The sequence below is a fragment of the Aphis gossypii genome, chromosome 3 (assembly GCF_020184175.1).
Source record: "Aphis gossypii isolate Hap1 chromosome 3, ASM2018417v2, whole genome shotgun sequence".
NCBI lineage: Eukaryota > Metazoa > Arthropoda > Insecta > Hemiptera > Aphididae > Aphis > Aphis gossypii.
This window is the reverse complement of record NC_065532.1, coordinates 37125477-37197565: the sequence shown is the minus strand read 5'-3', so window position 1 is coordinate 37197565 and position 72089 is coordinate 37125477. Positions and strand designations below refer to the sequence as shown.

Here is a 72089-nt window from a genome sequence, read left to right as displayed (position 1 = left end):
GTCTTAAATTAATGAATATAAATTATAAAATATTTTAATTAGTCAGTAAAATTTGAATAATAACGAAATGGTCACATCCAATATTTTTTTCTTTGGATAGCTAAATGTTTGATTAACATTTAACAACCTATTTAAAAAATTAAATATAAAATATATGGTATTTTAAAGATTGAAAATCTAATAATAATTATTAATTATAATACATACTATACAGTATTATTATAAAATGCAATGTTTAGGTATGTGTAGATGTAATTTGAATAAAACTTTATACTTCATTTAATTTTAATAATACCTATCAAAATGTAATACAAATACAAAAAAAATGTATATTTGTATAATGATATCGGAGTACAGATGGACAAGAGATAAACCATAAATATATTGTCTTAATCTATACGATAAATATAAATTAGGATTTAATGTTGATTTTCATTAAATCATTATTATAATTCAATAAAGTCAATTATAACCAGTTAAAAAAAAATGAAAAGTTTCAAAATAAGATAATATTCAAAAAGTTATCTCATATTTAAAAGATTATAATATGGCATAATTAATGATTATATATTAACATCATAATATTTATAATACAATAATATTATAAACTATTATTACTTTTTACAATTTGCTATTTAATTAATACAATTAATTAAAATTTCTCTCTTTTACTCTTCTATACAAATTATAAGTTAATAGTGCTAATACATTTCAAAATATTATTCAATTTGTACCTGTATTTAACATAAGAAAATCATTGTTCTTTCAATCCTTCATTGGGATTAAATGAAATACAATACCACAAAAACCACATTATATCTAATTCAATAATATCGCAAATTAAATACATTTCATATTTGGTATAATGTTAATATGCTACTCATATAATATATACTAGTATGTATAAAACATATATCTATAATGTATATCATATAGATCATACATGACAAACATACCCTTGAGTCTTCAGAATATAACTAACCAGTAACCACTGGGTATCCATAACTTATCTAAATATATCATCATTTTTTCTTATTCGACCATTATTTACAGCCTGATGTTTCCCCCTAAGCTCATCTCACATTTTAATATCTATTCATCGATTTTTATACACTGTAAATCAAACAACTTGTATAGACAAGACGATAGTAGACGACGTAGCATTCTAACATTGCGTTTAATTATTTGTTTTCGAATTGCTAAATACATGCGACATGCATTGTGTGTTTATACGTATGATGCAACCAATACAACCTGAACAAACACGTGACGACACCTGTCCGACATCTGTGAAATATATTTTCATCTGTTATTGATAATACGAGTAATATTATACGTATAATAATATGCATACCGATTGAATTCCACAGGCTATTATAATTATTTTTCGTTTATTATTGTTATTATATTGTTCAAACGCAAATTATTCGTCAATCGAACCAAATTATATAACCGTATCAATCGATTTCATTAGCTACAAGCTACATGCCTACACAGGAGAGCGACAACGGTGTCGAACAAAATACATCACATAAAATAATATTTAATTTGATCGTTTTCAATACTTATTCTACGAGTAAACTCCCTCTCTTCCTCCGAGTGATGATTGAAAGCAATTTCCGGCCGTTTTATGAGTACAACACAATAAAATGTTAATAAATTGTTACGAATTACAACACTGATATAAAATAAGCCACTCTTGTTATTATTTGAACATTTTCCCACACGTGTTTCTACTAGAGGGGAGAATGCTGAGGTACTCTAATTTAATTTTCATTGGGGGACACGATTTGTATTTACAACTAATGAGCTCTTCGTTACAAAAACCCTACAAAATGATTATTCAACACGATGTTATTGAATTTATAATTAATAATAACAAACTAAGAAAAAAAATTACTATAAAACTTTATATACCTTGGAAATAAAAATTCAATCCAAATAAGTGAATAGTTTAATTTAATACTACTTACTTTTAAATATACATAGTGGTAAATTCAAATAAGATATTAAATTAACACTCTGCTTAAAATTTAAAAATATAGATGGTATAAAATATAGTATCTAAGCAAGTGTATACAATATAAATACAATAATGAGTATTTAAATATTTTATATAATGTATCCACTATCAGGATCTAATCTTAAAACCAATAATGACAATACCACAATTAATATAGATATTTTTTCACAGTTTGAATCTTCTTGCTTCATAGTATCCAGATTAATTGTATATACAATTCTGTTTACACAAAAATTACATAATTATCTATTTTTTGTATCAAAACCTACTTTTACGTCGTGTTCAATACAAGTCATGTTTATTGCGACTACTATAGACAAATCATGACCAAATGCAACATATTTAGTTTATATATTTTTTAACAAAAATATTTTAAATATCTTTAAATCTTAATACTCATGAATAAATTCAATTCTCGCTTCACTTAAAATAAAATAATAAATATTATAATTTATAATATATAAACAATAAACATATTGTATTTTATTTTGTAAAACTGTTATTTGCATTTTACTATAGCAGATAAGTTATATTATTTAGGTATGTTATTTTAGATTGGTTGTTTCAAGCTTTTTTAAACAATCTTTTTATTCTCGCATATTTTATATCCAAAAATATTTATCATTATTAATTATAAACATAATGTACATGTAAATAATGAGTTTTTCAATAAAACATGACATTTTTATAAGATTAATATTATGTGTATACAATTACACAATATTTTATATAGGCATATAATATGTAGCCATTTACATTTACATTACCAATGCAAAAATCAAATTTTATCGCAAACAACCAGTCTAAAAAAAATATTTCATCAACTAATCTAACTTGCATACTTTTATTATTCTTCAACTCTAGTATTATATATAGTATTTAATTATCTACTCATTAATTTAATTTTAATTATTTATCTGACATGTTAATAATCAAATTGTATATTAATGACAGTTTTCAATAATTTACAGAAATTATAATATTTAATGAATATAAATAAGTGTTTGTTTAATATAAAAACTTAAACTATTAAGCTTAAAGCAGATGATTAAAATGATTTGTTTAAAACCTTTATGAGTATCAATCATGGTACAGTATATTACTGGATGTTTTAAACAAAATATATACTATCTATATAGTAACTCTGATTAAATGAGATCGTTTGATCTCATCATTTATTTCTTTGCAAGAAATTCCAGACGTTCGTTCTCTATACTACTCCACTTAACTGTTCATAAACCATTATATTTTTTTCTAATACCAAAATTTTCAAAACCTATTCATTGAGTTTTCTTTTTCAACTTTTGCCTCCATCAATCAATAAAATACAATTTAAAACCATATGCATTCCCGTTGATCTCTTTCCAAAACATTTAATAAACTTATATATATATTTAAATTTATTAAATATTAATACATATATATCATTATATAAGGGATTTACTATATATTATAGATAGGTAAATAGTCGTAGAAATATTGTTAAATTATCGGACTAAAAATAAATAAATAAGCATGTCACATTGATAATAATTTAATTCATACTACAACAATATGCGAAGGTCAATGTTAAGATGAGTTTTATCTGAACGTAACGGATGAATAATTTATATTTCTAAAACTAAAAAAAAAAAAACAATAAATTGTTAATAAAATAATAACAGTTTGTGGTTAAAAGCTCAAGAACAAAAGATCTATTGTTTCAAATCACCCATATGATAGATCACAATGCATAAAAGTAACGCTAACCAAAACATTTGTAAAAAATTTAGAATATTAGCTCTAGCAGTTGGATAAAATATTGAAATATTATTTGATATGCATTTGTATTAATGCAAATATCTATGAAGATTTTTCCAGTAAAGTAAACCGTTTAACTAAGTTTTTATTTTCAAAAATAAAATTTATTAAAACTAACAACGAACTTCTTTGATATTATAAACTTGGATTATTAAAACGAATTAGTTTAGACAGCTGTCTCAAAAGTTTACCAATGAATGATTGAAAATACGATAGCTAAATTCAATATTTTTTCTAAATTATTTTATTTTACTTTTCTTAATTTAAAAACAATATAGGTAATAATTATAATGGGTATATAATAAAAAAAAATTTTAACAGTTTTTATTTAGACTAAACACATATAATATTATAATACAACATTAAGTTCACATTAAATTTTTTTATTGTTTTATATGATTGCACTGATTATAGCTAACCAGTAACCATGCTATATTTAATTTAATTTTAAGTATAAAAGATTTCAAAATAATGCCCATTAAACCCATACACTGTGATAAGCCATCAGATTATATAATATAATAAACGATTGAGTATTACTACGACTCCAATATTTGATTCAGTTTAAATCGAAAATAAGTATGTAATTGTCATGCATACTGCGCAGTGCGCACTCGTAAATATATATTTATAAAATTGTCAATTGACTATTTTCAGCTTGTAATACTAAATATTGAATAGTTTGACACATAATGTACCCAGTTCCTAAATATATATACATAGGTATATGTATATATTATTATGTGAGAAAAAATAGTAACGCAGATTTTCCCATGTTAACAGTTGGTAAGAAGAAAAAAAATATTTTTTAATGTGCATAATAATGAAAAGTGTTATTTATTTAGTACCTCAATCTTCGTAAAAAATAATATGAGCCAACTTCATGCACAAAAAAAACTTTGCCCAGCTAAAAAGCTTTTGAATTGTTATTATTGTGTAATGTGTAAAAGAATTTGAATAACTAACTATCATCAACAAGACTATATAGTTATGATTATTTTTATTATCTATAACTAGGACTTTAAAAAACAACCGTATGACGTATAGTAGGTACAAGTAACTTTATTTATAAAGTATTTAACTTAATACTTCAAGACTTAAGTATAACTAAAATTCAACAAACGCTAGTTAGAAAAATTCACAAACTTTTAACTATACTTTATATAGCTATGTGAGATATAAATCACATTTAAAAATATTTAATGCGTTTATTTATAGTTAATTTTAGAAATTATTGATTATATTACAGTTGAAATTCAATTAATTTTATAAGGATAAGAGAATCTTAAGTTATATCTAAAATTAAAATAAATTTTATATTATTTAATACATATTGATACATACTCTTATGATACGAATGTAAAAAATATAAACAATATATTTATATTCTAAAACAAAAAAAAATGTATAAAAAAATCCTCACTAGATACCATTTTCCGTTTTGTTTATATTTGATTAAAGTCCTGTCATTCTGTATAAATTATGATCCACGCGGCCAATGGCGTTTAGCCGGGATTTCTGAAGGGGAGCAAAAAAAAACATTCAAAAACACATTGTTTTACTGTTACCTATATTTAGTTTCTTATAACATATCTAAAAATATGATACCAATTATAGAAACAAGTCTATTGTTGTAAATTTAATTAAATTTTTTTTACGGTTTTAAACTTATAACCATATTTTATTTTCATAATATTAATTTTCTATGACTACGGTCTTAATCGACTATTGATATTGATAACAAATAATATTGATAAAATGTTATTTTTTCGAAAATAAAACAAGACTAATACAGATAAAAATATTATTAATAAGTGTTATACATAATATGGTCAATGAGGGGACATACGTCCTTTAATGCCCTCTCCCGCCATGGACTGCACACGGCTGTAGCTCTTATATATATAATACAAACTAAACATGTCACCGAATAATTTAATATAATAGTAAAATAATAAATATATAAGTGCATATTAAAATGATTTCTATAATATAATTGAATAATTCTATATAACTGTACTAAAGCGCATACGCTATACGCCCACGTGGCTATAGGCTATTAAAAAAAAAATTGATCTGAGCCAAATATAAGTTATAGCTGATCATCAACGGATTGACGAATTCATCCAATACAAATTTTTGACACGCTGTAACTACATATTATTTCTTTAATAACAAACAAATAATATTGTGGTGACGAGAAATTTCAACTTTCAAATTCTAAAGAAATTGCGCAACTTCTAAAACCCATCTATCAACTTCAATTTTTACAATCCCGTTAGGTTATCCATATTTTTATAGCACTATTTATTTATATATAAATACATATTATACATATTATTTATAATACCTAATGCGGGCACTGAGTATTTGTATATCTCCGGAAATCCGGTCCACAAACTAAACGGTAATTAACGGTTTAATATGTTTAAATGTTAAAATATTCAATATCACGTTCACGATACCCGATCATAATAATACATATATAAAATATGTATACATTTATATATTCACTATTATATTGCGGTATATTAATTTTTAACAACCGTTTGATACAATTTGGTCCAGAATTTGACCTTGACATGAACAACTATTTCGGTGTGAATAATACATGAGTACAAGTTCGCTCACGAATAGAATTTAAATCTTCTAAGGAATACCGGACACATGGTTTTTGATAGACATACTTGAGACGTGCTGATATGTGGAATTGTGGACATAAGGAAATGCACGAAGTGCCTCAAATAGTTTCGAAAACTTTCAAAGACAATACTGCAATTAATTCATTTAAATATTTTTGAAATTAATTACAATATGATATTACATACAACCTTTGTACAATTCATAAAACCTTTCATATAGATATAATATATCATGAACTTTAATGTAATATAGGTACATGATTATAAAAATGCGCATAAATTATTATTTTATCTACTATAAACTCAACTGTGAGCAATGAAAACCTACATAAATAATTAGTTTTTTTTAAACATTTATAGTTCAATAGCAATAAACAGATTATTAATTTATATTAACTTGAAAATACTTAAATACACATATTATAAGTTAATAGTTTTAATAACATTTTTTTTTTTTAGAAACAAAATATTTTTTATAAAATGTCAGCAATAGCAATTATTCAAAAACTTTTTCATTAAAAATAAAAATGAGTAAACTAGATTATTTTATCCACTGTATTATATAAGCATATATAATTAAATTTGTCATGTCAATATTCAATACTTAAAAAATGTACGCACCAACTATATAAAAATGAGTGTAGTTGGAGAAAGTGATACTATTTAATTTTTAAAAAAATAGGTGTTATTGTAATGTTTCTTATCATTATCACCTGAAAAATGTTAAGCTTATTACTAAATTATGCATTATTACAATACAGAAAAATCAGAAATATAATAGAACAAAAGTCTATTTCAACAGCCTACTTTTACGGAGTCTATTATCAGTATTGTCAATATAGATTATTATTATGGACGAGACAATAATTATTGTATTATAGAATATAATCGTGAGCAGTGCACCAAACATTGGATGTATTAAATTAAATATAATATGCTGCAAAAACACTTTCCAACAATTTTTTTAGAATTGTCTGAAAATTAAAAATAATATCATTTCAAAGAGAATATAAATTCCAAACCGAAAAAAATATAATTTCTTAAAAACAATACTTTCTAATATGTTTTACTACATCATAAAAATTTAACAGAAATAATGTCCGACATTAAGAAAAACCAAACTCATAAAAAACAAATATTCTAATTTATAACCGATATTTGAAACATTAACATAGATGTATTGACTACGTAAAATAGCTTTTATATACTAACTAATATAAGAACCAATTCAAATTACACTTCCAAATTTCCCCCGTAGACTCTACCACTCAGATGAATTCTGTTTTCAGCAGCCGATAAAATACGATACGCACATGGCATCGACCCCCCCCCCCCCCCCCCCCCCGTCAATCAGTTCTGTACTGCGCCAGCTAGAATCAACATTTTTATAAGTTATAAATATTATAATAAAAAAAAAAAAAAATATATTATATTAAAATTTTCTATAAATATTGATTTACTTAACTCATATCATAGACCAATTATTTTTAGTACACAAAATTAAACAACTTAAAAACTACTTTTTCGAATTTCGATTTTAATAAATCAAAAACTTCAAAAAAATTAAACTTAACTAAATAATTTATAATGGAAAAGGGAGGCTGTCATTTGAAAAACAAAAGTTTGTATATTGTATCTCCACAGGACAATCTTTAAATTAAGAAAAACCTATAGAGTATAAGTATATTAAAAATTACAAAAATCAGATTTTAAAAAACTGCGTTAATTAAATAAGAAAAGGGGGAAACACTGAGAATTCTGTAAATGTATAATACATTTATTCATTTATATTATACATTATTTTCTTAACACACATCAATTAAATGGAAAATGTAAGAAAAAGTGTTACAAATCACAACTTATTCAATATAGGTAATATGTAAAATTATTTCTTATCATCTAGAGTAATACTACGGTTATCATCTACTCGAATAGATTATCCGTGGTTCATACGTATATAAATAATAACATATGATGACAATACTAATATTTCTAAATAATAGAATGTCTTACGCTTAAGTTATTAATGTAATATTATACTGAGGGACGCAATTATAATATTATTAATATTAATAAAATAAATTAAGGATAAAATGTCATTATCATTATCTACATCATGGAATAAAATTGCAATGAGATAACAAAAAGTAATTTATTGTACAACATAAAAAATAATTATACCTACCAATAGAATTTCTATAAAAAACAAACACTTATAACTATATCAAATACTTTGTATCAATGTTTTACGAATATTAACAATTAAATAACTTTTTAATCAATTTATTTTCAAAAAAAAAAGGAATCAAAGCGATTTTTAATAATTTGAGTTTCTGTTTCATGTATTATAATAAAATACATATAAATACAAAACATTTCCGTTAGTTTTTCCGAGATTTTTAAATTACCGAGATAAATTGGACATCAATTTATTTTTTTTTTTTTTTAAATTATGTTTAATGCGATTACGATATTGAGCCAGTCTTTTGTATACATACCCAATTTACATTTATAACACAACAAATAATTATAATTTTGAGTTAATTGCTAATTTTTATCACATACATTATACAGCATATTCATTATTTTTAGTTATCAATAAATTTTTATTAATACCTAAGTATAATTATTATTATTTCAATTACCAATAAAATAAATTAATGATACTTATTTTCTATACTATTTAATATATTTAGATCGAGTGTACAAAAAAGTCAGGTTATAAATTAAAATTATCATTAGATGATAATGTTATTGTTATTATTTTTTTTTTTTTTTTTGTTTAACACTTCTATTACAATAAATCCCTTAATAAATCAAAGTAACACATTCTTAATAATATAATGATAGCAGACCTTAAAACACAAGTTTCATATTATTCAATTATTTAAGTATGATATTAACTATACATAGTATATAGTATACGTATACATATTATATTATAAACAACCTATTCAAAAAAAATGCGTTTAAAAATAAAATGTTGTATGCGTCATATTACTAATAGCTTATAAATATTACTAGAAAAATAATAACTTTTAAAATTTCCAACATATTTTTATAACTTTTCCTCGAGTATAGAAGGCTCTTAACAAAAAATGCAATACAAAAGTTAAGATCCTTGCTTTTTGTTCTGAAAAATATGTTTTTCGTCAGTCACTTTTAAATAAAAAAAATAATAACGCAAATTGCATACATTGGAAAGGTTTTTGTTGTTTCAATAAAATAAACCTTAATTTAAAAAAAAAAACAGTTAAATGTAAAGAAATTTAATGAATGTTATAATAATTTTTATAATTTTTAATCTTTTTTTTTTTTTGATAATAAGTATTTGGACTTAAAAAATCTACGAATAAACATACCATAATTAGGTTCTCATAAAATAATCCATTAGTTAAAAATTACATTTGTGCAAAAAATACACATTGCTTAAAATAATGCATTATGAGTCTAACCATAGCTAGCATTCACGAATGTCGTACTAACAATAATTTTATAATGGAAATAATAAGAATTAACACAACTTACTTTTAAAAACATTTTAAATTTAAGTATATGCAACTACAACACATTATTATGTTTTTAAGATTTTATAGAAAAGAATAAGTTTTCATATGTTAAATTAAAAAATGGATTCTAGAATTTCCTAAACTCGAAATGTTTAATGAAATGAGATTTAATTTCGAAATAAGTTTTAAGCTTGTTATTTATTTAATCGACACTAAGGCTTTGCCGAGCGGGTTTCGTCGTGGATACAGAACTTAAATTAATGTCAAAAACACACTGACGGATTTCGTGGTAAGAGTGCGCACAAACTGTAACATATTATAATATTATATATAACATGTACCAGGTACCTATATCAAATCATACACATTAACGCGGCCGTTGTTAAAACGCAATCATGTAACTCAAGCGTTTCTCATTCCAACCATAATATACTACTATTACCTATTATTATTATTATTATTATTATTTATTACTCATAAGTCATACTGACATCATATACCCAACGACGGTAAATTCGAAATTTCCCATTCGTGATAATTATCAAAATTATATGTCTATAGTTTATAAGATACATATAGGATTTTATGATAATACCATTTTTTAAATATTATTAGTTACCTATCGAAAAAATTTCCGAAGAAGACATCGAATTTATTTTTTACCAAGAACATTTCAGTACTTAAAAATGTGTGTAAAAATTGTTCATATATACCAGATAACTAATATCATATACCTATTATACAAGATTTATAATTATATAGATATATGCCCAGGGAGGCAAATTGCGGCTCTTATTGTAGTCAGATAAGACTCGCGTCTTATTTATAAAATCAAAATTGACTTAGGTACTATTGTTATGAATTTTAATATTTTAATAGTAAGCATTTATAAACATTTTGACTCTTGGCAAAAAATTAGATTTATTAATATTATAATATAATTTAACAAAAAATAGGCGTCATATTTCCAAATGAAATAACGAATTGTGTGTGTTGTTTTTTATTTCCATTTATTGTTATATTTTTTTTCACCATCAATTCGTATAATTATAAATTTATTTAAATAATAAATTATATTCATCACTCACAACTAAAACATGTATCTAATACCTACTAAAGATGTCGGACAAACTTTGTTCTTACTTCTTACCCTATACCTTCTAAATTTTTCTCTGCCACCGACGATACCTTTCCCCTATTGTGGTAATAATAATAATATAATATAATCATGACACACAACAAACGTATTTTTTCGTTTCGCTCACCGACCGAGAAGAAACCTTGTAAAGGCGCTTCCGGTGTCTAACCGTCATCGTGGTCACCACCTGTTGGAAAAACGGATGAGGTAATCGCAACGACAACGCATAATTCAAACATATTATTTTTAACGATTATCGTGTAATGATAATAAACTATATTATTATTATTATCGCAACAGACGTACATAATCATCGTATTACAGCGTGTTGCAGTATACAATTTGCTATAACCGTATCTGTAGCTATTACGAACTCGTTAAACCGTTAAAAGCATTATTGAAGCAATAATAACATAATATATTATTCTATTGTCGTCGTTGTCGCAGTTTCCGGCCAAAAATAAAGATAAAATGTTGTCTTCTAAGGAAACCCGTAACGATACACTCTTATAGTTTGGATCCTACCATAAGCGGACGTATGTTAGCTGATTTTTTTTTTGTTTTGGGCGAGTGTGAAGGTGATGCGAAGGAATTATCCAAAATAAAGTAAAATAGCCCGCATCCCAATTACTATTTACATGGACTTCGAGTGTATACATATATAATTCCATTTAAAATTCCCCTCCCTCGATAACCACCTATGAATCCAACTTATCGGTCCATAAAAATCGGAGACGTTGCAAATCTTTAAATCATGACTCAAAAAATCCAAACCATTTCAGACTTTAGTGTATTTCCCTACTAATGAGCGGTAATGATAAGCGATAGTAAGTTTTCAGTTTCACAAATCACAATTGGTTTGAAGTCAAGTGTCCAAATAAACTTTCGGTCACCTCCTAAGCACTAAAATAAATTCTTTTTTTAATTGATCTAATTTAGATTTAATTTAATTTAAAAGAAAAAATGTTTATAACAACATCATATAAAAAACATGAAAATATATTTAACGTGTTACCAACATTTAGTTGCCTTCTTGAGTAGGTTAGTCACAAAGATAGAAGTGCGAAATACACAGCGAGACACAGTACAGCAACTCCCTAATATTAGTAAAATAAACAAATAGATGAGTTATATATTCATGGGCTATTTACATTTTTTTTTTTTTTTAATTCCGTCTGTACGCATTCAACAGAATCGACTCAAATCTTCCGTTTAGCCAACCTATATTATAACTTATAAGCTACCTATAACAGCGTTGGAGTCTCCGCATTCCGAATGCAAAAGGTTACTAATCGATCGGGCGCGCGCGCGACACGAAATGTTGATAACGATAAAAAATAATAATAACTGATTTATTATTTACCTCGGTCTGGCGTCGGCAGCATCAACAGCTACTTTGTCCCGACACGAAACGCCGTCACGTGAATTAAATGATTGAAATCGGTCTACGACTCTAGTAAGTCTCTTTTCTCTTATCGTACTTTAACAATCCAAGATAAACATTTGTTACGGCCGTTTTTCTTACACAGACGCTAACACGTTATCACGGCACAAAAACGCGACACGAACTACTGTGGTTTGCGCATCGCCGCCGTATATTTGTTTCGATTTCCGTTTCGAACCGTTTTTACCGTACGGTCTCTACAACAGTGTCGTACACCGGTTCGCCGTCCTCCGTGGACGATGTGGAGGGGTTAATATGGTGGTGGGCCGGCGGTGGTGGTGGGAGTTTAATGGTGTTACCAGTTCCACGGTAATAACCTCTCTCAGCCACGACGACCAGAACCGGATTGTTATTATTATTATTATTATTATTATTATTTACACGATCGTTGCCAAGACGCGCAACAGATAGACATTACTATAAAACAAAAAAATAATACATGACGTACAATATTATATTGGATCACAGTAGTTGTATGCCCGTCACCATTTTAGTCCGCAGTAAGGTATAATCATTTATCGACCGCTACGGCGTCACGCCGGCTGGAGGCCACGAATATTGAACAGTTCAACGATGTAACATCGTCAAGCCTAGGGCCTAGGAGTTTGAAATATTTTTCAACTCTTAGTTCTTACACAATAATAATACGTTATACGTTGGGTACGCGTCAGGTCGGGCAGTCGAGCAACCAAGAAAATCTCGGTGGTCCGGCCATGGACGAGAATACGTCTGATAGTAATTTTATTTCTATAGTAATGATATATAACTTAAATCAGTAATCGATACAATCATATAGGTACGTAGAAAATAAAATTGAACCGAATTATTAAACCGTACAATAGATAATAATATAATCTAACTGTGATCAAATGTTAGAAATCCTAAAATAACTCGGCGTAGGCCGATACCCATCCGTCGCTGTCGGACTGTCGGAGCCGGCGAGGTATTTTCGAAACGCATTAAGTACCTATACGGCATTACAGTTGTAGATACTAAACACTCTACAGCCTATAACTGTCTACACGTGGGTTTTACTGGAAGACGTCTTGTTATTATTTAAATAATCGAAACGGTGAAACGCAATAATATGATAAGTATGTATATATTATTATGTTTAACATTATTTTATTAAACCGTTGTTTAAAATACATATTCAGTTATTGTTTGGAGAACTATTATTTTCACATTTTACGTAGGTAATACCTATCTATAAAAACAAATACGGAGAAAATTGTTGTTTTACGCTTACACCGCGGGGGGAATGAATACCGGAATTATTGTTTTTATATAATTTCGGTATTTTACCATCGGTTTCGTTCAATAAACAGCCATGATTTCAACCGATATTTTCTTCATAGCGACATAACATCATAACCCGTGACGATAGTGGTGAACTAGGTACTTGCAATAAAATACGACTGTCCGACTTTAATAAGCGTTAACGTGTCGAAAAAAAAACGAAAAAACGACGATAGCGGTGAATTTAAACAATACTCCTTTATAGGTTTGTAATGTTTGTATACATTTTAAATCATAGGAACGATTTAATATTTGTTTACGAACCGTTTATTGACTCGGTGATAGTCGATACATTTAACTATCATAACATTATAACGTACATAATAATATATTACATCGGCGTATTTAGAGGGTTCGTGTCCCAGAGATTAACCTTCTCTCTCCAAACCGATATAAAAGGGTCACTATAGTGTATGGATGAATTATTTACCAATTATTATTCTTCAACGACTGCAGGAATACAGTAATACATAAAATATATAATTTAAATTATTTATTCATATAGTTTTTGGACACGTTTTAAAACTAATTAACTAAACATTTAACACACAACTACAGTGTCAATAATAAATTGTGATAATCTTTCTTAACCCATTCATAAACACATCAAAGCAGAATATTTTTCTCAAACACGAACCAATTTGTTAAAATACTCCTGATTTCACGCTGGCTTACACGCGTTTAAAAAGCCTGGACGAAAAGTTGAAATGAGATTTTTGTTTCTATTGATGCGTACACAATGAATTATAGAAATTAAATTATTTTCAAAATCTTTTTGTACATTTATTATTTTTATTATTGGATAAATAACACACAAAAATACCAAATAATGAATATGTTTAATGTCTGCAAACGATAAAAATATACATATTATAGGTTTTGTTATCATTTTTTTTTTACAATATTTAAACATTAAATTCATAATTTTTTATGAAAAATTTGTATTTAATCTTACTAGAAACCATTACCTTTAAATATTAAAACAACAGTTCAAAAGCATATAATTTAGTAACATCAGCTTCTATCACGATACTGATAGTAGGTAACGCATTAACACTTATCAATTTATATAGTCTTTGAAATATAATTTTGAAAGCGGTATAAGTTTCATTAACCTTATGGTAAACCTTAGAATTTAGAAACTTCTCGACTACGTCATCTTTGGAACAACAGTCAAATTTTAAAAGCCTAATTTTAATTGATATGTCTAATTTTTCTAAATAGTTAATTTTATCCACATCACGCGACGTGACACACTATTCAGATGTATACAGTGAAATTTCCACATTATAACGAAGTGTTATTGGAAACAAAAACAAAAATTCATATATTAAAAAGAAATTTGTTAAATAGAAACATATACATTTGGTTAAAGTTCTCATAAATATTTCGTAAAATTGACAGTTTCGTTAAATGAAAGATCGTTAATTGTATTACGAATATAACAGAAAAAATAACGGATTTGAAAGTGTTACTGTATACTCATAAGCCATAGTACGACAATAAAAGTGTAAAAAATATGATCTGAAAATACTCATCAAATCGCAATTGAAATTAATTTTTCCAGTATGTTAATATGCGTTGTAACTGATGTAAGTATATATTAATTATTAAATATTAATTCTACTATAATTGTTTCGATATTAATGAATACACTGTGTATTATACACATTCACATTAATCTACATAACATCGTTTTATTCATAATTTATAACAATTAAGATTTCACACTCTAGTACTACACTGAAAATAACCATTCCATCATACATGAAAATATTCTTTTTACTTTCATTATTAATTATTGAAAGCTAAAATGCTAAAAATATGCTTATCATAACGAATGTTATGAGACAATGTGGCATACAGTATGATATATATATATACATCATGGTATAAATATTATGAATCAAAACATTTTTTATAAATAATTTAATCTCTTTAATAAAATACTACCTACACCTATTTAGTTCGAAATTCAAAAGACCAAAACTGTGATGAATCGTTTGTTTGTAAAAAAAAAAAAAACAATGAGAAGTACCTGTGCACTTTATTCTCATAAATATAAGGGACCAAATAAAATACAAATTACATTATGGTGTTTATAATTGTATTATTATTACCACCACACCCATTTTATATAATATCTACATTCTACATATTATAATAATATACCTACTGTACGTTAAAATAAATTTTATTTGATATGATTCACAAAAAAATCATACAAATTACATTGTTTGCATTTAAAAACTACACACATTATAATAAATAGATTACAATATTGTATTATATAATGTATTATGCCTTTTCATATACTAATATTATATATATGACAATTAAAAAAATCTCTTATCGAATTCTTTATACTCCTATAAATATATTTTTTAACAGCAATTATGTTTTTTTTTAAGTAAAATAAATTAAAAGAACAAACAAAAAATAGATAATATGTAGACTATCTTTAACAATATCTTGTCTTTATAAAATCATTATATTAATTATTATTAAATAAAGTTATACAGTATACTCGACACAAAAAAAAATTTAATAAAATATCCCTCATTTCTTTGACCATTTCACATTTTATTTCAGACAAAAAATATTCGTCAAAAATTTAAAAAAAAATAATATTATATTGATTTTAGACAATTTTTAACTTCGAAAAATAAGCTTAATTAACCCTGAATATATAAATTTACCATTTTAATAAATTTTTACTTCTGTATAATATTTTTTTATACTTATTAATATTAAAACATAAAATAAGTAGATTTTTAATAATAATAATAATACATAATAAATAAATAAATATCTTGTCGATTAAGTATTAAAAAGATATCTTGTTTTTGTTTATCAGATATTTTTAACCTGGAACCAAATTTGAAAAATCGAATATTATATTAAACATTCTTTCATCCACAAACTTAAAGTACAAATATTATAAAAAAAATAAAGTGGTATAGTGAGTATATTTTAACACTTATTGTAAGAATTAAGATGAACAAATAAAGTAACAATTTATGGGTAAGTACAATTTTAATTTGAAATACAAAACATACTCAAAACCGAATGTGATACATAAACAGAATGTTACATGTCTATCGATGTTTAAAACACAGCAATCATTTAAATTTAAACAAAAACAGAGAAATAGCTTTGCTGTATAGTAATTTTTGAGTCTACCTCGAAATTAAATAGATAGGATTAAGTTGAATTTAATGATAAATTTCTGTATACTGCAGGGGCGGCCAAACAGTCGATCTCGGACAATTTCAAAGAATTTATTTTTAGGGCCACGCGCTCTATATGTTTCTTAATAATTATAGTTATTCAATAATAAAAAAAAAAATTATGGAAGTCGATCCTCAAAAGTAAAGTATATTTTTAGTAGATCGTGACCAAAAAAAAGTTTGGCCACCCTTGGTATACTGAATATGAAAAGATTCTGAGCGGAGATGACTTAGTGTGTCCAACATAATATGGTTGAGCAATTTTCGGGAATGGCCGAGAGTATTTGAATATTATATTAATCATTATGTTAATTAATGGAATCTTTAAATTAAATTTTAAATTATTTAATTTCATACAACGCATAGTTAAAAGTTATATTATAATAAGTGAAAAAGAAATTATTATTTTCTTTTAACATATAAAAAAAAAAAATGAAACATACAACTTAAAAAAAAATGTATTGTGCGCTTGTACACAGAACATTTTTATATAGAATATTTGAATGTACAAATATTTATGATAAAAAAATTTTAATTTTAAATTGAATGATATTAAATCAAACATAATATTATGTTGAATGTTAGATAGTATTTTACAAAAATAACCTTAATAATAGGATAAGTATTTTAGTATTTGGTAATTTTTTGTTGTTTCTCCCGATTATATTATTTATTTATTTATAGGTCTAAATTAAGAAATTACAAAACAATAGATATATATAATTATATAGGTGCAGTATTAAATGCAAAAGTAGTTTTTGGAAATTGATTACATTTTTTTATACATGCTTACATTATAATATTATAATTGCATGTTGGTATATCAATAATTTTTACCTTGATAAAATAAATGTTTGTATACTTATATAGATTATTTATAAAAACACATTCCACAAGAACCGTTCTCTATTACCGACTTTTATATTATATTATAAATTTAAACAAAATCTATAATCAATCATCGACTCATTTTTGTTTTAAAAAATAACGTCATGTTCTTTATTGGTTTTATGATTAATGATAATGAGAAAAATAAAATTAATTCACTCATGAAGTTAAAAGTTTTGACTAAAGATCATAATATTATTACATTGCAGTTTTAAAAACAGTATTCGTTTGATTTTCCAGTCATTATGTTATTATAAATAATGTAAACAAATGACCCTTTTTCAAAATTCAATAAAAACGTTTGCAAATTATTGCTAACGAGTTATTTAAAATTTCTTATGTATTCATATATAATACTATTGTGTTTTTCTTTAGTAAAATATTTAGGTACTTCCCTAAAAATGCAAAATAAAAATGTATGCAAATAGATATAAAAAATACTTACTAAAAATAATAATTTATCCTTCGAATAATAAACAAACAAGAAAATATCAAACGCATTTCATTATTTTCATAAATGATAAAATGATCAAGATGACAAAAATCATTAAGATAAGTATAAAAAAATATATATAAATACATACACTTACCTATGTGTGTGTTTACGGGCACGTTTAATTATGTTACCGTCATGATCTCATGAAACGAAACTGTTAATTTTGACGTAATACACACGGCAGCGACGTGTCCAACAGGATCTCTCCAGAGATAAGTCCCCTTAACGACAATCAGTTATTATTATATCGTGTTTAAGATTTCGAAACACGTTCGTCCCAACAGACATTTCCTCGTATCAGCAGCTGTTCCGAGCCTCACTATACGTTAGACCCCATCTTAATTTGTCACCCTCTTTGTCGCACGACTTAGGAAAAGGAATAAAGATAATGTGATTATTACAATTATTGCATTATCATTCGGATTTAAAATTGAATACATTATATTGAACATAGGTTGTGTTATAAGTGAGATAACTTGATAATAGCAGGGTAACATTTATTTCAATAATAATTTCGAAATGCTGTACAGTATTTGCCCGGGAATGCCCGCTGTCAATTGCATACCACGTTCTAATATAACATAATATTATATAGTATATCGTATTACGGATCAATGCAGCAGTCATTTACAATTCTGTTAAGACTTTTTAACACAAAAAAACTGTCAGTCATTTTATTCACTTCATTAATAAATACAAAAACTATATAATACCTAGTCATATAGTCTTAACTGGAATTATAATGAAAATAGTACATAATTACGTCATTTCACTCATCATCATAAATCAATAATTATATTGTTTAATTTAAGTTTTAATTTTAAGCGCCTTAATATAGAATTATGAAATTAATAAAAATTATAAATGAATAATTATAAAAGCATTTTCCAAAAGAATATTAAACACGTGGTGATAATATATTTAACTAATTAAGTCTCATACACTTTTTAGACTAATGTTCTAAATCATCTTTCGAGTTAAATAAAAAAATGTTTTTATATAACTTAATGTAGTATTATTATTACTATATCATACATATATAAAATTACATTTTTACAACATTACTTTTTACTATTTTTACCACAATGATTATTCAGGTTATTTTTTTAAATTTTTCAATGACAATCTATAATACTTATTATATGGTCGTAACATTATACACTCTTTATAGGTATGGTGTAATTTATTTAAAATTATTTTATAATTTTTTTGTCAGAATTTATTATTTTGACAATAAACCGTTTCTATATACTATACTATACGAGCTATAATTTCACAATAGTATAGAACTCACAATCGACCCTATAAAAGGTGTAGTACGGTCTCGTTTTATTGAGCATCTATTAAGCCTATATAAATGATAAAACATTACAAAATCACATATCATTGTTATGTTTTGATTTAAAATTTGAAAACTGATAATACAGACTAGATACTATATTAAAAAAAAAAGAAAAACTTAACAATGGAATATTATATTAAAGTTTTGAAATGTACGTAAATTTATATGTTGTTAAAAGTTTCTGTAAACGAAAAACTTAGATTATTTAACTTTCAAATACATTGCCAAGAATGTTTCGAATTGATCACTCTGTAATAAATGTACAAATACACATTATTAATTATTATTTTATTAATAAGCTTGGTATATAGAATACTTCTTAACAGACCTGCAGTATGACATACTAGGTGATATTATTTTCAACAAAAGAGGTATAGAAGAGGTATAAAGAGGTAAATAGCTAAGTAAACTCTTGTAATATTTAAAATTTAAAGTATATATTTGTAATTTATAATAAGTAAATAAATGTATAATTTAAAAATAAAAATAATTTTGATTTTAATTTTATAATTTTTTTTCAAATTTTTAACCGAATATTCTATTTCAATGAATTCTAAATAGTTTTTATATCCAACAACTTATAAGACTTATTTTTAAATTTATTTATTATTTTGAAGAAACTATTGTTTCTCTTTTAGAGTAAAAACGATTTTAGTAAGTGGCCTATCACATCCTTATACTACTATATTCTCTATATTCTTACTACAAAACCACATTATATAAAAAAGCTTTGTTTTAAAAATTAAAATCTTTTGACAACAATTCGAAAAAATACAAGTCACGAAGCTTAAATTAGAGTAGGACGCCACTGCTATCAGGTTTTATGGATTATGCAAAGTCCTTATAACGGACACACATCATGACATATTTATCAAGCACAAATGAAATCATTTAAAATAAAAAAATAATAATCATTAAAAATTTCGTAATTACTAATTATACGTTTCAAATCCCAAAAATCAATGATCTAAAAAATATGTTCTATTATTCTATGGTTCGTAGGTACATATTTTATTTTTAGATTATTATATAGCTTCTTGAAAAACGTATAATAATATATTGATATATCATAAAACTGATTAGAATAAGAGTTCAGATATTTTTTTATAGTAAGGACAATCTTCTTAGTTCTCACGATAAAAATTGAACAAATAAATTAATAAAATAATAAAAGTAAACTTCCAATCACAATAACATGTTATTTGCAGTGAACGAACAATGATCAATTTAAACGCGTTTGTATACATGTATAAAATAAGTAATAATATGTTGTACGTTGTTCGTTCGACCACAACTGTTAACAAATAATAACCTTTAGTTATATTCTTTGTTATACATTATAACTCATATTTGATATGTTGTCATACTTTTATACTCAGTCATGAAATTAGTCAAGCACAATATTTTAACAGCTATTAACGGAATATTTATACATAGTATCATAGTATATTATTAACACCAGTATAAGTATAATGCTTATTGATAATTGTATCGTATGCCAATTAGTTTTGCTACTTCAAACATAAACTTTACAAAACCTCGTAGATAATCGGTCATTTTATCTTTATACATTTTTGTCTTGGCGATAATCGATTTTCGAAATGTTATGGTAAAATATTTTGGTTACAATAATTGAATAATACCAGATAGAAAACAATTTTAATAATTTTATATAATAGAATATAGTATAATAATTATACCCAAATTGGCTGTATTAATTTCATATAAAATGTAATAATGCAACTTATATGTTTTGTACGAAGGTTTTAAATTAATATTTCTATATTTTTTTATATTAAATTATTAAATGATTCATAGTCCAATTAATTAATTATTAGGATTTAGAATAGACACTTGCTATGTATCAATTAATTTCATATCTACAACAATTTACAATCATTTTATTTTTATTATTATGGATTATATTATTAAAAATAATAAACAATATATTGTAGTTATTGATAATATATAATTATATAGAGCTGAACAAAAAATATTCTTTAATATTTAAAATATAATCAATTTAATATTATTTTGCTATATTTTATAAACATTAAAAAATTTTTATATTATAAAATATTTCAATTTTGTCTTAAACTATAATAAATAAAAATCATTCTAAATCTTAAACAAATTTATTTGACTCATATTTTAAGAGTTAATTACGTTTTTGTAGATAAATATAACAGGTTTCACTTCAGATAACCCTTTCTATAATCAAGGCCTGGGATCTAAAGATATTATTTGTCAAACTACAAAATATAGAGTGTGTATTATGATTTATGAAATATAATAATATGCACATTTGAATAAAAGTAGCGATAATTGTAATAGTTAATGAATCTTTTTGATTATTAAGTAGATATTAGTAAATTGTTATATTATTGACTAAAATATTTAATTACTAAACATAATATCTTAAATTCTTAACCATTTCAACGCATTTTACATTTTTATTATACATGCTTTAATTAAGTACAACTAGAAATTTAAAAATAATATAAAATATAGTATAATTAAACGATATAAAACAACTAGTTTTGAATATTATTATACAAACCTTTGAATATCATTATTATATAATTAGGTACCTATTGGTACAACAATTCTTATATAATATTTTGGTTTAATACTAATAACCGTTATTATGCAAAAACCCTTGATTCTATTAATAAAACTATTTTTTTACTAAGTAAAATGTGTTAATACGTGGTAGGTACAGCCCTAAAAAAAAATACGATTAATACCATACAAATTTAGATATATACTTACACTCGGTTTGTCATAGGTTTATTTTACAGTAATTATATACACAATTATAGGTATCTAAATGGTAGGTTTATCCTATACGTCATAATATATGGGATAAAGATTGCAATTTAAATATTATAAGTAAAAACAATATGAAATATGAAAAACAAATCATTAAAAACCAATTTAAAAAAAAAAAAGAAAGATTATTTGTATAATTTTTTTTTATATACACACGAATTACTAATAATTTTGACTTAATGTTTTGATGAAAAGTCAATAAAGTTATTTTGAAAACAAGGCTATTTTTTTAATAACGGATTTTAAATTAACCAATGTTATTTATCAGAAAATTATGTTACGTCATTGTACCAAATAAAAAATAAAACATTTACTAATCTAAATTAATATTTTTGTTGACAGTTGTTACATTTTCCCGTTCCAAACCTCATCGAACACTTAAATATTAAAAATATTTTAAATGACAACCATCTATATTTATTTTTTTTAACATTTTGTATATTTTATGCAATAGACACATTGCTAAAAGAAGAATATCTAATAAAAAAATAACAAATTCACAAACTTTCCAAGTTTGAAACTATGCATAAAAATACAACTGATATATAATCATGAATAAGACAAGATACTCCCGGGAAATCGATTTAGCTGTAGGCAGTATAGAAAATTGGAATTCAAAGGCTATAATATGTTAAAATAAATTTGACACGAGATAAATTACAAATATCAATGGATAAGAACTAAGAAGAGTTGATAAAAATTAAAATCACCTACTACATAATGATATTATATAAATTTTTAATCGTTATGATTCTCACCGTAGATTAAAAATTGATTAAAATCAAAGGACATATATCATTAACATAAACGCATAATTCTAATACTTATATTTTTGATACTGAACATAATATTATATAGACCGAACGTTATTATTGTATATAAAGAGAACAAGATGTAGTGTATACACAAAACTCTACTAACTACGAAGTCTCTCCAAGCAAAGTTTTTATCAAGTAAGTACTAAGCAAGCATAATTATTTTCACCTTTTTAAAATCGGACAGCAAGAAATGTTATGATTTCCGTTGAATATATAACGAGAGAATAATATTACCACTGGACAGTGGACACTGACTATAGAGCACTAGGCAGTGTAATATTTTACCACAGCTACTTATTTATATTTGTTTTTTCATTGTCAACTGTCTATTTTACTCTGTTTGCAATAGATATTAAATGTAAATTATGTAAATAATACCTTTTGTTTGTATACGTCGATACTTCAAATTATAGTTTGAGTGGGGGTGTGAGGCTATGCCCCAAATAACATTTTTATTACTGTTATAGCATACTTAAGTTTTTTAGGAATAGTCTAAAATTTAAATTTTCGTATATTTGCATAATTTATTGTAATCGATTAATAAAAAAAAATATATTAAAAATCAAGAACCTACCTACAGTTTATTTCAAATTGAACGTTAAAATTAATATTAATAAGATTATATTCTAAATTCTAATTCGGAGAGTATTAATAAATAATTATAAGAGTTTATAATAATACAAATCAATAGTTAATAATAATGATGTGTTATCAAAATAATATTTCACTATACCTCTACGGGTTAACTCACTTATTACAAATGTAAGTATAAACATAAAATAAATTAAATACCTATTTAGATCATACTAAATTAATAAAAACGTATCAATCGTTCGTTCTCATTAAATTTTGACATTGTTTTTGTTTCATCCTGGTATTTTTTTCTAATATTCAACCACCAATAATATTAAGAGATAGACAATGATGATTTTCAGTCAATGTATAACACGAAAATAAATTTCTCAAACACATGTCGGTCAAGTTGTAATTTATAAGGAATATGTTTTTGCACATTAATCGTATAGCAAACAGAAAATATATACCCCAGACCCCGTGATCAGTACCTACGTTCTACGTATATAGTATATATATTATATACGATACGAACTCGCAAGATTGTATAATGTGTGGGTTTTTGAAATCCAAACGACATTTTAATGTGTTTGTTTGTGTTTTTGAAAACAACACCAGAATTGTCCATATAAGATTAGGTATATAATTCACGGAATATTAAACGTCTCCTACTACAGGTTTGAACTTTTAAAATCAACTCAGTAGTTTGCACAATAATATTATGTTCTCTACATTATAGTATGATGATTGACATCAATAATATATATCCATAACTTAACGGTTTTCCTAATTATCTATATCGTAGTAAATTTTGATCATTTTCGTTTTTTTTTTTTTTTTGTTTGTTTGTTTTTGTTATACTTTGTGTAAGAAGTAAAATATAGTATAAGTACAACCAAATGAACGATCGTATCTAATAACAGAATATGGTACTTAAATGTTTTCTAGAGTGAAACACGCCATAATTTAAACACCTAAAATCAAAATAACCAACTTACGAATTAACAACAATTTAAATCTACAAGTCTTATGATTGCACCAATAATGCTCAATGAAACGTAAAAGATTAAAATATTCGAAATTGGTATGTATTTACATTTATTCGTCATATTAATTTATTATATTATACAATTATAAACTGTGCTTCTGCGTTAAAAGTAGGTAATCGTGGGATAATAGTGTCATTGAAATTTATTATATAAAATTTTATCATTATAAATTAAACATTAAAGCATTCTGTCAATATCTAAATTTTATACAGAAATTGCATGTTATAGAACTATCGATTTTTATACTTTACTGTTGTTAAATGTTCAGACTTTTTATAGTTAGCACACACGATCTATCACATTGACAGTTTGTAAGTATTTGACAAAATTAATTTTGTTTTTTTCTGTAACTCGTCATAAACAAATAATCATCAACTTGAAATATTCAACAAATGTTTATATTAGCATCTTCTCTACATGATATTATTTTCTAAATATTTTGAGCTGTATAATAGATATTTTTAATTAAACTTTTTTTTAGTATTTATTAATTTACGAGTCTAGTATAAATTCTAATAGAAAAAAAATTAGTATTTTTCAAAGAGCTAAAAAATGTAATACAAGGTTCCTCGTAATTTTCTACTGTAGCAATTCAAAAATATTATTAAGTATAGTATAAATTGTTGGTTTATACTAATAAAATTAGTTTATACAAAAATATTTTATAATTTGTTAAAATAAATTAATTTAATCGTAGCAGATGAATATATCATAAAATATACTAAGTAATATTTAGGCTAACTGACTGTCGGTAAATTAGTAGTTTTAAAAACATTTTGGGAAAATTATATCATTGTAATATTTTTGGATTTTCATGTCATACACCTATGATAATATTATATTGTCTAGCTAATAATAGTATTATAATTTTAATATAATTGAATTTAGAACTACAAAATAATTTAAATATTTTCGTAATTTTTACAAAATTAAAAAAAATTAAAACTTATAAAAAAATTGCAAAGACTTATTCTTATATTTTAAATTTAATTATTAGTGAGAAACCTTGTGTTATTTTATAACATTTTCAAGCTTTTAATTAATAAATAAAAATGATATAACACAAAAAGATAAAAAAAAGAAAAATTAACGAAAAATACCAAATTATTTTGAATGGTAAAATTATATCTAGAAAATGCTAATATAATATTTTGTAAAAATGATTTCAACAATTAACAAACAATTTAAATATTTTTATTAAAAACTGGTTTTGCGTAAAAATGCCTGTTATTTTTTTCTGATTATTTTTAAAAATACTAAGAATTTTCTAAAATACAAACTATTTTAAATTTTCAACCAGAAACTACCCTCAAAATTAATTATCGAAAAATTTTTTCTTCTATAGAAGTATTAAACAGAAAAAAAACCACTTCATTGTAAAACCAATACATTCATCTCAAACCGAGATGTTATTAGACTTTTATTTTCTCCTTAAATGGAATTTGACTTTTCTTTGTAATACATTTTTCCGACTTAATAAATGTTACACTTCTCATACCCTCCGCTTTAACTATAAGCAAGGAACGTTTAATTGCGTCGCTATTATTCATTGAAGCGCATTCACCTTCACTTAATAATTTATATTGTTTTTATTGTTTGGGATATTTTTGTTTTTTAATAATAATTGGATATTTTATGTAAATTAAAAAAGAAAATCAGTAGACACCTACCATTAAAATTTGAAGTATCGCTTCACTATGAAAATTGAGCATCTATATTTAAAAAAATTTTTAATGCAGCACTTAGCTTAGAAAAATGTTTGAAACTTGAAGCGTTTAGCAGCAGATTGAATCGATGTCATGAGCTTAAAGGATATTAAAATATACTGCAAATAAACCGATCCTGTCTCATCGGCAAAACATAAATTCTATTTAATTTAACAAAGTAAATTCGAAGTTAGCAACTTATATATACGAATAACATTGTTAGTTGTTACACTTTTGTGTAAATTTATTAACAGTAATTAACATTGTTACGAACAACTTAGAAGTAAAATTACTTTATATGGCGTATATTATATATTATATATCTTCCATTTATTCAGATAATTTCGCTGCTTTTCAAACTCTGCTTAATACAATTTATATACTCATAGATATAATTGTAATATATATAATACGTGTGTATACGTGATACATACTTTATTATAATATTAATTACGTAGGTACTTCACAACCAATACGAATTATAAGGACGATACTTCGGCACAAATTTTTTTACACACTTAGGTGTATGACAATTTGTCGTGCACCCATGTACGTATAAATATATATATATATATTCTTATATTTACTAGCAGACAGTTCAATTACCTCCGTCGCGGTCCCTCTGCACAGTGTTTTGCAGGTATAGACAACACGACCGGACTATGAATAATATATATATATATATTTTTTTAATTACACACTCCTGACTGGTATTATTTCGAATACGTGTGTTTTTTTTTCGCACAGGTATTTGTTTTGCGATGCAATCCAAACAAATCCGAATTCGGTTCCTTGTTATTGTTTCACCAAAACGAAATGTCATAACTTACCATTGAAGTCTATACGACTTTTAACAGTTTACTTTCGTTATGTTTCTTTCCTCGCGGCCAGAGTAGTACCGGACGACGACGTCTGCAGTAATGCTGTAACAATCGCCCCGCGAAAAATGTCGAAAAGCCGCTACACGGATGTGATCACGTCGTGCCGTCTGATGATCATTGTCGCGTTGATTGGTTCGTACGACAACTGCAACTACTGTCGGGCGGTGCAATCGGTGACCGCTGCGGACTACCTACCATACGTACGACAAGACGACTTCCGACCGCGCGATGGTGGCGTCGACGACTTCCGGCCGGATAGACTTCATTACGGTGGCAGCTTCGCAATCCCGGTCGCGGACGACGGAAACAGGACGCACGTGCAGCGATTATTGCGCCGCACTTCGGACATGGTGTCCAAGTTCCTGCCGTTCGTTACTTCGGCCGATGTGCACACACAATGCTACAAGCACACGGCCGTGTATCTGACGCAACTCAACGATTTCCAGCTTTGGGCGACACAAAGTGAGCAAAAACGCACTAAAATAAACTAAGACCAGTAAAACGTAAAACTATTATGAATATAACTAATAATATAATATACCTAATATTATGGTCATATATTATATTATTTAGTATTGTTTACACGATAATAACAATATATATATTATGTGTTTACGTCAATGCGGTATACCAATACAATTGTACAATATATTATAATGAGACAAGTCATTCAAAACGCTCATGTACGAAGATATGTTCTAGTGGAGGGGATTTTCAAGAGCATATTATTATAGCCTCATTAAAAAAAAAACAAAACACAACGTTCTATGAATTATGATTTTACAACAGTTACTATCATTATACCTAACGATTTGTTGTATGTGACTTTAAAACTAACTTGAATATGTCGTGGTCTATTTTGGAGTCAATAGTTACTATCTTTGGTTTGACTCGTCTCATCTCGGGTTTATAAACATTTGAAATATTATAAAAGATATACGCATTAAACACTAAAAGGACATGATTGATTTTTGCTGTAACAGAAATAGATTAATAAAATTAATGAAATAATAATATAATAATTACATTATTATGAGCTTACTGTTAATTACATAATATATAATATATGTTTTACGTATAATTGTATTTTATTGCATAAGTCTAATAAAGGAAAAAAAACTATATTAAAACATAGTTAAGGGACAGTGTTATGTAACTTATGTGAATTTTCATGAAAGTATTTTTTTTTTTTACAAAAAAGATGCAATTAAAAAATTTATCTACCTATACTCGCGTTTCAAATTCGTTAAATACCTATACTTATTTTTTAGATATTATATTAAAAAAATAAATCAGACGGGATAAAATATATTATATGTAAGAACATAAAACTATATATTATAGAGTACTGTATGAAAAGTAAACAAATACAATCTCTTGTGACTGGCATGACATAAGTTTAACATAAATATTATTATTTATTTTTAAAAAGTTAAAAACATTAACAACAACAACAAATTTATAATTGCACTCACCTAATACATGAAAGGCTTGGCTATGAGAAAAAATTTAAAAATTTTACACTTTTAAAGATGTGAAGAAAAACTTTTAAATTTTAAATAAATATGAAACAACTTAATTTATTTTTAACTCCGAAATCATATTAATCGTGTATTATATTATTAATATCATGTCTTAATAATAATTTTAAAAAAAAATTAATAATGTCCTTCATGATAATTTTGTTGGCAGATATTATTAAATTAATATGTGTTGAATTGTTTTTGTTAAAACGAGAATGTCGTACATTTTACCATTTATCTATTAGTTTTTACGAAAAAATCTAAAATACACTAAACGGATTAGCTTTCTTAATAAACTAATATAGACATTACCAACATTTTATCTTAGTCTTGCTCATATGCACTTTGCGGAATTATTAAGATATATATCATTATCACTGATACCCTGACGATGCTCTTGCCTTATCGAAAACTTTCCAATATTATAATATTATGAAACTGCATAATATCTATAAATTAAGTTCTGTATTTATATACTAGAAAAACTTTTACGTATTATAACTTATGGTTTACACAAAGCCGATATAAAATAGTAGTGATAATTATATTATAAAGACTACATTATCTCTAAATGAGCTGCAGTAGTGTTATCAAGATAACATTTTCGAAATAAACTATTTTAACCATAAAAATAATTTTCAGAGATTAAAAAGATTAAACACGCAAATGTAATTATCATAATTGTAATTTATAGATAATAACAAAAAATATGGGCGTCGAAATAAGGGTATTGCGGCGGACGGTTATATTCAGTTTCTCAGACTTCTGCATTGGCGTCGTCGCGCTGATAATAATCGATATTATACTATTATTATTTATTAATTTTTTATAATATTGTCTACTTCTATATAGATCCCCCGTTCTAGATAAACAATAAAATTAATTTCCTAACAATAATCGAAGTAAAAAAAAATAAATACTAACATAGTTGGATGGTAATGTCGTGGGCGAGGGGACATCATATTTGTACTACAACAGTGCGTACTCGTACAGATTATAGACTCTTCCTTTTCATCCTTTTTGACTTTTCAACTACGATCGCGATTCGAATGATTTCCGGCGACCGTAGTATTATCATCCTGCTACGCGTTATGCTGTTTCAGCGATTAACACGTCGCAGCAGTTCCGTTTACCAATGACTCATCACATTTACCATTTGGCCATCTTGGCGACCACTTCGTCAATCATACTTCCGGTTTTCTATCCATTAGTGATGTAATAATACTGTAATACAATATTACACTTTGACAACATGGACGATGTCCATCGTGCCAGTAAAATAATTACCAGGAAGATAAACAGAATAATATTGACCAACGATGTTATAGTCGAGTTCACGAATACCAACTATATATAGAATGGTTTTCGTACTCCAATTTATTCTCTGATGTATTGACAAAATTAATTATGCTATCCGTATTCCATAGCTCCCAAATAAATACGTATATAATTATTTCGTTTTAGAAATAACATCTTATAACTTTTTATACAACGATTAATATTATTCATAAATATACGCGAGTATTATAATGTGTTACACAAATATGTATATAATAAATTCCACTTCTTTATCATTATTACATTCTATAATATTTACTATAGACATAGCAATATAGACATAAAATAGTTTTACCAAAGGTGTAGGTAAAAGCTATAACTTGACTAGTATATATTTTTGAAAATCATAAAAATATATTATAAATTATGATGTACTTTTAAAATTTAAATCAATATAGGAATTTAAAAAAATAAACATTATTATCATTTTCGAAACTATATATATTTAATATAATAATATAGTATATTTGAAATTATAAGGACATAAGGTTATAGCTATAGCTAATAAACGTCGCATATCATAAATTATAACACTGAGTACAAGTTGCTTATTATATATATAATATTATGTTAAGAGAAAGTTGTGCTAATATATGATTGCCTCTATCTTACTTACGCATATACCATAATAAAATATACGTTCAATAGTTCCAATTTTGATCTATTATCGAACTTAAAGATAAGAACATTATCTGTGTTCTCTAGTTGACTTATGAGGATACTTTAAATTTTTTAGTGAATTATGAACTTTTTAAATATTATTATTTTAGATGCTCTGAACTCGGCTAACAGTTCAAATACAGTAAAAACCCAAAAATACAACACAGATAATGTTCTTACTTTTAAGTTTGAATAGTTTGATAATAGATAATTTTACTCTAATATTTTAGCTCAACACATAGAATTAGGACTACTAAACATATATTTTAATATAGTATATGTGTATCAGTAAGACGGAGACAACACACATGCAGCCTGGGCCATGCAAGAGGTGGGGGCGAAGTGTGCCTGCGCCCCGAACACAATTTCTGTAGGAGGACGCAAAAATGAAAATTTAATAATTTTTGTTCATAATTTCAATACACATTTGTATTATTTTTTTAACTTCGATATACCTAATTTAGGCCCATCATTGACGGAAAATAATTCCCAATAATAATATTTTTATATACAACTAATAGTAAGTACAATCTCATTGTTATATACAGGGAATTTTCATTATAATTTATAGAACGCGAGAACGTATTTTAGAGTTTCGCACCCAATTTGATTGCTACTCGGCTCAGCATCCGATACGATGTCCTCTTAATAATTACCGTTGACTGTTGTTATGTGCATGCAAATTCCCACCAATATTTAAAACTTTCCTTGTACGTTCTACAGGGAACTTCTATAAATCGATTAAAACATTTTAAAACTACCAGTAAAATTCAAGTAATTAGGTACCACTTAAAATATACTTTATAGCTAGAAATCATTACATAGACTAACTACAAGACATGCTTCAATGGAGGGTTTATTTTCTTCAAAAGAATCATGTATTTTAAAACTATAATAATATATCGTATTATATTATAGTATTATACGATTACTATATTACGATTTTTACTATTCCGAGTGTATACAGTCATTTCCGATGAAAACATATTATAGGTATATACTTGAGGTGTTATACCTACATAAAAAAAAAAAATCGCTATGGTAACGTAATAATAAAATTGGCAGTTGTCGAGTTTCAAAATATTATTTAATTCCACGCGAGTAAAAAAAAGGCTCCAGGGGATGATATATCACCCTCATCACCACCATAAACGCAACACCGGGCCTACCATAAATAGATTACAGTCTGTTTGCAAAAATAATATTTCACTCCTATATATACCTGCGCGACAGAAGATGACGTCATGTCGATATTGACTTTCTGTATATTATTATGATCATTGATCACGTTTATTATTTCTCTTATTGCAAGGAAATAATATAATATTATAAGCTCATCGTCTCATAAATAAATCATGGAATAATTAATAGAGCCAAATTGTTTCGACATAATACACTAAAGTACATGTACGTTAAATTTAAATGAAAAATTTAATAATATTTGCATTAGAATAAAAAAAAAAAAACAGTATAAACCGTATTTGGTTATCTGTACATTAACTACATACATAATATTTGAGTATATTTATACTTAAATGTGCAACCGTTAACCGTAGAACGAAGTGTTACGAATCACGACGACTGATAATTTGTGTTGCGCAACAAAAAATTATGAAATACTATAAATGGTGTAAAATGTAGGTAAATCATGAACTATGAAGTATTACTAACTTATATTTACGGATAAACTGCGTAATTTTATAGTTTACATTTACGATATTTCTACAATATTTAAATTTTACTATATTATATTGACCTATTTACCGTGTTTACTATTTGCTTTTAGTGTTTGACGCGTCTGCCAAATTTATATCGACTGGCTGGTTTGACGGATCTACGTACAATCTCGGGAACTTTGACGAATGCGTCAATGTCGAAGTATTTGAACGGGATGATTATATCCAAGGACAATACTGTCTAGTAGAAATCGAAATAAATCCCATAGCTCATTCCAAATTTAGATCACGTAAACACGTTTTTAATGAATCCTCATGGGATACACTGCAGGCAAGTCGAGATATCAACTGTTTATTTTTTTCTTTGACGAACAGAGGTAAACTCGTAGGTACCTATATTCGAAAGAATAATACAATTATTACACATTGAACAACGAATTGATTGGGTTTTAACAAAAAAAAAATACGATTTTTTTCGTACTATCGTATATGTATACTACAGCTTTCAATCCATCACACGAATTATTATAAAACTCTTTATGCGTGAATTTTATTCAGGATTTGGCATTTGATCCGAACAAAAGTATGCGGAACAGAATTTATATAGCATACTGTGTGCCACACACGTGCAACAGTGGAGACGTATCGAAACACATGGAAGGTATCCTGCGGGAAATCCCTCAGCAAAAAATAACGACCAGTGTCGGGGCTGTCAAGTGTCAACGAATACTGCATTACCGTGGACCTGGGGAGATTATACATTTTTGTACGTGCTATTAAAAAAATATCACATAAATAATAATTATGTATATGATATTTTTTTTGTTATTATTATTATTATTATTATACTATGTGTTTAATGCGAAGCAAACTCCCACGGACTAGCAGTTGCATTAGGATATCTAACAGGATACGATCATCGAATGTTTAGTTTTTTTCTTTTTTACATATAACATATGCATATTTATCAGTAAAACATGATATTTTTTCTCTCCTGAGTGACATGCGCAAACCACTCGTAATACGCGTTTAATTATTATTATTATGTTAATAATTATCTCTATTTTTTTTTTCTAACGCCAAACGCAAGTGGTGATTTTCTTTCTATATTTACACCGAGGCTATTTAATAGGAAGTCGTGTTCTATTTTCAATCAATGAAATGCGAATTCCGATAACAGATTTGAATATTTCGTAAAGTCTACTTAAGATCGACTTTTCCGCATTTTTGATTTAATCTCAAATCACACTAAAATAAACAGGATAAATTGGAACTTTTATATTTGAAATATTTCATTTATTGGTAAGCTTAAGGCAAGAAAAACGAAAATGTAGAAAAGTCAATTCCAGTTAAACTTCAAAACAAATTTAAATCTGTTTTCAAAATCTTTATCGCATCATTAGATTTATCGGTGAAATCAAAATAGAATATACGTCTATATTCTTATATTGAAAGTGTGATTGACATGTGACGGAAAATCATCACTTCCAATTCCTTTAACTATCTTTAACAAATGTCCACAGTTACACTGAATCTGAATCAACTACTGGTTTTCCGGTACGTTCTGTAAAACCGTATACATGCGATATATTGTTATTACAGGCTCTACAGAAACGATAAGTCACTGATAAATTAACGTAGCGATATATATACTTTTCTTATTCGTCGCTGATGTACCTACATCTTTCGAGGTATAAAAAAAATGCAAAGTCGTTAATTTCCGGGCTTAATTAATCGTGTTACAATAAATATTAATAGCTATTAAGTATGCACTAGCTTACCTTAATCTTTTTTAGCCCTATAAGTAGCTAACTAAACGAAAAAAAAACTCACCGTCTCAACAATTAATAATGTTAAACAGGATCGTGCGATTTTGTGCGCCCACTTTATAATAATAACACGACACATTTTTTTTTTTTTATTTCGGGTCATTTTAAAACTTTGAATATCATCCTCTGATCGGTTGGTAAATTATACACAATCGTTTTCAACTTGATGTGCATTAACGTACGTGTCAATTTTGAATCTATTATTAACAAGCGTGGATAATACTCTATAGGGGGATTATTCATGAAAATCTAATATGGAACAGATATTATGTCAAATTAATAATTTTATATGTGCAAATAAAACGATACGTCCAATTATGGCGAGGGATTAGTGTTGATGATTATAATACGATTCGATTATGAAAATGTTTTACTTTAATTTTACAAAGATTGTTTGTATGTTCAGGTCCATAATTGGATTCTCGTTCATTTTCATTGGCGTGAGCACTTATTATGACTTGTTTACTTCAATGTCTTCATTCGAGCATTTTCAGTTTTCCGGTAAGTCCCTTTAAATAATATCTGAATAAACCAAATAAGTTGAATAACGTTAACTATGTTACAGAAAAATCGAAAAAACACCTCGTACTCCAGTCGTTTTCACTATCGAAAAACGTTCGTAAATTGCTTACCTTCCCGAAGACTTCAGACAACCTGGAATGCATTCATGGACTGAAATTTATATCGATGTGTTTCATTATTGTAGGACATCGTTTTATGTTCACTCTAGGCTCCCCAATAATGAACTCTAATTTTATTGAATACGTAAGTAAACTCTTTAAAATTATTAATTATCAAATAATTACATTTCTTATATTATATTTGTATATCTATTACCGTTCTTTTTACATATCTATATAATTTAAACATACTATACTATATTAATAAATTATGGTAATTAATAACAATCTAACCAAAATCTTGAAATACTGATACACTTGTACCATCAATGACATTTTAAAGAACTCAGTAGTTTTATACTAATGTTGACCGTTTAAATATCTACAAATATAATACAAACTGGAAGAAACCGATAAAAAGTCGTTGTAATAATTGTGTACAAAATTTAAAATATTTCAAAGCGCAATTCTTAAAATTAAAAATCGAACACTGCTGAATCGTATTTATACAATTTAATGTATATGTCTATATTTTTAAATTACAATAACAATTTAATACATTGGACAAAAACAAACACCTCTTAAGTTACGGTGTGTATTAAAACGTATACACATAGTTATAAAAATATTTATAAAAAAATGCGTATTACAGTGAAAAAAATATTAGTTTTATAAGTAGGTATTCAGTGAATTTTTGAACAATGAGTATATCATTTTAATATCTGTCATAAGCCTGCATAGGTCATTTATATGGATAATTTGTGTATTATTATTTTTTTTTTTCAATGACTTATTATTTGAGAACTAAGGAATAAACAACTATTTTTTTAACACAGAAAGAAAAAAAATATTGAAATACATTTTAGGAAAATATGACGTACACAGTGAACTCAAAACATTTACAAATATATTCATGCGCGTAATTCAAAATAATAAAGGTAATAGTTGATACAATACATACCTTTCACTGAAATTAATTAACTAATAATTTAACAAACTACAATTATTTGAACTCCATACATAGATATTTTCCTATGGATATAATATTATAACCTAAGTATCTATGAATCACAAGGGTTACCATAAAAAAAATAAATATTATGTAAAACTAAAACATGATTTTTGCCTTTTGGTTTAGTTTTATAGCAAAATCGAAGCCATGGTCATACTTAACGGACCCATACTAGTGGATACATTTTTCATAATAAGTGGCTTCCTTGCATGTTACTTACTATTGGAACATATCCAAAAAAATCCAAAAGCTTTTCAAATACCGCTATTTTACATACACCGTTACGTGAGGTGACAACAATTACTATTATTTTAAATATCTTAAGGAATACAATACACAATGGAAAATGTTAATAACTAAGCAATAATATTATTTACTAAATATAGGTTGACACCGGTTTACGCGATAGTGATTGGATTTTACTGTACGATGTTTATAAAAATAGGAACTGGACCTCTGTGGAACGAGAAAGTGGGCTCGGAAGTGGAAAGATGCCATGAAAGCTGGTGGACCAACATACTTTACATAAACAACTATATCAAACCACAAAAATTGGTCAGTGTATAAAAAAGTAAAACTATAAGTTATGTAAGTATTTTGGGGGAGGTTAGACACATTTTAAGGGTTAGTGCCTAACCCTTAAATCAAAATTAAATTGGCGAAAATATACACATAACCCCTCGAATGCTTCAAATATCTATGTTCTGTGTTTCCTTTATTAACAATATTTAATAGATAATAAATAAAATATTTTTGTTTACTGGACCAGATATAGGTGGACCAATGATAAAACCATTAACTTTGAAAACAGACCAACATAGAATAATAATTTTAAACAAATAATACAACAACTACAATAAATCCAATACTACGATATTTATTGTTAAATAATATTTGTCGAACGTGGACATTTTTTTCTGGGTCCTTGGGAATTATTTGAGCGGGGGCGTTGGGTAATCCCTTCCTCGCAATCACTACCTGCGCTACCTGCTTATACATTATTGTGATTTATGTTTATGTATATTATTAATGTTTTAATGTACATTATATATTTACCTACGCAATGAAATATTAATTTTTACCTCATCCACCACACAGTGCATGATACAGTCTTGGTACATCGCATGTGATACGCACTTGTTCCTGACAGCCCCAATCATCGTCAGTCTGTTGTATCACAAACCAAAAATCGGAAACTTAGTACTGGCGCTCATATTGGTCGCGACGATTTCCACGACTTTCTTCGTCACGTATTTGGGCAAACTGGATGCCTTTCTGTTGGTGCACATCAAGACGCTGCGAAATCCCATCACCGACAAAACATTCCGCAGCCTCTACATACCAACACACACGAGAGCCACGCCGTATTACGTCGGCATGATGACGGGCTTGGTGAGGCACAAGATGAAAAACTCGTCCTACAAAATCAACAAAGTACGTACCTGTTTATCGTGATGACGTGTATATTATTCTGTTAACAAGCACGCGAACGAGAGTATAACAGACCCCTAGGCCCTAAAACCGGGCCGAGGGTAGTCGTCAGTCGTTTTCGCATTCTCATAAATATCTCTATACGACGGTATGTGTAACAAGGCGAGTAAGTGCTGCAACGGACTCTTGAGAGCAAAATTTTGTTTTGTTTAAAAAATTAACCCAGCTGATCTATTACAATAATAAAAAAAAAAATCTCCCTCTAGACGATATTATACAACACAATATGATATTTATTTTAGCACCGGCATTGTTGGTTTTTTAGTTTGTTTGTAGGAAAAATCCATACTCATCGAAAACAAATGCACTTTCTTGGAAAAATAATCATTTAAAATATAATTTAATCCATGACCATACCATTTCCATGGCTCATTAATTGCCTTGAATTTTTTTGTTCTAATTCATTAGTTAAACGATTTATGAGTTCATTTTTTTTATGTATATATAAATAATTAACCAGCCTTCCCTTGCCTACAAATAATTCTCTATATTGAATGTTGTATTAGTAGAATAGCGTGTACCAACATTTATACAACTGCCTACTTAATTAATAACTAATAACAATTGCTCATAGGAATAACTGGTAAAAATTTTAAAAATAGTGTAATAGATAATTATTGTCCAGCCGAACACCGTTGGAGGGATTTAATAACAATTGCTTAATTATATTAAAATAGCTCAGTCCCGAAATAATAATCTCATATAGAAAATTATTGTAATCATAATTATTGTTGTATGTCGATGAAATAACAAATTTTATTATTGATATTTAATATTCATCTTTCTAATCTTGTGCTAGAATATGAAACTTTTGAAGCAAAATTTAAAAATATATAAAATATAAAAAAAAAATACAAATTAGTCAATTTAAACATTAAAAACAAACAACCCGAAGTCTAGGCTCACGTTCGAGTAACTTTAATAATTTTATATCAATACTATAATAGTATTAGTACCTATTAGTATACAAATTGATTATTTTTTCACCGATAAATAATTTTTTTAGTTAAGATAGATATGTTTATTTTTAAATTTTTTTATTTTTGTATTGACTGTAGACGCATAGTTATAATTTTACGTAGCCTAAAATACATATTACATAATTATAGCTCATTTAATATTATTTATTGGCTCACTCCAAATTTATTTTTACTTACACTCAATCTGTTTAGGTTTGGATGGAGTGTGCCAGGTACCTTTACTTATTTTTATACATATATTTTGTTAGTTTTTCAATAAACTGATTTTTAAATGGAATTCTTTTTACAAAATCAAATCTTGATACTCAAAAATATTAATTAAAATACACGCGTACTTACATAAATTGCATCGCATATGTCACACTACTCCCCCCTATTCACCCTAAATGAGTCGTAGCCATGCTCAGTTATTATAAAAACTAAAATAAAATCATTGTTGTGAGAATTACAAAACATTTTAATAGCTGTATAGTAGTAAACTGATCATCGGTTCTGTTTCTTAAAAGTTTTAAGCGATAGCAGATAACTGCATATTATCATAAATACCGACCGCTGTGAATTGCGGATGCACTTAGGCTATTCAATATAAATTTTCGATAAGACTGCAAACGTACTTTAAATATCCACGTTAAATTTTGGTGGCAAAAACTACGTAGATAGAATATATTGTAATCTACGATAAGATAATGTAATAATCGAAAAATGGAAAAATGATCAACTTATTCACTTTTTCTCGATCACTATTCAATAACAATTATCTATTGTGTCATAATGGTTAATGATTAAATCAATCGACCTCACAATAACAAGTACTTTTACATCAGTGTTGTAATGATTATTTTTAAAAGATATTCAAAATAGTACTCAAATTATTTTTTCTTGAAATATTTCAAATATGCCTACTCAAATTTAAAATAATACATATATTGATTGTTATTTTGTAGATTTTTTAATCAACGTAATATATAGAGTACTACTGTATAAGCCTATGATAATTTGTAATTATTAATTTAATAATCATTGTCTATTGCGCTTTAGAAATATAATATATTCTCCCATATAATATCCTTAAAATGTAGGTATTCAATACTCAAAAGAGTATTTGAATACTTGGATTCAAATACTTCACAACACTGACTTGAAACTACTATATTATATTATATAATATTATAATGTTTACTTATTTGAGTTATTGGTGGTAAGTGGCAACAGTTTAATACGTTTTGTTTGTTATGTTTATCAATTAGTACGTGGTATGGTCCAGTTGGATCGTTTCGATCTTCCTCATGTTCGGCACGCTTTTCTCGGCCTGGTGGTTCTACGAGCCCAACTACAAATACGACGCTTTTGTTGCCGCTCTGTACGGCGCACTGTACCGCATTACGTGGGCAGCGGGTGTCAGTTGGACCATCATCGCAGTGTCCACCGGCAACGGAGGTAAAAACGACATAATATACAAACGATTTTACTCGGCGAAAAGCAAACATATACTATCACTCTAGATCATAGACTATTGGGTCGCTGTAAATTGAGTCATATTTTTAATTTTTATGCAAATTATATGGCGCAAATATTTTTTATTCATTCATAGATTAGGTACGTATAAGGAAACTTCTGAAAAAACCATTATTTTTCTTTCACTTATTTACCCTAAACTCTAAAAATATAATTGAATACAATATTGGTTGTATGATTTAAACATGAATTATCGAAATTTAGTTATTAAGCAACTGGTAAAAATGCGCATGAATGTATGATAGTTCCCGCACAAAGTCTAAACGAATAACTTTTTTTGTTTGCAGTTCATTTATTTTTCTCGTACATAACTCATAACTGTTGCATTTTTTTTCATAATTTTACTACTTTTTATTCCTTGACTTTTAAAACGAATATATAGATACATTACTTTGCATTTTTTCTTTTTATTAAACGTCCCAGGACGGAATTTATTGTAACCGTGACCTTTTTTTCAAAACGCAATTTACTTACTACGAGACTACCATAGCTGCGACCGTAAACGTTATAAATAATTTGTTTTCTAATGTGTTCACATATGCTATAGGTTTTATCGAACCTATCCTATGTTGGAAGCCGGTAATAACGCTGAGCCGATTGACGTACTGTGCGTTCTTGTGTCATGGTGGACTGCAGTTGTACACAGTAGGCTCCATCCGGACACCATTTCACACGTCTTACTATAACCTGGTAATTTTTAAGCCGTCAAATTATTTAAAAACTATATAATATGATATCTTTAACATGATATTATGTAACAAAATCCATATTTAAATTATTAATATTATATCGTCCTCGTAGGTGTGGTTATCGTTCGGAGATATCACCCTATCGTTCCTGGCGGCTTTCTGTTTGACATTACTATACGAATCGCCCATAATCGGCTTGGAAAAAATATTCTTCAATCCCGGTATTTACAAACACTATTATTGTTTTTAATAAAACAACAAATGTATATTATAAAATTTAAGATAAACGTTATAGTTTGGATTTTAATTTTCAGATAATAAATCTCGTTACGTAAACAACATCACGACAAAGATAAGTAATCTTAACGTCAAACCAGAAAAATTTCAACAAATAACAGCTCCATAGTCGTCTAGTTACAACAATTATGTTCAAGATTGTAACTCAAGTGTCTATACTTCCTCAGTTCCTCCACGTTTTCAATTTATATTGTCTTATTTTAAATTGTAATATACTATTTATATTTTTTAACCAACTACTCAGCTATGATTTAATGATTTTGAATTTATATATATATTAACACATTTATCTTAATTTATAATTTTCTACAATTTAGTTTGTAAGACATATTTAACTACAATCTCAATACTAGTGATTAAATAAATACAAATAATTTAAATATATAGAATTATCATTCTCTAATTAACCAGGAATGACTAATTTTTATTCTATTCATATATTCGTCTGAAACCTACCTAATATCTATAAAATATAAATAATAAATATCATTTAATTTTCTTATATATTTATTAGTCCTTTTATCTATACAGTATACACTATATTTTATATCTTAAATAGGTATTGTAAGATACCATTCAATCAATTAATCACATTTATTACATATTCAATTATTGTCATAAGTTTATCTCAGCAAAAATCCTGTAAAGTAGCTACAAAAATATTTGTTTTGCATAAAAAAAAACAAATTTACTACTACGATGAACAATAAAATTGCCACTTTAATATGTTATCTGTTAAAAACTAGCCTGAAATAAAAAACAAAAAACACAGTAAACAAGTTGATCTAATACAATGTATATATTATCCAAATCCAAATAATGCATATAATTTATACCAGTTAATGATAGTGTACCACTACTTTATGACATATCTCACTTTGAATTTGAGTTCATTTTGGTATTACAATATTCAAATTAACCATTAATGTTGACTTTTTATTCATATTAGTTATAAAATTTTAATTTATAAGTGATTGCCTACTTTATTTATAGTTAGTCTTAAAGTTTATTACCAAAATAAATTATTAAAATAATTGTTACACCGAGTATATACTGAATTTTTACCTTGAAATGCAAAATGTTTGTCGTTATTATTTCTTAAAATCTGAGATAGCCAATTTATTTAAAAAGTTTAATAACTAATTCCATTCATTTTTCAAAAATAAGCAAGATTTTAAATGTAGTCAGGAAGCATTAAGGTGGATGTTATAATGTATGGGGATTGGGGACCAACTAAAGACAATCTATACAATTCAAAAATTAAATTATTTATCTAAGTGTATTGTATATTTTAAGTAAACCAAACTAATGGTAGGTATAATGAATAAAAATAACTTACAAAAGTTAACTTAATATAAAGCTATAAAATTTTAAGTGATCATTTGGAAATACCAAGTAATCTTGAGTTAAAAAAATTACAAATTAGATCATTTAAAAAAAAATTCTTAGGATTTCTGTAAAATACTAACAGAAAATATTGAAGTTTTATAGGGAACAATAATTGATTGGGGCATACTAAAGTTCATATTAAATGGAACCTGTATCATCGATGTTTAAAATGTTTATCTTAGGAATGTGACGTACGACGTTGTCTTGGTGAGTAGCTCCTTGAACGTGACCGTGATGGCGGTGCACGACGTTTGGGAGATCGCGATCGTGATCTAAAATATAATTTAAATAGTTATACATCATAATAATAACAAATAACAGTTACTATAACCATCTCCATTTTCAACTAGGGAGTATTAATTATACTTACTTATTACAGCTCCTATTAAAAAAACATGTCATAGGTAATTGTTTAAAAAAAAAAAAAACAAAACAAAAAACTAAATACCTTTTAACTTACAACTCTCAATTTTCAATGAAAGAATAAATAATACCATATGTTGTTTAGATGGAGAGTGTGAGTGGAGACGTTAAAACAGCCAAGAAAGCATACAAGTGCTTGTGAAGAGTTGATCGTAGGGTAGAGGCGTTGGAAGAATATTGTAGAATAGTGTAGAATAGGCTGTTTCCGCCCGCATGATGTTAAATAACACGTTACGGTATTTCAATTCAGTAGAATTGGTGGAGCGAAGTACGAAAATTGTTGGTCAAGTCATATTGTCAGTGTGAGGTTTTTTTTATAAGATGGGATGATAAATTTTTTAGTATGGGCGATAACCAATGATCCTTTTCCTGTAAATTATCCCAAAAATAAAAAAGATCCAATTAAAGCCCAATTAGAAAAAAAAACAAATAAACAAAACAATTATTTTCTTAAGAAGTGAACCTCAAAATAAAAAAAATTAACTTACCAGAACAAGGTAGAACAAGGAAATAAATGAAAAAATATATTTGAAAATAATCAATGAGATAAAAAAGACAAACCCAATCAGCAAAAATATATTATAAATGATCAACAGGAATTCAAAATGTATTGAATTATTTGCTAGAAGATAAAGTTAATTAATTTATTAATGTTTAAAAAATTAACTGAATAGTATACTGAGCCCAGTGTTCGAACAAAAATCAAATTAAAACATTACTTCAAAGTTAATTAATGAATTAAGAATTATTTAATAAAATGTTACCTGTCATTATACCTATCATTGTAACGTGGAGGACCTCTATTGTATCCACCACCTCCTCCACCACCACCACCTCTGCGGTCACCACCTCCTCCGCCACCGCGACCATCGCGTCCACCACGAGGTCTGTTGCTAGACATTTCAACACGTACACGAACTCCGCAAATACGGCTAAAAAATATAAACTTATTGTTATAGGTATTTGAAACAATTTTATCTGTATCATATGTTTACTAACGTTCCATCAAGTCCCCTGACTGCATCTTCAGCATCTCTAGGATCTTCAAATTCAACAAAGGCAAAACCAGGAGGATTTCTAGCAATCCAAGTATTTTTCAATGGACCATATTTTGTGAATGATGCTTCAATTTCATGTTTAGTACCATTTTGGCCCAAATTACCAATATACACTTTGCATGATTGATCCCAGTCACGATGAGACATGTTGCTTTAAGTCTTGACTAAAAAAAAAAAATTATATTTTATGATTAACTTAATAATAATAATAAATATTAAATACTGAAATACTGAATGGAGCAAATGTAAAACAAGTACCATAAATATAATTATTAATAAATAGGTACATAATATCTTAATTAAATATTACTACCGAATAAAGAAACATTAGAAACTACATTAAAAATGAATGTTTGAATTAAAAACTCTTATTAACCATAAGAAAAATTATATATCCAATTTTCAATGCATAAAATATTAACTACAGGGTTGGACTAGCTCAAACAAACGGCTCAAGAAATAACTTTTTAACAGGTCTCTACTCTCTTAGCTAACAGCCTGTGTTATGAAGATGTTAGAACTGAATAATTTTATGCTCACTTTATCAATATTCCCACTTTTTCAGTCCTTTATATTTAAACGTTACATACAATATAATTTTGGCTATAGATAGCACAGTTATCATAACAGTTAAATATTATTAATAATATTATATTATCAATTTTATAACCATTTAACATATACAAAGACCCCCACACTGCTTATTACCGACCTCAAATAGCCTATTGCAGCCCCCATAAGCTCATTTTCATGGCAGCCTATCGGGAGAAATCCTGGTGTCCCTATGGCTTAGTCCAACCCTGATTAACTTTATAATATATTATTCAATAAATAAACAAAGTATAATGATTATTAATTATTACCACAAAATATAACATTATCAATTTGTAAAATAAAAAAATTGGGTTATACAAATTTTTTCAAGTATTTTAAGGGATATTATGGATACGATACCAGTTAATTAAAATTAAGTTCTTGAAAAAACACCAATGATAAAAGAAAAATGTAAGGTACCTACAATCATTTTAATACTGAAATTGATAATAGTCAACCAGAAAATAATATTTTTCTAAAAAACACCATTTCTTTTTTTTATCACAATTCCTTTCAGTTAAAAATTTTCAATTTCAATTGCCTTAAAAAACTAAGATAAAGCAAAACATTAACCTTGGAAACGTTATACATTAATATTATTTAAGAAATATTAATTTCTTCTAATGATCTGAAAGGATAATAACAAATACAGATATTTATAAATTAAAAACAACTAAAATGTCAAAATGACTCATTATTAGCTTATTGTGCAACTAAAATATAATAGCATTTAGTACTAACTTTATATAAATGTTTACAAATGCTATTTTCCACAATGAATAATAAGAAAACAACACAATCTAAGTGCAATTTTTTATAGTAAAATGAATAACATTTCGTAGTTATTTGATATTTATGACTATACCTATCATTTTTTAGTTTATTGCTTTTATTTTAGTAATACTTACTTCAAATTGTAAAAAATTCATTATCTAATAAAACATTCCACATTTAAAAACAAACTATAATTATATTCACAATGTACAATTTAGTATTAAGTATTATAAAATATTTCAGTTACTAAAATATTAATTGAAATAATTTTTTTTTAAGGGTTATTAAATCAATAAGCCATTTTTATTCATCTATAGAATTGAGTATTTAAAATGATTTTAAACTAGCTATTGAAATAATTCAGTTAGAAATTTTAAATACCAAGATTTTGATCATTATGGTTATTATTAAGTGTTAATGTAAAATAATAGAGGACCTGGAAATTACAATTTAAAATATAATATAAATGTTTTTAAAAATGATGATATTTATTTTTAATTATATTTTTGTTCACTGATATCATTAGGTACTATAAATTATTTCCATCATTTATATTATCTTCATAAGTACTACATTAGTATAATAACCAATTTCTCATATAATTTTCTTTAATTGTGATAAAAACAAAGATAAAAATGTGTATATACAATTACTAAGGGGTTAATGCACACAAATAATAAAACTTACAATGTTTACCTATACTGAGTGCGCTGAGAGAGCACAAGTCGGCGGCAACCAAATTCGGTTTTACTGCGCATCCCCAAACGCAACTCTGCCATAGGGAAACCAGTTTTGATAGCAGGGAGATACAGGAGGATGCGCGAAACTTGATAGCCGACTTGCACTCTTTCGGCGCATTCAGTATAGATATATTTGTCAACATATCTAACAAATTAGGTTATCATGTTCTGCATAGTAGGAACAATAAAATACAGAATACAGATACATCATACACTATTTATCTTCAATACCTATTCAGAAAATATTTTATGAATTCATATATTTTACTTGCATATGGGCAGATAGTAAATTGACTACTTTACCTTGTTAAAAATAAAAATAAACCAAATTGAGAATGAAAAGCAGTAAGTAATTATCATATTGCCATTAATAATTATTGCAACATTGGAAGGGGATAACATCTAAGGATACTAAGTTTAACAATAATAAAATACTATATTTTAAAAAATCGTGTACTTTTTTTTATTTGAAATGGTGCATACAGGCACATCAACTTTACTCTTCTCTTAACTTAATATTTAAGTGACCAATAAAGAGAGTTTAACACACCAGCTTTTAGTACTTCAATAAAATCTTCAACAGCATGGTATTAAGATAATATTAAATAAAGTTCATCATAAAGATTAAAAAAAAATAACTATACCTATCAATGCTTATACTAACAGTTCACTCAGACAATTATTTCTACAGCAGTACTACACAGTATACCCTATTAACATGTATCAATAAACTATTATCTAGATTTTATGAAATAAAATACCCCATGTCGCTTTCAAAAACAAGACAGAATGGCAGATTGTTCACTGGGCAAGGATTTTCAGGATTTAAGCGTGACAAATCACAACAAACAAAAAAATATCGTATATCTATAATAACTAAAATATTGGAGAATGAAACTCGCTTGCAAAAACGACGAAATAAATTTAGAGGAAAAAAAATGTCCGCCCCGAAAGAAAAATGCTACGGCGGCGACGCTAACTAATTCATCCCTTTGTCGACAACTAATGGGCAATTTACCGACAAAGATTCGCAGTAAAATTTAGTTACAATATTTTTTTTTAATAATTATCGGTACTTATTATTAGTTGTCGCATTTGCGTACGTTTACGATGGTAAATACTCACGTTAAAAAATGAATAGGTGAATCGTGTGGGCGGCGTACACTTGCTTGTGCTTCTGCTACGACAACAAAAATCAGAGTGAGAAACAGTGAAAACTTGAAAATTTATGAAACCGGTAAGTTTTGGTTACGTGACGTTCAGTAAACCTGATGCGATATCGTCGTCAACGTGGACTACGAGGGGGGAAAAACAAAAAGAATAATTAACAACAACAAACGACTTAAACGGCAAAACGCTCAGGCAGCGGCCGTGGCATAAACAGCTAGACGGAGTAGAGGACCCCGTTTGCTGTGGTCAGAGGTGCTACAATTGTAGAGAACGACGACGATATGTAAACAAAATGGATGACGGACCCGGACGCGAAGGTGCAACGTTGCCGATGTCAATGTCGCGCGGTATGGAAGCAAAACGACCGGCGTTCTCGGCAACGTCGCACGGGACAGATTTCTTTCTAAATAATAACAACAACCTGTTGGCCGTTTGGTTGTTTACTTATTTTAGTTATTTATCACCATTAAACCGACCGTGATTTACATTTCACACCAACTGGCAACTTATTAGATAATAGTATATCGGTATAATATTACTATATATTGTATATTATTATTTATTACATATTACATATTACACTTAACCGTCTCTACCCAGATACCTACATTATACACAGTACACACTTTACAATCAAGCATCAACATCAACGACGCCATTATGCGAATATTGAATAATGATTTTATGAATATTTGATCTATAAAATATAATCCGTAATTGTTTTATTATATTAAATAAACATAACGAGTGACGAGAATACGGTCGTTCTGTCGCCTGAATAATGCTATTATAGAACATAAAATAAAATGTATAATATTGTAATAAAAAGATTATGTTCGTGTTTCGTGAACGGTAGTGTAATTTACATATAAATGTTTAATATGTACTACATATTATGTGCCTTCAACTGACTACATATGAATTATCATATTATTCATATTATTGAAATATAGAATATAAATCAATCACTAAACTGAATACCACTGAACGTACAGGACCAATCTGATTTTGTGTACTCAGTTTATCTCTGACAATAACTAGTCATGACTTACCGTCTGTGCAAGCCGTTTAGTAGTATACCTGAGCCTAAAAGATGGCCTCTACTGGGCCACACTCATTTGTTCATCCCAAAAATCGGTAGGCATTACTTACACTGGTTTATTTTCTTCCTTATTAATTGAACTCTGGATGAATAAAATTTTGTATTTTATACTTTTTTTTTATACCAAAAAGGTCCTTACGACTCTTTACGCCTGACAGAAGCTATGGGTGACATAGAATGTAAGTTGGGTCCAGTGTTTAAACTGATATTGGGTGGGAAGACAATGATTGTTGTTACAAGAGTGGAAGACGCCAAAACAATGTTTGCCCATGAAGGTAAGTACCCAGCAAGACCCATATTTCCGGCTTTAAACCTACTCAGAAAAAGACCATTTGGCACTGGAGGATTAGTATCTGAGTAAGAATGATAAATTATGTTATAACATTATAAATAATTTAAATACATAATATAATATCTTTTTTAAGTTACTAACTGTTACTAAAACCTTTACTTATAGAATGTTGAAGTTGGTTTGTTTTTTTTCTACAGTTCCTTTGCTATTTTTCCTTAGTGGTATTAACAGCATTTTTATCAGATAAATACTTAGTTTTTTTAGAACTGTATGATTTATTAGCTATAATAACTTATAACAATATACCAACATTATATTAAATATTTAAGATCATAGTATAAAAATAAGGAAAATTTATTTTAAAAGTTTATGATAAAAAAAAAATTGGGTATATTACATTTTTGGTATCAATTCTTTTGACAACACTAAACACAGTTTACATTTAAGAGTTCAAGGTGCATTACAAAAATGTTAGCGATTTATTATTAAATACTTAAAGTAAATTTGTTGTATGTATAATAAAGTGTTTGATTACAATAACATTTTAAATGGTAGACACACAACAAAAATACCTGCTGATAGAACAATATTAAATATTGTGACTAAACAGTAAACACTGAAGGAAAATTTTAAATTGCTATTTATTCAGCGTTTGTAGATTTATCTATTTTTTTTTAATGTTTCATAATAAAATTATTTATCACTGAATTAAAAATTAATAATCTGATTATAGGAATGGTGTAGAATGGTATAGATTGAGAAAAGCCATTGCTCCATTAATGGCAAAAAATATTTATGAAAGTTACATTCCTCAGCATAAAGAAGCAGCAATGGATTTTATTGAATATATAAAATTGAACCGCAATAAAGACAAATGTTTAAAAAATATGTTTTATCACTTAACTAAATTTGCCATTGAAGGTAATAAATAGTGACACTTAAATTACATGTACATTATGATTACTTTTAATAAATGTTTATCTTCCATCCAGCAATTTCTATTGTCTCACCTGGATTAAGAATAAAATGTTTAAATACAGTCATGTCAGAATGTTTTTTAGAAGCAGGAAGTAAATTCATGGACGGATTGTACAAAACTTTCCAAGAACCGCCTGTATGGCAATTTTATAAAACAAATGCCTATAAAAATTTAGAAAGCTCACATTCCACATGTAAAAAGTAATTTAACATTATATATTACATCTAATAACAGTTTAAATTATTTGGAATTTTCAGTTTTATTGACGAGTACCTGAAACAGACTCATGAACACAATGCTCTAGTTAATGCTATTAATACAAATACAAATTTATCGAGTACTGATATCAATTTACTTGTACTAGAAATATTTTTTGGCGGGATTGATGCTGTCTGTATTTTTTTATACTTGCAATTTTTACATAAAAATAATATAATTTAATTCCTTATATAGACCGCTACTACTTTAGCAATGACATTGTATTATATTTCTCAAAATGAAAACATACAAAAAGCTTGTCAAGAGGATGTTCAACAGGGTACAAAAGCATACCTAAAGGCTTGCATAAAAGAAACACTTAGACTGTCTCCTACTGCAGGTGCAAATGCCAGATATCTTCCAAAAACCACTGTCATTGGAGGCTATGAAATTCCAGCAAATGTAATTACAAAGTAATAAAATTATATAGTACAGTGATATTTAAAATTATACCTATATGCTAGACATTGGTGATGGCTTTCAATTCTTTAACATCGACAAAAGAAAAATACTTTAAAGCTCCTTTAGAGTATCAGCCCAGTCGATGGTTAAGAAATTCTAACATCCAAAAGTTTGATCCTTACGCTTCGTTACCTTTTGGACATGGGCCTCGCATGTGTCCAGGAAAACACGTTGCCATGCAAGAAATGACAATACTCCTGTCTGAAGTAAAATACAAATACTAACCAACAAATGAAATTTTAATAAAATATTACATATTGTTTTCAGTTAATAAAGAATTTTAAAATCAGTATGCCAAATGAACAATCAAAAAATATTGGCATGATCTATCGTATGAACAGAATACCTGACAGTTGCATAGATTTAATATTCCACGATAGATAAACACATTTTTTTTTTCGCAAAACATTATTTATTTTTTTTAGTTTTTTTTTTTTAATTTTCTCTAAACAATCTTCAACTTTTGTGAAATAAAAATGTATCACTAAATATATATAAAGCATGTGCTACTAAATAGTATAATATATCTTTATCTTATATACAAGTATAATTACATAATGTATATCTATATTTTTTGATATTATATAATGAAAATAAGAGTTTTTTTTTATGTTTTATATAAACAACATTATATACAAAAATATACAATATCCACATGTATCATATTTAAATACTACATAATGTACAAATATGTATGTGTATACATAAACATAATATACATATATATACACACACACAATTGTAAGGCAACATAAGATGAGTGTAAATATGATAAACAATTCGTCGCTTTATTTCTTAACAAATAACATGACAGAAAAAAAAAATCTAACAAGTAAAAATAAATAATCGTATTCCATTTTTCAATACATTTTTTCTAATTAGCCTGCATTTAAAATTTCATTTCTATTTCTTTTCTAAACTTTTCGATTTTATAATTACATAATATTAAAATGACAGATGAGATCAATTCAAGAACAATATCTTGTCACATTTTATAATAAGAAATATTAAGAAAAATAATAATAGTAGTAATAATAATAATAATAATAATAATAAATTAAATAATATAATAATACAAATTATTTTTTTTATATAATAAACTATTACTATCTGTCCATTTAAGTTTTATTTTAGACAATGTATAATATGAATGTTTTAGAGTACCAACTATTCCGAGCATATACATATGTATATAAAATCATTGTATATTTGTTCTAAATTCATAATTGACTTGAAACAATGATTAAAAAAATAACTCACTGTTTCATTTTTATGCAAAAAGAGTTTATGTACTTTAACAAAAAAATATCCATAACGATAATAAATAATAATAATCATGTTTAGTGTTACATGAAACCGTTCAATTGATCCTAACCTGACAAAATTATTGAAAGAAAATAAATGTAAAACATCACATATTAGATATGGAGTTAAAAGTAAATTGAAATATAATAGATATTTAACAGAAAATATTGCTTGTAATAAATGGCCCAAAAGTTCTAAAGGGAAAACTAACAAAATACCAAAATTACTAAAATAATAAATATATAAACCTATATAATAATAAAAATTAATTGTTAACAATTATGACAATGAGTGTGCGAACATGTCTAAATGATCAAAATTAAACTACAAATGTAACAAAGAAAAAATAATAATAAATTATTATTTTATAATTGCACTTGGGTTTTGTTGGGAGAAGATTGTTTTCATAATTAATTGGTAGCGTCATTTTTACTTTTAATCTATAATACAAATTGCGTGAGAAAATGAAAAACAATATTTTTGTTACAAAGTACAAACTATTTTTGTTTTTAAGGATGTAGACCACAGGAATATAAAATCGTTATTAGTAAATAAAAAATTCATTTTGAAAAAATTAATAAATTGTATACTTGTCTAAATAGTTATCGGTTAACTAACATAATAAGAAAGGAAGAATTAATTAAAAAATACTGTTTATTAATAATTAACAATTCCCTTTTTTCTTCCTAAGATAATACGATAAATCAAACTAATTAAAAAAAATAATAAATAAATAGAAGTTAAGAACCACACATACCATTTTAACAGTGAAATATCACATCTAAGTAACAATGATAACTGATTGAATTATATCCAAGGAGGATGCCTATTCATGGGATCATGTACATTTAAATACCCTGGCGGTGGAAAGCCTGATAGTCCTTGGTGTAACATCATTGGATGTCTCTGTAAGAACTGTGAATAAATATCTGAAGGGTTGGGTGGATTGTATGCTTCAAGTGACGGAGGAGCATAGCCTGATGGAGGCCTTGCAAATGCAAATGCTGGATTTCTTTCTTCTGATTGTGCTGCTGCTGCTGCTGCTGCTGCAGCTTGGTCTGCAAAATAGCCAGTTGACCGTATTTCATTTAGATAATCTTGATAGCCATCCTTGATAGCTGGATTGAAGTTGAATGGTCCACTTGACATAGGTGGTTTTACAAGAGGTGGATAGTGATGTGGATAGGGAGGGTCAGCACGCTGTGGTTCAACATTACGAGGGGGTTCTACTACTGCTTGTGCTGTTGTTACTGCCATTGTAGATTGTGGTGATGGCAGTTGTGCAGCAGCAGCAGCAGCAGCAGCAGCTTTCTTCTTTTTACTTGTTTTTTTGGCTGGTTTGGGGGGTAACTGTTCCATCATTAAAGATCTATTCATTTCCATTTTTGATTTTGTCATTTCAGCCACAGATGAATTTGGAGGATAAGCTGGTTGATTAGATTTCATCATGTCTGACATAGATGTATTTACGTAAGTAGGTTGATTTGCTTTAATCATTTCAGCCATAGTTGGACTTGAATAAGTAGGTTGACTGATTTCCATTTTATTTTTCATAATTTCTGCTACAGATGGTCCAGGATATGTTGATTGATTGTAACGATAACTCATGTTTTCTGGTATAATATTTGGTAAAGGACGACCAGTTGTGAAATCAATATTTTGTGACTTGCCTGGCATCATGTCTTGAATTGGGTGTGGATATGACTTGCTATGTAGCACAGGATAATTGTAAGGCCGTAAATTGATTTGATCTGGGTATTGTTCATAAGGATTGTTATAGTTAAGTCTTGGTTGGGAAGTTGGTTGCTTAAAGTTAGGAGGAGGAATAAATTGTCCAGGAGACGTTCGACTTGCATAATTTAATGGAGCGGTTGTGTAACCTACAGCATCTTTAGGAGGATTTGAATAGTTTAAAGGAGTTGAAGTGTAATGTGGTGTTGGTGCTGACACAAAAGTCTGACTAGGAGCTGTGTAGTTGAACAATGAATTTGGAACAGTTTTCTGTTCACTTTCACAACGATCACGAGCCATTTGTAAATAGTTAAGACTATTTTGATAGGTTACAGGTACTGATGGATGTTGGTGTTCTATATTTTGCTGGTAAGGTGGAAGTGCTTGATCATTACGTGGATAACCCATCTGATAGTTTAGTTCAGAATTGAAATTAGAATTAGGCATCTGACCTGGAGTAGGTACAAATACTCTTTCTTGTTCCTTGCTAGCATCAGTTGGGGTGAACGCCATCTCTTGAGGTCTTTCACACTCATTGTACACACGTTTCTTTACTGGGAATATATTTTGAGTTTTAGCAGGTGCTGTAGCTGCTGTTGGTTGTTGTTGCTGTTGCTGCTGCTGCTGTTGTTGTTGTTGTTGTTGCTGTTGTTGCTGTTGTTGTTGTTGTTGCTGCTGCTGTTGTTGCTGTTGCTGTTGCTGTTGCTGTTGTTGCTGTTGCTGTTGCTGTTGTTGTTGAGGATACAATTCAGTATATGTATTTTGAGGTGAACTTTGTTGTGACCCGATATATTGGGAGTAAACATTTTGATTTTGCTGATAATCATCTGCTAAACTGGCCACATGCTCTTTTGGACTATTGACTACATTATGGGGACTATAATAAGGACTATTACTTGAATCTTGCGGGCTCAATATTAAATGATGTGGACTCTCTTTAGGACTATTAACAACATTGTTGTGTGGACTACAACTAGCATCGTGTGGGCTTCCAACAAAATTACCTGGACTATCATTAGGTAAGTCACAAGGACTAGTAAAAGTTTGATGTGGACTTTGGCCATGTGGACTTGCTGTCATTACACTAGAAGGATTTCTTGGACTACAGCTATTACTCTTATCTGAATTTGGCCTAGCAAAAGCGTCTTGATAGAAACCAACTTTAATTGGAGCGTGAGGAATGTTTAAAACATTTTGATAAGGTTTTAATTGTTGGGGAGAATTTCCAGACTGGGGTGATAAGTATGGTTCATCTAAACTAGGTCGTGGAGAATTCCAAGAATCATTTTGTGAAGACTGTTCAGAAACACTACTACCAGTACTTGTCTTTCTTTGTCGTTTAGGAGCTGGCTTATCTGGTGAAACTAATGGTACAGATATGGTTGTCTTCTTAATATCTGCAGTACATAAATTTTCTTTTTTATCTGTATCTTTTAAAGTATAATCATAAGGCACCATATCATTCATAGCATAAGCAGTATACATTGGAGATGTTTCTACAGTTTCTTGTTTGCGTTTTGGGGTCGGTTGTGTCTTTGGAGCTCCAAATGCTTTGAACCATGCACTGAGATTTGGTGTTGCTTTTTCAGGCTTTTCTTCTGGTAATTCTATTTTGACCTCTTCTTTTTTTATAACATTCAAATTATCAACAGGACATTTTTCAGGTTCTGTCTCAGTCTTTTCTAGATCTTTGTCCTCACTTGGTCTCTTTGAAGAAAATCCCATAAGGTCAGTGTTCAATACTGTGCCTAAACTAAGAGTTGGTGCTGTTTCTAAATCAGCTTTAATCAATTTTTGTTTGGCAGTAGTTTGGCTATCATCTGATTTGTTTGATATTAGGTTACCTTTACTTTTACCAGGCTGTAAACGATCAATTGTTCTTTGTACTTCACGCTTTCGTTTTAAAGGCAATACAATAGATTCTTTTGTTGGTCGCTTTTTTTCCTGAAATAAAAACACATTAGTTTTTTTAATAATAAAATAATGTATTTCAGTAAATAACATACTTTGAAAGGCAAACGTGGTTTATCAAGCTTATGAGCTTGACGATACTCTGCATCTAAACGAGATGTGACTTCAGCGTCATCTAGCACTGAACCTGCTAAAGTAGCCATTGGTGAGTTACTTGCTGATGAAAAGCTTGGTGTATCATCTAACCATTTATTTATATCCTACAGACATATTTAATCAATTAAAACAATAATTTAAATATTTGTCGACAAGTTTTTTTTAATTTACCCTCAATGTCTGCTCAGTAACTTCTTCGAGTGCTTGTACTTCTATTGCACTTGTATTTTTTATTATCGTACTTTTCTTTATTTTAGGTGATTCCTTTGCTGCTTTTTTTTTTGATTCTAATTTGGAATCTAAACTGCAAGAATCGTCATCAGTTTGATTGATTCCATTTTCAAATTTACTGTAACATAATAAAAAACAATATATAAGTTAATAAGATGTTATTTAAAGACTTTTTAGTATGGATTTACCTAGAATCTAAACACTCTCGTAACTTCTCTTCATTTTCTTTATCAGTATTGTTACAAGATTCTTTACTACTAGTACTTCTCTGTCGACTTCTACCTTTTCTTGACCTCATGGTTCCATTTTCATACCTCTTAAGATATGCCATTTCGTCATCAGATCCTTCAGACACCTCCCAGTCTAAATACTTGTGAACCCCCATGTTGAAAACTCTTTGTAAATTTCCACACATAACTGTATATTCTAAAATGTAAACACCAACATAAAATCTAAAAATAATTGGATAATTGTTTTAATATTTTACCATTTGTAGATCCATTGTACTGTTTACAATTTGCAATAATTAATTGGAAGTCATGTTTGAACTGACTAAATGTTTCGTACAGTCCATCATTAAGCTTATCCTCCATTTGTTGAAGATCCATTGGAGTCTTCACTACCCTGTAGTAACTTGGAGCTATTTCTTCATCGACTGGTTCAAGAAATGGCCAAGCATCTTCATGGTCTTTTAATTTGTTCAATATTTTGTACATGCCTATTTGCAAATCCTCAGCAGTAGATTTAAACCTAAAAAGTCATGTTAAATAATAAAATAAGAATTTACTTTACATTTTATTATTAGTTTAAACAAACATACCCAGCTTTAGATGCAACTTTAGGCATAGGTTTCTCTTGTGAACCTTCAATAACAATTTGACCAGTAGCTGAAGCTAATGAATTATTTGTTTGACGGCCTGCCACCTTAGAACTACTCGAAGAATACCCATGACTTTCAGCTTCACTATCTGATAGTCCTTCTTCTTTCCCTTTAGGTCTTTTCTCTTGATGTTTTTTTCGATTTTCTTTTTTTTTTATTTTTTCTTCATGTTCACGACATAAATCTTCATACTTTTTTCTTTCTTCTTTTTGCTGTTTAAGTTTTTCCAGTCTAGTAGATTGCCTACGTGGTTGCATTTCTAACATGCGTTTCCTTTGTAATCTCTCTTTTTCTTCAAATAAACGAGGAATTTCAGGTAAAAAGTCTTCAGTAATTACTTGATGAAGTGCTTGAACATCTCTATTTTCTGAATCCTCAGTTTTTAAAGCTAATCTTTCCCAGTCGCTTTCGGTAAAGCAAACTACCTGCCATTTTCCAGAACCTAAATCTAATTCATCTTCTGTATCCGAACAGACAGGGGGTTCACATTTTTTTTTACGCCCTCGTTTTTTCTTTTTCTATACATAAAAAAAAAAAAAAAATTGGTATTGTACATACATTTTACAGTAATTAACAATAATAATTAAAATTATAATTTCTTACTTTTTTGGGAACTACTTTTTCGTAATCTTCCCTATACAAACGGGTACCGTAAAAGTACCAATAAGCTGACTTATTTTCATCATACCCTAGAGGATGCACTCTTAAACTATCCGAGTCAAGATTCTTAAGTGATTCCATGACATCGTCAGCATCCAATCTGAAGTCGCATAATGCGTGGAGTATTTCCACTTTTGTTCGAAGTGGCAAAAACCTGAAGTCCATATCTGAATTGAAGGGGTTCTGGAAATTGTACTCCTGAATAAATATTAATTATATAAACTTAAAACATTTGTTTTTAATTTTTACATTAATATTACTAACCTTGCATTTTTCTCTAAACAGTCTTCGTAAAAACATTTGATAGTTAAAAGTAGATATACTATTATTGCCAAGGCAGCCAGATAACAATCTAGCAATGAGCTCCTGTAGTAATGAGTTGCCATTGTCCTCAGTTCCATCTGTCAATAAAGCTGCTTCTAAATCCTGTAAAATTATTAACAAATTAAATTTGAAAATTAAAAATTAACTCATTTTACTCACTTCAATGTCAAAGTCAAGAAGATCAAAGGACACACGAAACAAAGAACAGAAGTGAGCAATACTCGGAACTTCCCACCATGAATGAATATCTGAAATTAAAAAAAAAATAGTTTATAAGATTGATGAAAGTTATACTTTTTGTGAAATGTTATGTTTAATTAATGATAACCTGTAGTAAGGAAAATAAATTACAATAATTATAATAGTTGTGCACTTATGCTGTAAAGTTTTCAAGATTTACTATGAAAAAAATAAAAAATATAAAAAAGGAGATAAAAGAAAACTTATCTATCTACTGAATATAACTAATCAGTAATCACAAATTGAATAACTCTGCCATTTTACTACTTGTCACAGAAAAAAGAAATTTAGTAAATGAGGTCATGAATTACAAATATTTTGTCATTTTGAATTTCCTCGAGTACCTACCGTATATAATAACTATTAAGGTCATTGACAAAATAATAAATAAATAATTTACCAACAAAACAGCGATGGATAAAATTAGTCATTAATCAACCGTAACTTTGTAATTTAAAAATATTTTACAAGAATTAGAATATTCTCGTAAAACATCATTAAGTTTAAAACTTTAATTATATAACAATTAAATTTAAACAATAAAATACATTCACTGCTCCACTCAGAGTCTAAAACTAATATCAAAATGTCACTCAGATATGTTATTTTTATTAGTACCTACATCATAACAATAAAGTGTTTCCTAAACTAATTTAATCCAAGGTTGAAATTAACGCCGGGGTTGCTACACCAATGATTGTAGTAATTGAAAAAAGTATGGATTTTTGATGTACGTAGGTACCTATTAAATTAAATTTAATAAAGTTAAATAATATTATGAGTTGTACAGTTATTGGCTCAGTAAAAACAAATACAAAGCAATTCAATTAATAATGAAAATACTGTTTTTCTAAATATTGATTTATGATGAACTAAGAACATAATATGTACCTATTACAAATTTGTAAAATATTAATCGCGCGAAATGTTGCGTGATGCCTGTTCATTTTTTATATAGGTGATAGTATGAAACTTAAAGTTAATTTTATAAGAGATACACTATGTACAATATTATACAGTGTATATAATTATTATAATAAAGAGAAACTATTATTATAAAACACAATAGCCAGCTGCTCAAACATGGGTTTCCGAAAAATAGCGTATAATAAGTCGGTAAACAAAAATATGAATATTTGCCAATGTTAAATATCATAGATGTGATACAACAATAAAACTTACAGATGTATTTAAACATATTATTCTTAACTTCTTAAATAACAACAGTTAAAATTAAAAATCGTTAGGTTACAGTAAAATGAATGATCAATTTATTAAAAATATTATAAACAATAAAAATATGTTAGAAATTACACACACGTATTACATTAAATCAAATAAGCGGTGAGTTTAAAAAAAGCACTTATATAATATATGCTAAATGTAAATTGGATGTTACAATTAACTATATAATACCTACAATAGATACATTTTATATAGTAATAAGAACATTATAGATAAGCTAAATGAGTACTATATTGTATTTGTTATTAAAATTAAATTTAATGTTCAATAATAATATAATTATAAGCAGGTACCTATCTACGCTAAAACACAGTATGATATAGGTAAATAGTAAATATTTAGATATCAATAACTACGAATTCAAATAATAAACTAAATTAAATTATTTAGATAATAATTTGGGTTATTATAAAACAATCAACAAACAAATCATAAAATATAAAGCAGTAGTTATGTACTTAGCATTGGAGTACAAAAAAAATCGTTAAATATATTTTTAATGGGAATAAGTGTACCTAATACATATTAAATACTGGTTTTATTATAATAGAATAATATTATAGTTATTAATCAGCTAACGCAATTCAAAATAAAAATCTTGGTTAAGAATTAATAAGAAAATCAAAATTACTAATGGCAAGCAAATAGCTTTCTATAATAGTGTATTAACAAATAGTATAAATACAAATTATAAAATGAATAATGATATAACATAATTGTCAACAATTATATAATTAAGAAAATATTGGTTAATTGTTATCGAAATAATTCAAGCAAATTTTAATAACATTATAAAAACCAAAATTCATTATTTAAATTGGAAAAAACGAAGTTCAAAAAATGGTACGAAATTAAAAAAATACTTAGGTACATATATGTGCGATCATGAGTAAGACCTTGAATAAACCAAAATGTAATAAAAGGGATCCCAATAAAACCATATGGTATATTTTATACCGTTGGTGAAAATTCATTGGTCATAATATTGGTAATAATATTTTTTAACTTCATAATCAGGAGTTCCTTATCATAATAAGCAAGTGTGACATTGTTAAAACCGTGAGCATAAATAATAATTATCTATACTTAATAGATTTCGGATAATAAATTAAAATAACTTTTTTTATTCCATTAAGTAATACTGCAGTAGACTTATGAGACATCAAATTGAATACAATACATATAATATTATATTAAAATAAAGAAACACTAAAAGGTTAACAAAATTTGTTAATATTTAATATAAACCAATTATGTTTACAATATATGGAAGTAGTTTAAAATTCCAGTAACTTTCTTGGTTAACTCGAAGTTTTTTGAAACGTAGATTAAAAATAACTTAAATAAAGTAAGGTTGAATTTTAAATACATACTAATTAAAAAGAAATCGTGCCTATGTATCTTTAATATTTTTAAATAGCTTGACACTATAGACACCAAATTAGGTATATAATAGACACATATGGAAAAAATCGATTTTATACGTTTTTGTGTCATAATTCTCTTTTCGTATATATATTTTTTTTTTTATTATTACTCGTATTTTGAAAATACTATGAATTTTTTACTTTTTATCTAAGAACCATTCTCAAAATTTAAAATCTAAGCGCACTTTTACTAACCCAAAAGGTGATGACAGACTGAAAAATCACACATCATTATTGCAAAAAAAAAAACAATATATTCTTCGGGACGCTTAGAATATAAAATAATATATTATACATGCACAAGAAATATATCTAATCAGTAGGTATAGATAAAATTATATATTATAAGTTGGTATTATATACCTACTATTATTACAAAACTTTATAATAAAATAGTTAGCTCTACATTTAGCCAAGTAAAGTACCTACTATATAATATTATAGTTTATGCAGACAGATATATAAAACCAAAACAATACATTTCAAACAAAAATAAAATAAGTAAAAATAATTTATGGTGATGAACTGATAATTAACTTATTACTTATATATTGGTATTCAGTTAATTATGTTAATTAATAACATTGCATGTTCAGTTATAAATAAATTCAATTATTTTTAATAAGTATAGAAAAAGATCTGAGAAATAATAATTGTAGGTATAATAAAAATAGATAGTAAAATACAAACATTTTATATGAGTAAAAGCCAATATTACTGTATTACAAATACGAGCTTAGTTCAATTAATATACGTATTAGCTTTTATTATTATTATCATTAATACTTTTCATAAATTCTATAATACCTAGTTTAAAAAAATAGTTTTATCACATTTTATTTTACCTTTTTAGATTTTCATGGAATTTTAATTTTAGAATTCTAATTGAAAAACATTATATCAATGTGAATGAGATTAAATTTCATAAAACTAAAAACCAATAAAATCAACAGCCAACAGGTAATTATGGGTAAGATACATGCAGCGTAAAATTAAAACAATTTTCATGAAATTATTTATTTCTACCAAAATTCAAATTTTTTGGTTCGTTTACACTTTCAATAAGTAAAATAAGTTAGTTCATTTCAAAAAGTGTATACAGTTAAACCTCTCTATAACAGAATTACTTCTGGAATTACTTAGGACCAACAATTGCTCCAAAAGGTGGGTAGTGACAGACACAAAAATAAAACCATCCTAAAATCTATAGGTACACTCATTGTTCCACTCGGAATCTAAAAATTACGGAATTCCAGAGTGTTAATGTTTAAAACAATTTGATACTTCAATAAATAATTACCAATATACAGGATGAGTTCACTAATATATGCGTATTCACCGTGATGGCCCAATGAAGTTTTTTTTCTATCTTCAAAATCTGGGGTTTTTAAAACTGTAAAACTGTTTTAAAATATTATCTTAAATGTAAAATTAAACCCCTTAAATGTTTTTTTGCAAAATGCTCATACGAATTGATTCGTTACATTGTGTTTGCGCTTGTCGCGCGTTTTTCACGCTCGAATCGCTGACTAAAAAAGAAATGGTTTGACCCATCGATTTGTATGAGAAATTGAGAACACTACAAAATCAACAGTGGTGATAGTTATTTGTTGTCATTTAACATACACGATTAATTAACACATTATTTTACATTGTGAAATAATCAAATTAAATAATACTGTTTTTGAAAATCAATCTTTATTTACAAAATTTGTTCAAATTTTCAATTTTTCAAAAAAGGTTTAAAAATCTCGATGCACTTTTCCATACTATGATGTAATGAATCCCAAGTTTTTCCAACAAATTTAGTGTTTGACAATTGATATCAGCTACACTATTAATTATTATCTAAAGTACATCTCTATTATTTACTTCTATGGCAAAAACTTATGTTATTTCATATAACCTCATAAGCAAAAGTCACATGGGTTAAAATCGGGACTGTGGGGTGTCCATGTTATGTCTATATGTAATAAAATTTACCATATTTTATTACCTAATACACCTAAAACACATTACATGGCAATACATTTGATCGTTAAAAGCTCTGTTAACCTTATTTTTATTATCATTTCATCATTTTAATTAGTTAACAATGTAAATCAATGTATTAACTGTATTAATTATGTACGATGTACGTCAAATAACAACCACTACTGTTAATCTTTCAGTGTTTTCATACAAATCGATGTGTCACGCCACTATTTTTTAGTAGACGACTTGAGCGATACAAGCGCAAAAACAATGTGACGTCTCGATTTGTAAGAGAATTTTGTAAAAAAAATACGAGTGTTTATTTTTACATTTAAGATGATATTCTAAAACATGATTTGAAAAACCCAGATTTAAAATTTTTAAAAAACTTCATTCAGCCATCACAGTGAGTACGTATATACTACTAACGAGTAACCTGATTCATTTCAGAAACATCTTGTTGTATAATAAAATTACAAAATTCTAAATTGCGTCGTAGCTGGTATAAATAAATTACCTATAACTATCTAATTAATTAATTATTTTATTAATTTACATAAATGTAAAAAATCTCCAAAAATTTCAAGTAGAATCACTAAATACATAAAAACAATTATATATATGAATGACATTTAAGACGGCTATAAATCATTTTTATATTTCCTTAGTGTAAATCGCATAGTGCTCTCGAAGAGCACAACAAATATTAAAGAAATATTTTAATAAGAACAATGTTAAATGAAATCATACAAGAATCTTTAATTGATTGTGATGATATAAAAATATGGTAAAAAATACATTCATAACAAATAATAACAACAAACACAACACTATTCTACGCGAGGTGATTTCCAAACTATCTTAATCATAAATCAATCACGTATAGTGCGAGTGATAGAGTGATAGGTCATATATGTTACGACTATTTTTATACATACTACCCACCCGAAAAATGACTCCGACAATTCAACTACAAATATGTACAAGAAAACGAGCTATGTTAAAAAATAAATAATTATTAATTATACCTATTAATTATTATGTATGGTCAATCCCCATAACTGATAATTTTAGATACTTAGGAGTTAGGACTAAACTTAAATAAGTGCCTCGCTTAGAATAGCCATATCCGTATCAAGAGACTAGCTTTACACGCACGTTTCCGCAAGTTACGAACATTATTTTCAAATAATAAACACTCCCGATTAAAATTTAAAGTTCTTATGTATAAAACTTTACTAAAACCACTATAGAGCTATGATATTCAATTATAGGGTACTGTAAAAGTTTCCAACACCATCAAAATTTAACAATTCTAGAATATTGCCCTTAGGACGATAACGAATGTTCCACACTGTATTTAATTACACTCTACATAATGACCTTTCAATGAAAACTGATTGAAGAAGAAGCTTCTCGCTTCTACAAAAACTTTCACACCAGTCTCCAAACACACCAAAATCCACTCATAAAAAATTTGTCCACCCATACCTTAGCTGGTAACCCCAGGCGTCGCCAAAAAAAGAAACTAGTGCCATGACTTTTTAGGACACTAATTGGTATAAATATATATATATACACATATATGTATATATGTGTGTGTGTGTTATGTATTATAAGTGAATTTAGTTGGATAATCAAACAACTTCCAGTCAAGGGTCACTACTAATGACTAATGAGTAATGGGTGGTTTATTGTTTTAAATATTCAATAAATTTTTGTTCTGTCATCTCATTCTCTTATTGTGCTAAATAAATTAAATAGTACAGATTGTGTATATCTTAATTTTTTTTTTATATTTTAATTAAAATAAAAAAATAAAAAAGTATAGTTAGGTACATGGCTATTATTATTATTTATTAGGTATTATGTGGATAACGTAATGCCTACTATACATCATATAATAACATATACTAATCAATTTTTAGATATTTGATAGAAAAAAAAACCACAGGCAAAATTTGAACGTATCGTGATAGCTAAAGAAAAAATTCAAGAACGATTTTTATAATGAATCACATTTAGAAAATATTTTTCCTTAGTTTATTTCCCTGTATAATTAATAAATAGCACATAACAATAATATATTCGGCCGAAACAATAATTAAAATTTAACACAGAACAGTAAAACCAGAATATAAACTTCACGGTAAGAATTTTAATCTTTTATCGGATCGTTGAGTATACCGGAAATAGGTACGTAAACCAAACCACTGTATTTTTTAAACGGAAAAGTACGTGCAACCACTCCGATGTCTCTACGAGCACTGATGATGTCTGCCGTTAGGAGCCGCTACGCCGACTGCTGAGCAAAATGAAATGTGCGTGCGAGAGCAACCACCTCCCTCTTTTTTCTTTATTTTTATTTTTTACCATCAAACAGCTACCGATTGCTTTATAGTTTATATTTATAAAGTTATTGCTTAAAACAACGTGGTGTCTGCCTCTGCAGTTCGATGTTCAATGTGATAACAGTTAAGTGAATAAATATTAATATTAATAATATTATTATTTTTATTATTACATTTATTGTGAATAATGATCAGTTATTAGAAATCAGTTTAAACTGTATATTATAATGAATTTATCGTGTTATAAATACACAAAACTATTATTTTACTTAGGTGATGTGTGATATACATTATATATATATTTAAACAATATACTCGACAGATTAACAACTCATTGATTATTAATTTAATTACATATAACCATTACACTTAATGATACTAATACAATTATATATAAAATATGTCCTGTGCAGTCCTATCTAAAAACACTGTATCATCGATACAACGAGGACTCACACATCCTACATCATAGGTTTAACAAGAATTTGGGATACTATTGCCTTGAATTAATTAGAACTTAGAGAAAAAATGTATTGAAAGATTAATTAATTACTGAGTTTAATACATTTTTTTTGATTGATAATATAATGGAGTAATCTTGTTCAATTGTATAGTTGATAATAAATACCAATCTTAAATCTAACACTTCTCTGCGATTTCAATAAGAATAAAAGTAAAAACACGGATTTCAAGTAATTCTATATTATAGTAAAATAGTCATGATGATAAGAACATTTAAATAACATTTTCTATAAGACTACTATAACAATAAATTGTATTTATTCTATGCCCTACATTAATACAATTTTATTGTACCTACGCGTATTTCTACTTACCTAAGCACCAATTTTGAGTCCCATTTTTTTATATCGAGACCCCTGCACATTTTACGTAATAGCAAACATTAAGTATGGGTAATTTTTAAAAACTGAGAAACGACTAAACAAGATAGAAAAAAATGTACTAATAATTTTTCCGTTCGGAATTCTGGACTTATACATTAGTCATTATATACATTTTATACGTTTCTTACTAATTTTGGTATTTTAATAAAGCCTGCAGGATATTTTATAAAATGCCGGATTCATCACTGCAATGCAATAACATATTATACACAACCAGACAGTAATAAATTATGGAATGTAACATTATTTTTTTTTGTTATCACTCTTGTTGTATGTATTATTTCAATTAATTAAAACAAAAAACAAAAAGATTTAATTTTAGGTTTTAACTATTTTATGGTTTATTAAATAATTTGGATTCTATTACATTTTTAATACTATGATAATTACTGTTTTTTGTAAAATATAATATACCTATTGGTAGTGATAACTGCAGTTACAAAACCTATACTCTATTCAAAACTAGGAGCCTCGTCGGCCGACTTGTGCTTTACTAGTCAGCAGTCGCACAGATAGTTGACTCGGTGGGGTTGACAAACGGGTGTTGTCGGACCGCCGCCCGACGAAAACTGGTCGCCGCCAAAGTTTTCTTAACGTACTAAACAGAATATAGTAGGGAAACGTTGGTCTTACGTTATAAATCACATAAATATAAAAATGATATATTAATATTAGTTTATTTACGCCGAACGGCAATTAGGTAGGTATTAAACATAGTTAATACTTATAACAGATACAATTGTTTGCATACAAATTTAAATTATAAAATATACGATGGTTATTATAGGATATGTGATTATTATTATATTTTATTATTACACATACCTATTTATTATATTTGTATAGAAATATATTCCTATTTTAGGCATTAGTATTATTGTACATTATACATTTTTTAATTTAAATGAAAAACCCTCAGAGATAGGTAGCTAAATAAATAAGATGTTATTTAAAAAATTAGGATGTCACGTTATTTCAACAAATTTCTCAAATACTGTTTGGAATCTAAAAGCTTTTAAAAATTATTAAGTTTTGAGTATACTTATCAAGATAATACTTCAAAATATTTATATTTTGTATACCATTTAAAAAGTATCCTGTAGCAATAATAAATATTTTTCAGATAAAAACCACCTTTTGTATAGTAAATTTTTAATTAAGTAGATAATTTTTTTTTGAGACTGAAGAGTGAAGACGTATTTAATTGAGCAATTAAACATTTTCCGAGTAATTTAAGTAATATACTAAGGATCATTTTCTTTCATAATGATTTTACATAAAATAAAAAATTGTAATAAATTAATAATAATTAGGTACTATAGTTTTCATTCATCATAGCCCTATATCACAAAAACAAACTATCGTGGGCATAGATATAATACTTAAATATCTGAAACTACTATTTTTCTAATTGGACGGTGTTTGTGGAAAAGTTCGTAAGTCATTTTTTGACATATTTATATTCTACATTAATCTAGTAGAAAAAATTTTTTTTAACTTAAAATTAAAAATGTTAGGTATCTCTTGTTTTAAAAAATATAAATTATAATATTAACTCAAAAAAAATTAATTAACAATAATCAAAACATTTCGAATAAAATGTTTTTCCTGTCTTCTGAAAATTAGTAAATTTTGACTTAAGCCCTTTTTCACAAACACGATCCAATTTATATTTTATACACATCATAATTTTTAATAAAATTATCTTCATAGTAATTTACCATTAAAAAATGTATAGTAAAATAAGTATGTATCAACACAAAACTCATTAAGGCTTAAACGAGCTTAAACTACAAAAAAAAAAATAATTTAAAATGCGCTTCTTATGCTATACCACATCAGCTGTATATTTATTCAAAAATTTCAAAAATTAGAATTTTGACAATATACTATATCATAGTATTATACCTAAGCAAAATAAAAGTTCATGAATTTTAGGCGAGATAAAGGAGTTATATTTAAAGGCACTCTTTTTTCTAAATTGTCAAGTGAACAAAATCTAAATTTTATTTTACAAGCTTTCTTATGAATTCATCACTTGATTTTTTACTATGGGCCACTTATTATTTAAACGAATTAAAGCTGTAAAAGATATGTTTTAAAAAATAATGCTTAGGGAAATATTAAAAGTACCTTAAAACCTCCATTTAAAAAAAAAAACTATATAATCCACAACATAACCACATTGAATATAGATATTAAAATATTTATAAATTCACGCATAAGTACATATAAATACAATATAATATATTATTCATAATCATATTATGATAAATAATACATACTATATACGAATAACTATGTAAATAAACAGTAGGTATTAACTAATAAGTAATAACTTATTATTAGTTATTATGAATATAAGAGTAAAATATATTTAGGTAGCCGATAGGTATGATTCGTCAACAATAGAAAATCAGTGTATCATTAACGTCCATAAAGGTATATTGTATTAATCGTTTTAATATAAAATATAAAAATAAAGTAATATAAAATTACATAAATATATTATACATAGATTTTCAGAAATCGACCTTCAAACTTTGTTCAAAGTATTATAATAGTAAGTAAAAGAAATATTGGTTGGTTATCGGGCGATTACCTATAGTGATTATACTTTAAATAAAAATAAACAGGGCATCATTTGACACTTATTATTTATACACATTAAATGACTATACAGCGAACATATTTTAAAATGAAACCAATATGTGCAGCTGCGATGGATAAATTATGACTTATTTTCACAAAAAATATACAATGATATGAATATATAATGAAGGTTTCTTCATTACGAAAATAAAATAATATTCCAGCTAAAAAATTAGTTAAAATAGATAGTGATTACTGACTATATTAAAATTAATACATTTCATTTACAAAAACAATAAATATAATATGGATATGTCCCGTGCAGAATTTATTCTGTAATAGGATCAAAATGTAATAGAAACTTAGATAATTAATTTTAAAATGTATATGGGTTACTTGTTTTATTTAATAATAAATTACTATACAATACTTATTATAGTATCGCGCTGAAAGTATATAAAATAGTTCAAAGTCAATTACATTGCGTTCAGCATTGGTACGACAAAGGTTTTAACCTTTATATTAGTATGCAGAAAAATAATTTACAATATTTCTCATAGAAAACGTTTAATTTTTCTTAGGTAAATTATACCGATGTCTGAGCCTATATGGCTGTATCATACATTTATTTACTATTAAAATTGCGACCATACGTCAATGTACAACAGAAACGGATCTAGCACGCACGGCATCAAGTAGGCGTGGTCGTTATTTGTTATACGGTAAATTTATTAAAACAAACTAAATACAATATTATGTTGAATTATTGTTGTAAAAGTGAATATACCGAATTTTTGTCTAATTTAATAGAAAAAAAAATGAGTAATTTAACCGCTATCAAGTGTCGTCGCTGTATGTAATACTTATAAAACTGTTTAGTATAATCACACCGAATCCAATAGATCAGTTGTACGTAAAGCGAAACACTACACGAAAGTAATTTCACCTGATTAGTTTAAATAATAATTATTATGCGAAGGAGATAATGACAAGATAATGCCACCTGCACAGATACAGTGCGCAAGAATGTGAAATTATGTGTATTGAGTAAAAGTAGTAAATTATTGTATTTTACCAACACCTTGAAAGATAAAAATATACATTTAATGAAATCAACATAACGTATTTTTAAAAAGGCCAATAACGAAACAAAATTATAACGCATAATATGTGAATATGTCCCAATGAAATTCGAAAATCGGTTCGATTTTTCAGGCAAGTATCGTCAGTTTTATCGAAAACGTTGGACTATAATACACGACTATATATAATACATGTCACGATAATATTGAAATAACGCATTGTCGTCCAATAAATAATAAACTTATCTCATTTCATTTTCCATTAAACTCTGACTAACGTCACGCCGACAGTGCAGCGGCGGTAGATGAAGATGGGGGCTGCTAATGGCAATAATTAATAAATAATGAATATTATATAGTATTGTGAAACATTTGCACAGTGATATGTTTTACTACTACTATCAATACACACGAAGGACATTCGACCCGAATCTTCAAGTACCTATAGGCTATAGTAGAAAAACCAGTGTAAATTATCTTGAATAGAATGGTGGATGAGAAGACGGACTACTATTCTCCTACTTCTACGAGGAAAAAAAAGAAGGGCAAAAATATCGAGCAATATCTATTTTCGAAACTGACCCCACGACACCACGAACACGGGACAGAGCCGAGGACACACTCGAAACAGCATACGGTTAGCGGTCAAATAACCCAAACAAAGCAAGACACTGTGTTATACTACCACGACACTACCTATATAGAGATCAATGGTTTCGAAACGAGGTAGTCCGTACGCGGCGACAACCGCACGTCACAACGCGCACAGTTGTTGTTATACGGGGCGATTATAATTTATATACACCGTACGCGCAAACATAAACGCCTACAATATTACAAAATAATTTTATGGTATCTATAAAAAAAAAAAAAAAATGAAAATTTCAGAGGGATTAACGTTCACACACATGACTTAGACACGTGTTATTATACACGAGTAGGGAATTTGCCTTGCTTTCGTGGGTAAAAACCAAAACGAAAATTTCAGTACGTTTTCATACGAAAACGAGGGAGAATAACGCGAAGCAGTGAAAAGAAGATACAGTAAGCTAAAAAAGAAAAAAATGATTTCTCTCGAGAAAGACGGGCGAACGTCTTATTGTCGTATACTTTACAAATTTATAAATTCTATTACACTAACTAGTTCCGGAGTGTTAAAAAAACCGACTTAGTTTCCCCGACACGTGAAACGGAACCGGCACGACGAAACACACGGACGCGCGTCGTACTCGTACGAGTCGTACGCACTGCGCGCCGAACTGAGAGAGAGACCCGACGACGATTATGACGTTATCCGCCGTAGAGATCTCGACTTACTCAGCTGTGGGCAGGCGGCAGCGGCAGTGGCGGGGGATCGGCGGCGGCAGCGTTGTTGTTTGCAACGGGCGCGCGCTCAGTGGGCCCCAAACCAAGCGACGGCGCGCGCGGCGGCCAAGTGCGCCACACTACGTAACTACGGCGGCGGCGGCAACACGCCAACCGACGGAGACCGCCGCGCCGCCGCCGACGTGCCCCAAAAAAACGTGTCTGTTATTACCCGCTCGGTGGCGAGCGGCCCCGTTGGGTTTTCAAAGACGACACCGTGTCATGCGACAAAAATAAAAAAAAAAATTGTACGCAAATCGTACACCACGTGAAAGAGGCGGCCGTGGGCTTCAGTCGAAGAACGGTCGTGGGAAAAAAATATAAAAATTTGGAAAATACAAAATAAATCTACAAACCCGACGCCCCGGCGGTTGGTTTGTCCCAACCGAGGCGAGTACAATTGCTGTAGATGCTTACCATCCATTTAGAAAATTTGCTTTCAAATCGTTGGACTGTTCCCGATGGTCGAATGTTGTAATGTGCGCGGCGAAAATTCCATTTGCCACGAGAACGAACGACGCGAAGTAACAACCAAACGCGATCACCGTCGAATGCGGACTGGAGAGTGGAGAGGGTGCGCCGAGCGGGACGGCGTACGAGTGTGCGTCGGTGTGCAAGTGTGTGCGTTCACATCTCAGTCCACCGTTGATGGTGGGGGACGATGGACGCGACGATAACCGACCGCAGCCGAATAGTTCGTTGCCGCCACCACCGTGAACACCGCGGCACCGCCGCCGCCGCCGGATATTCAGAAAGTCGCGCGCGCCATCGATGTCGCGTCGTAAAAATGATATCGATACAACGATAATACGAATTACAATATGTCGCCGCTAATATCACCGAAACGCGTACATTAATTTCGTCGCGGCCGCCGGCGCTCCGAAAACTCTGTGCGTGTGTGTGGCCCGTGCGGGACACAATAACAGTAGTGCCCCAAGTTTGGAGAACAAAATAAAATAAAATCTAATTTTCCGGTTGTCGACGAACGCCGTCGGCCCGACGTGTCTGCGACTTCTAAACGCCGGATAATAAAATGTATCATTAAAAATCGTTTATAATAATTGCGTTGTTTTCAATACTCTACTGGTTGGCCACCTTTCCACCACAGTCAATCGACACCCAACACACACACACACATTATGAGCCTATCGATATCTGTGCGCTAATAC

The 72089-nt window shown here is 27.7% G+C and overlaps 5 protein-coding genes and 1 long non-coding RNA gene across 13 annotated transcripts in view; 2 read left to right on the top strand and 4 right to left on the bottom strand.

The window, feature by feature from the left end:
• Nucleotides 1-12749, bottom strand: part of LOC114122117 (CYFIP-related Rac1 interactor B) — a 20087-nt gene extending 7338 nt beyond the window's left edge. The window contains exons 1-2 of one of the 2 annotated variants that reach the window (XM_027984683.2): nucleotides 1355-1501; nucleotides 1255-1287 (exon numbers count right to left, since the gene is read on the bottom strand). The gene's annotated coding sequence lies outside the window, so the exon portion shown is untranslated. Of the gene's footprint in view, nucleotides 1-1254; nucleotides 1288-1354; nucleotides 1502-12475 lie in introns of those variants that run through there. The other variant, XM_027984682.2, reaches the window with a different exon arrangement.
• Nucleotides 12750-27651: 14902 nt separating this feature from the next.
• On the top strand, nucleotides 27652-41468 carry LOC114122145 (nose resistant to fluoxetine protein 6-like). The gene is given in 13 exon segments (XM_027984716.2): nucleotides 27652-28132; nucleotides 32978-33198; nucleotides 33426-33585; nucleotides 33588-33633; nucleotides 35103-35197; nucleotides 35262-35461; nucleotides 36455-36618; nucleotides 36715-36883; nucleotides 37427-37762; nucleotides 40047-40236; nucleotides 40862-41004; nucleotides 41116-41224; nucleotides 41318-41468. Coding segments are annotated over 13 exon segments (2322 nt in total). The 5' UTR covers nucleotides 27652-27735; the 3' UTR covers nucleotides 41410-41468.
• Nucleotides 31674-33454, bottom strand: LOC126551382 (uncharacterized). Its single transcript, XR_007605279.1, has 3 exons — nucleotides 33349-33454; nucleotides 32956-33260; nucleotides 31674-31921 (listed from the first exon to the last, which is right to left on the bottom strand). It is a non-coding gene; the product is annotated as an uncharacterized LOC126551382 (long non-coding RNA).
• A 612-nt stretch (nucleotides 41469-42080) lies between the features above and the next one.
• On the bottom strand, nucleotides 42081-47927 carry LOC114122087 (RNA-binding protein 1-like). 5 transcript variants are annotated; one of them, XR_003592248.2, is made up of 5 exons: nucleotides 47404-47927; nucleotides 44112-44334; nucleotides 43877-44044; nucleotides 43138-43481; nucleotides 42081-42961 (listed from the first exon to the last, which is right to left on the bottom strand). XR_003592248.2 is itself a non-coding variant. In XM_050204522.1 (4 exons), the coding sequence occupies exons 2-4, from the start codon at nucleotides 44315-44317 to the stop codon at nucleotides 43451-43453; spliced, it is 405 nt and encodes a 134-aa protein (XP_050060479.1). In that variant the 5' UTR covers nucleotides 44318-44334; nucleotides 47404-47927; the 3' UTR covers nucleotides 42081-43450. The 5 variants fall into 5 exon arrangements, 4 of the variants coding, with proteins under 4 accessions (XP_050060479.1, XP_027840446.1, XP_050060480.1 ...); XM_050204522.1 differs by having other exon boundaries at nucleotides 42081-43481; XM_027984645.2 differs by lacking the exon at nucleotides 43138-43481.
• Nucleotides 47928-47960: 33 nt separating this feature from the next.
• Nucleotides 47961-51091, top strand: LOC114122086 (probable cytochrome P450 49a1). The gene is made up of 9 exons (XM_050204521.1): nucleotides 47961-48300; nucleotides 48402-48585; nucleotides 48682-48907; nucleotides 49576-49763; nucleotides 49835-50021; nucleotides 50079-50211; nucleotides 50275-50481; nucleotides 50544-50747; nucleotides 50809-51091. The coding sequence occupies exons 2-9, from the start codon at nucleotides 48492-48494 to the stop codon at nucleotides 50923-50925; spliced, it is 1356 nt and encodes a 451-aa protein (XP_050060478.1). The 5' UTR covers nucleotides 47961-48300; nucleotides 48402-48491; the 3' UTR covers nucleotides 50926-51091.
• Nucleotides 51092-52576: 1485 nt separating this feature from the next.
• On the bottom strand, nucleotides 52577-71502 carry LOC114122148 (bromodomain-containing protein 4-like). 3 transcript variants are annotated; one of them, XM_027984721.2, is made up of 10 exons: nucleotides 71338-71502; nucleotides 57899-57987; nucleotides 57680-57841; nucleotides 57359-57613; nucleotides 56696-57273; nucleotides 56363-56625; nucleotides 56064-56292; nucleotides 55816-55993; nucleotides 55584-55748; nucleotides 52577-55521 (listed from the first exon to the last, which is right to left on the bottom strand). In XM_027984721.2, the coding sequence occupies exons 1-10, from the start codon at nucleotides 71342-71344 to the stop codon at nucleotides 52654-52656; spliced, it is 4794 nt and encodes a 1597-aa protein (XP_027840522.2). In that variant the 5' UTR covers nucleotides 71345-71502; the 3' UTR covers nucleotides 52577-52653. The 3 variants fall into 3 exon arrangements, with proteins under 3 accessions (XP_027840522.2, XP_027840523.2, XP_027840521.2); XM_027984722.2 differs by having other exon boundaries at nucleotides 56064-56301; nucleotides 57359-57598; XM_027984720.2 differs by having other exon boundaries at nucleotides 56064-56301; nucleotides 71338-71501.
• Nucleotides 71503-72089: the final 587 nt, after the last annotated feature.

Excerpts from the sequence above, each read along its gene's own strand:
- LOC114122087 (XM_027984645.2), bottom strand. The coding sequence starts at position 44,317 with ATGTCTCATCGTGACTGGGATCAATCATGCAAAGTGTATATTGGTAAT. Across the intron at positions 44,045-44,111 it reads GTCAGGGGACTTGATGGAAC|CCGTATTTGCGGAGTTCGTG; the intron begins GTTAGTAAACAT and ends TATATTTTTTAG. Across the intron at positions 42,962-43,876 it reads AATGATAGGTATAATGACAG|ATCACGATCGCGATCTCCCA; the intron begins GTAACATTTTAT and ends ATTATATTTTAG.
- LOC114122086 (XM_050204521.1), top strand. The coding sequence starts at position 48,492 with ATGACTTACCGTCTGTGCAAGCCGTTTAGTAGTATACCTGAGCCTAAA. Across the intron at positions 50,022-50,078 it reads TCACATTCCACATGTAAAAA|TTTTATTGACGAGTACCTGA; the intron begins GTAATTTAACAT and ends TGGAATTTTCAG. Across the intron at positions 50,482-50,543 it reads GCTATGAAATTCCAGCAAAT|ACATTGGTGATGGCTTTCAA; the intron begins GTAATTACAAAG and ends CCTATATGCTAG.
- LOC114122148 (XM_027984720.2), bottom strand. Across the intron at positions 57,274-57,358 it reads AAAAAGTAGTTCCCAAAAAA|AAAAAGAAAAAACGAGGGCG; the intron begins GTAAGAAATTAT and ends TTTTATGTATAG. Across the intron at positions 56,626-56,695 it reads AAAGTTGCATCTAAAGCTGG|GTTTAAATCTACTGCTGAGG; the intron begins GTATGTTTGTTT and ends ATGACTTTTTAG.